Raw genomic sequence first — 60948 nt, 5'->3', positions numbered from 1 at the left:
TTGGAAAACTCAAGTATATTTTTGTTTCCATAGATACCTATTCCAGGGCTGCTTGGGCCTCAGCTCATTCGGGTGAAAAGACAAAACATGCTATGAGTCATTTTCTTCAATGTTTTGCTATTCTTGGTATTCCTGAACAAATCAAAACTGATAATGGCCCTTGTTTTATTAGTCAACATTTCACCTCCTTCCTACAATTATGGAATATTATTCACACTACGAGCATTCCATATAACCCAAAAGGACAAGCTTTAATAGAAAAATATAATCATACCCTAAAAGTTCAATTACAAAAACAAAAGGGGGAGTTGCTACCCCCACATGATCAATTAAGAAAAGCATTATTAACCCTAAATATTTTAAATTTTTCAAAAGACCCTAATCTGTCCCCTTTTCATAGGCATTGGACCATAGAGATTCCCTTTTCCTCCATCAAAGTAAAATGAAGAGATCCCCTGACGGGAATGCGGAGGGGCCCAGATCCCCTCATAACTGCAGGAAGGGACTTTGGATGTGTCTTCCCCTATGATGATAAAAGACCACTTTGGATCCCAGCCGTTCATAGTCTTTGCTATGAAGTTGTCCAGCAATGCACCCATACGGATGGAAAGGTTTACTGGACAGCAGTGAAGAATCGGTGTAAATCTCCAGAAGGGAGCGGGTTTAGCTCTGCCTGACAGCAGAGGGGACTTGGCACTCAATCCCCAGACAGAATCTATTTTGCATTCAACATACAATCTCCTTAATCAAACCTCCCCAGAATTAGCTAGAGATTGTTGGCTTTGTCTTTGAGCTGGACCACCTTGGCCCTAATCAATCAAGAGGAGTCCCCAAAACTAGATCACCCCAATTGCTCTATGTCCTTCCAATTATCCATTCAGCCGTTTAAAATATCAATAAATAATACCTGTTACTGGGCACCCAACGTTGATGGTTCAATTTTTGCTCTATAAATATTATTGTTGAATCTTCCTCCCAAAATCTTTGTCCCCCTCCTGGGTTGGTTTTTGTTTGTGGCGATAGCATGGCATATGGATCCTTGCCCCCATCATGGACAGGCCTTTGCACCCTTGCCTCCCTGCTCCCTGATTAATCGGCCTGGAGATTACTGCCAGAACTGCCACAGGTGCGGCTGGCCTTGGGATGGCCTTTGAGTTACATAGGAAACTCTCCCTCCAAATGATCGATGATATTAAGGCCGTCTCAGAAACCATCCTAGGCCGGGCGTGGTGGCGCACACCTGTAATCCCTGCGCTTGGGAGGCTGAGACAGGAGGATCACACGGGTTTGAAGCCAGCCTTAGCTACTTAGTGAGACTTTCAGCAACTTAGTGAGACCCTGTTTCCAAATAAAGTATAAAATAGGTCTGGGAGTATAGCCCGGAGGTAGAAAGCCTCTGGGTGGTTCTACCCCAGTACCACCAAAAAAAAAGAAAGAAAGAAAAAAAAAAAGGAAAAGAAAGAAACCATCCTAGACTTACAAGCCCCATTAGATTCTCTAGCTGATGTGGTATTACAAAAAAGATGGGGATTGGATTTATAAACAGCCGAAAAGGGAGGCATCTGCTTATTTTTGCAGGAAAAATGCTGTTTTTATGCAAATAGATCTGGCCTGGTACAAGATAAGACTAAGCAGCTCCAAGATGATCTGGAGAGGCGGCGACAATATCTTCAGGAGAGTCCGTTCTGGACCGGCTTTCATGGACTTTTGCCCTATTTTCTTCCTTTGTTGGGCCCATTGCTGTTTATCATAGTTTTGTGCACCATAGGCCCCTGTGTTTTTAATAGATTAGTTCAGTTTATACAAAATAGAATGGAAGCTGTTAAAATCAACCAAATAGAAGTGCATTACCAAAGGCTTGCCAGCAAAGAAAATGAATCTTATGATTGGTGCTCTGAATATGACCGCCCCTCTCCCGCCTTACAAGTCCCCCAAATGGGGGAAATTGCAACATGTTAAAGGGCTGGTGACCAATGATGGGTTAGATCCCCATGGGCCAAAAAACCTAAGACAGGAGGTACAGCATAGATCTGTGCTATCCAATGACGGGTAATCCCTGGTACTCGATGGGGACAACCTAAGACAGGCCCAGTCCCGATAAAATAAAAGAAAAAGGGGGAAATGTTGGGGTGTGTGCATACAGTGCCTAAAGAGATGCAGCCTCCCTTGGCCTGAGTGGCTTGCAGGCTAAGCCTTAGGTAAAGTTTAAGAACTTCTGCAGTAAAATGATTCAGCAGAAAAGGGGCTAAGATGGCACCTGGAGGAAGTTACAAAGGTGTGGTTTCCCTATTCGTTATGGGTGGGGAGACCGAGTAGTTTTTCTCTTTTTACCTTTAAAGGAGCTTCCGCACACATGAATGGCTCGTGTACTGGCCTGGGATTGGCTGCGAGCTACATGCTGGGTCCATGAAGAGGTGACCTTTATCCTGATAGGCTAGGCTATTTCCTCATTGGAATTCCCCTTGTGGTTCTGTGCTATATATATGTTGCTTGAAGAAGAATAAACGAGCTCCTGCTTGACTTGGCTCCCGGCTCCGTGTGTTGCTGTTGTTCGGGGTCATCGGCACTCAACCTTCCTACTCAGCCCCACTGCTGACGGGTGGACCCGTCAGAACAGTACAGGCTTTAAACTTTTTTTCTTTTCTTTTCTTTTCTTTTCTTTTTTTTTTTTTTTTTTTTTTTTTTTTTTTTGCGGTACTGGGGATGGAACCCAGAGGCATTCTACCTCCAAGCAACACCCCCAGCCCTATTTTTTATTCTTTATTTTGAAACATAGGCTCACTGAGTTGCAAGGGGCCTAAGTAGCTGAGACTAGCTTCTAACCTGCACAGTTCTCCTGTCTCAGTCTCCTGAATGCTGGGATTACAAACATGAGCCACCACGCTGGGCTTTATTTCTTAAGGTTTTCAACATGTCCTAGAGATGGTGGTGCTACAATCGTGAGCACTGACAGACCCAGGCAGGCATGTGGGTCCAGAATATGACTGTGAAATGATGCTCCACATGGTATCTGAGTCTGATGCAGTCTGCATTCCTGTGCGGCTGAGTTTGGATCCTTCCTCACATGCTAATCCTGCAAGTGAGGGTTTACAAGTAAAGCTTATAGCATGTCTCGGAGCATATGCTACTGAACACGCCTCCTGTGTCCAGTCCAGGCAGCATAGGAAGGCCGAACGACACCAAAGGTGTAAGAGATTCTAATGCTGTCCTGGGCTGTGTTCACAATGCAGATATAAACCTAAGAGCATATCTCAGTTCTGCTACTGCTATAAAAGGCCCTGTAAGTGGTCCAAGATGCACATTTAGCGCTTAGAACATTTACAAGAATAGATGCTGCTCCGTATGTCCAATCTGCTTTTGTGGGGTAGCAAAATTAAAGCTCAAAGTATGCCTAACGTGATGATTTTCAAAACGGCTTCTGTGCTCAACAAACCTGCACACAATAAAATGTTGTGTGTGTGTGTGTGTGTGTGTGTGTGTGTGAATGAACTCAGCAGCATTTTACCTCCAAGCTACACCTCCAGCCCTATATTTTTATTCTTTATTTTGAAACAGGGTCTCACAGAGTTGCAGAGGGCTTGTAATCCTAGTACTTAGGAGGCTAAAACAGAAGGATCACAGGTTCATGGCCAGCCTCAGCTACTTAGTGGGGCCCTCCATAACTTAGTGAGAACTTGTTTCAAAATAAAAAATAAAAAATAGGGCTGGGGGTATAGCTCAGAGGTAGAATGCCCCTGGTTCAATCCCCAGTACTGAAAAATAAAAATACAAAACAATTAACTGAAGCTGGGCGGGCGTGGTGATGCACACTTGTAAACCCAGCATTTGGGAGGCTGAGACAGGAGGATCACGGTTGGTGAACAGCTTCAGCTATGTAGTGAGGCCATTTGAAATTCAGTGAGACGCAGCTTCCAATTAAAGAATAAAAAATAAGGCTGGAAGTGTAGCTCAGGGGGATAATATCCCTGGGCTCCATCCCCAGGACTGAAAAAAAAAATTTAACTGGACCTTTTAAGAATTCAGGCTTGGATGAAAACAGGCCTCCAGAGTGAAGGAGAGGATTTAGGTTCAAAGGTATAGTCCCAGCCAGGCACAGTGATGCACACTTGTGATCCCAGTAATTGAGAGGCTACGACAGGATTGCATGTTGGGTAGAATGCCCTTGGATTCAATCCCCAATATCCCCCCCTCGATACATGGTGTATAATTCGCCTTTTTCCATGCAGAGGCAAGATACCACAGATTTTTTTACATATTTTAAATGTTAAATATATCCTGTAAGAAGAGAGCCCTTTTAAAGTTTATAGTTGATAATTACAACAGATTTGTCAGCATCACTAATCAAGATTCTTGGGAAGGACAGATGGGGCTCTTCTTCCTGCAGAGGTGAACTTGGCAGAGATACTGACTGCCCCAGTGGTCTATGGTCTGTGGGTATACTCTCACTAAGCCCATTTCTCAAAAATATGTTTACATGCTTTGTTTTAGGTAATAATATTAATTTTTTTAGATATGTACATTCTAGATCTTATAGATGACCTTTTCAAAAACGATGAAGTTGCCAGGTGTGTTGGCACATGCCTGTGATCTCAGTTCTTGGGAGGCTGAAACAGGAAGATCCCAGGTTTGAAGCCAGCCTCAGCAACTTAGTGAGATTCTCAACAACTAAGCAAGACTCTGTTTCAAAATATAAAATAGAGCTGTGGCTGTAGCTCAGAGGTGTAATGCCCCTGAGTTTAATCCCCCCTACCCCCCAACACACAATAATGAAGTCACGTGGTTACTATTCACAAAATTGCAATCATAAATTTCTGTTTCCATATCAAGAGTCACAAATTCAGTAGAAATTTGTCTCCTTTCTCCTGGTTGATGTGAATTAACTACTAGATAATTGCTTTGAGATTCCCAGTATTGTATTTTGTGTGTGTGGGGGGGGGGGTCTGGGGATGGAACCCAGGGGCATTTGACCTCTGAGCTACACCGCCTGCCCTATTTTTTATTCTTTATTTTGAAACCGGGTCTCACTGAGTTGTGGAGGGCCACACTAAGTAGCTGAGGCTATCCATGAACTGCGATCCTCTGGTCTCAGCCTCACAAATGCTGGGATTACAAGCGTGTGGCACCACACCCTGCTCTGTATTTTTCTGTATTAGGAAGCTGTAGAATCCCCTGCCAGCCTGTGATAATAACTCACTTTTTTTTTTTTTTTTTTTTTTTTGCAGTCAGTACCAGGGATGTAACCCAGGGGCATTCTACCTTCAAGCTACACCCCCAGCCCTATTTTTTATTCTTTATTTTGAAACAGAGTCTCACTGAGTTGCAAAGGGCCTAAGTAGTAGCTGAGGCTGGCTTCGAACCCAGATCCTCCTGTCTCAGCCTCCCAAATACTGTGATTACAAGCCTGCGCCACTACATCTGGCTTCTGGCATTATTTTTTTAACACAAGACTAGATTGCTGCTTATTAAAAGTGAATAAACTTGCCAGGTGTGGTGGCAAGTTTGATGAAGCCCTGAGTGAGGACCTTCTGGAGTTCTGGCAAGTATACCCCAAAAGCATCCTGCTGTAGTATGTAGACGATCTCCTGGCACCCTCAGAAATAGAGGAGGCATACAAGAGAGTCAGGAGGGGCTCCTGCAAATGCGCTAGGACCTGGGATCCTGCATGGCTGCCAAGAAATCTCAGCTGTATAGGACCTGTGTTACCTACTTGGGTTACAGCCTGGAGGAAGGAGAGAGGACACTGTCTCGGAGGCATTGCTGCAATCCTCAGATTCCAACACCAGAGAGTAAGAGGGAAGTCAGTAAGGTATTGCTGACTGTGGATCTGGCTCTGCAGGGATTGCCAAGCCACTATACAGCAGTCTAGGGGGAGATGGCCCTCCCAAGTGGTCAGAAGTTTTTGAGACTTTGAAGAATAAAGTCTGAGGAATTGCCAAAGGAGTTCTTGTTCAGAGCTTCGGCACTTGGAAGCGACCAGAAGCTTAGATTCTGTGGTGGCTGGCTGGCCGTTCTGTTTGTGAGGTGTGACTACTACTGCCATGTTGGTAAAACAGGCCAACAAGCTGATGCCGGGCCGAGAATTGCTCCTGACCACTCCTTATTCGATTGAGACCCTCCTGAGGGGACCCAGAACACTGGGTGTCTAATGCATGAGTCATGCTTTTGCCACTGTTCAAGTGCCTGGAATGTCGTACCAGAAAAAAGGACTCCTCACTACAGTGGGCAAGGAGATACAGAATAAAAAATCCTAGCCCTACTAGAGGCAATTGAGCTACCAAGGCACACAGTGGGCACTTTAGCAGGTCGGTAAATAAAGTGACCTCTTTGGCGCTTTGGAGTCCAGCATGTCTCTATGGGCCAGCTCGCAGCACCTCCCTTCTCTCTCATACTGTGACTTGAATACAGGGGCCTTCCACCTGTGAGATATAACCCAGCTCTACATTTTTCATTATTTATTTGTGTGGGGGGGAGGGTATTGGGGATGGAACCCTGGGGCCTTCTACCTCTGGGCTACACTCCCAGACCTATTTTATATTTTATTTGGAAATAGGGTCTCACTAAGTTGCTGAGAGCCTCACTAAGTAGCTGAGGCTGGCATCGAACCTGAGCGATCCTCCTGTCTCAGCCTCCCAAGTACTGGGACTACAAGCGTGCGCTACCACGCCTGGGCACTATTTATTTATTTATTTATTGTGGTACTGGAGATGAAACCTAGGGGCATTCTACCTCCAAGCGACACCCCTAGCCCTATTTTTTATTCTTTATTTTGAAACAGGGTCTCACTGAGTTACAAAGGGCCTCACTAAGGCTGTACACAAACCCGGAGCCTCCTGTCTCAGCCTCCCAAATGTTGAGATTATGAGCATGCGCCACCACACCCAGCTTCCATGTTTTATTTTTTGAAACAGTCTCATTGAGTTGCTGAAGCTGACGTCCAGCCTGCAATCCTCCTGCCTCAGCCTCCCATGTACTGGGGTCACAGTCTTGAGCACCTGTGCCACTTTATTTACTTTTTAATTTATTTGTTCATTTAGTGTGTGTGTGTGTGTGTGTGTGTGTGTGTGCGCGCGCGCGCGCACATGCGCGAGCACACGCGGAGATAAAACCCAGGGCGTTCTACCTCTGAGCTATACCCCCTGCCCTATTTTTTACTATTTATTTTGAAACAGGATCTCACTAAGTTCTGGAGAGCCTAAGTAGCTGAGGCTGTCCAAGAACCGCAATCCTCCTGTCTCAGCCTCCTGAATGCCGAGATTACAAGCGTGCACCACCACGCCCAGCTTAAGAAAATATATTTTTAAAATCTAGAAATTTTATAATCCTGAACTTCATCCTACAGGATCTGTCCTTTCTGGGGCATAAGCCTCAATGGGACCACACCCTTAATCATAATGGCCCTCTCCCACCTAAGAGTCCTGAGATGCTGAGTAAACAAAGGATCCATTCGGGAGGTCAAGCTCAGGTGCCACCCAGCTAACACTCATGGTGCTGGGACCCTCAAGGTTCTGAGGAAGTCCAGATCTCCGCCCCTGCTGTGTGCCCCACCTACCCTCTCTTCCTATAAAAGAAGTGTGAGACCTTAAAGTGCTCTCTCCCTCTTGAGATAGCCAAGTTCTCCCTTGAACGTGTAGCCCCCACTTTCCTAAATAAGCCTTTGTCTTTGTCTGAATGGCACACTCTGAAATTCTTTTTTGCCATGGAAGCCAAGGACCCCACTGATCCTAAGTTCCTGAGATGAGGAAGGGACCCGTCCACCCTCTCACAGGAATGGATGAACAATGCAGGGATAAGGAAGAGGACTTCAACCTATTTGCCGTTGGTGAGTGTAGGCTTTAGAGGAAAGTATGGGGACAAGTCCAACTGCTATGTGGGGATGGGGCAAGGTAGGGAAACAATACTGTTATTGAAGATAAGGGAACAAGAACCATTCTACATATGTGGACTAAGTGGTCACATCAAGGCTGCAAGAGTCTGTGGGCAGAATGTTCCCAACAAGGTTGCGTGGGCCCAGATGGGTCAAACATGACAGGGTGGGAGAAGGGGGTCTGCATTAGTTTATATTACGCAAAGAAAATTGCATTTATTTTGGGCCAATAAGAACTGTAATCTGGGAAAACACTCTCAAGTAACCTAGAAAATGTGCTGGGGTTTCACAAGGCAGGGGGTATAGCCTGGAGGTCAAATGCCTCTGGGTTCCATCTCTAGACCCCCCCCCCCAAAAAAAAAGATAAAAGGAAACAAATTGGAAAGAAAGAAGGAATCATAGGGTTTTGTTTTGTTTTGTTTTGTTTGATGGTACTGGAGATGGAGCCCAGAGGCTTTCTACCTCCAGGCTATACTCCCAGGCCTATTTTATATTTATTTGGAAACAGGGTCTCACTAAGTTGCTGACAGCCTCACTAAGTAGCTGAGGCTGGCTTCGAACCTGTTCAATCCTCCTGTCTCAGCCTCCCAAGTGCTAAGATTATAAGCGTGCACCACCACGCCCGGATGAATTACAGTTTTAAAATCTAAGCCAGAGCCAGGCGTGGCAGTGCATGCTTGTAATCCCAGCATTTGGGAGGTTGAGACAGGAGGATCACAGTTCGAGGCCAGCCTCGACTACTTTGTGGGGCCCTTTGCAACTTAGTGAGACCCTGCTTCAAAATAAAGAATAAAATATAGGGCTGGGGGTGTCGCTAGATGGTAGAATGCCCCTGGGTTCCATCCCCACTACTGGAAAAATAAAAATCTAAACTGGGTGTGGTAGTGCATGCTTATAAATCCCAGGACTTGAATCACGGTTTTGTACCCAAGCTCAGCAAAATAGTAAGGCCCTCTGCAACTGAGACTATTTCAAAATAAAGAATAAAGAATAAGATAAAGAAAAATAAAGAATAAAAAATAGGGCTGGGTGTAGCTCGGAGGTAGAACGCCCGTGGGTTCTATCCCCAGTACCAAAAATAAATAAATAAATAAATCCTCTGTAGGCTCACAACCTTAATCATAATGGCCCCTCTCCCCACTGAGATTCCTGAGATGCTGAGTAAACAAAAGATCCATAGGCAGGTCACACTCCAGGTCCCCAGCCACCATCCACTGACATCAGGGTTCTGAGAAAGTCCAAACCCCAGCCCACCTGTCACAAGGTTTTCTATAAAATACCTATAAAGACCCCAAAGTGTTCTCCCTCTTGAGATGGCCCACATTCTCCCTTGAACACGTATCCCTTACTTTCCTAAATAAATCTCTGTCTTCGTCTTTTACCTGCCAATCCTGAGTTCCTGAGGTGAAGAACCAAATGGCTGCCCTGACAAAACTACACAAGGGGTTAGCAATCCCATCATGCATTGGTCAGGAATTATGATGTGCTGGCAAATGTGAAGCTAACTCGGGGTGGTTTGAGGGAAGGAATCCCCTGCACAGGGCAGCAGAAGTCAAGTGTTTCAGGAAACTGCTGACTGGCCCATCCAAAAGTCAGCCCCCAATGGGAGGGGTGCCACAGCCCAGTTCACAAGCTGGCTTAATTTCTTGGCTCCATTTCAGGCCCCCTGAACCTGTGATTATTTGGGGGCTCAGTATCCTTTAGGTTTGGGGATGGATGTGGTGGTCGTGTTGTCCCTGTTCAAAGTGGGATGCTCTGAAGAGCAGGGTTCCCCTCCCCCACTGCCAGGAATACAGGACACTGGGAGCTGTAGAGGAGCAGAAGGTCCTGAGTTGTTCTGAGGGGCTGAGGCAGGGAACCTCGGATCTCTTCAGAACCAAGGAGGGAGGTGATGAGAAACTGTCAGAGACATAGGCCAAGCGTGGGGGTCTGGAAGCAGCCTGTTGTTGTGGCAGGACACAGTTATCCTACCGAGATTTCTGCCTGGCCTATGAGGACACCTGCAAGGGCTACTGCTCTGCACACATAACAGGACACAAAACCAGACACAGGAAAACTTAGGGAGAAACACAGAGGCACAAAGCAACTCTCAAAGACAGAGCCAACCAAAAGTGCATGTACATGCTCATGCACACACGCTCACACACACGGAGGTACTACCTCCTACCTACTCTTCACACCACAGGCTCTGGCGCTTTCCCAGACACGCCAAATAACTCAGTGATAGAGACCCTGATACATGTCAGTCACCCCGTATCAGCCCAAAGTATTCATGGAGGATCTGGAAGGCCAAGTGGAACAGGTAGACAGTGGCTCCAGAATGAAGAGCCACAGAGCCTCCCCATGTCCACACACAGATGGGCACCCCACCGCACGCCGCCCTGTCAGTTCCTACACATATATCTCCTGGGGAGAGCGTGCGCACGCTCCTTACTCCTGGGCTCTAGGGGAATCAGTCCCTACTTCCAAGCCAGGGCCTCCCTCAGAGGTGGCCCGGGAGTCCCCGCATCTGAGTCCACACAGGAGAGGGGTATTGCTGGTTGGAGGAGCTAGTTCAAGTCAGACAAGGTGCTGGTGGGCCTTCCTGCACCAGCAGCAAGCAAGGCTGAGAGCAGGTGCAGAGTTCATGCCCCCCGCCTAGGTGGCTCAGGACGCGGGAAGGGAAGGAGTGTGGCTTCCCGGGGGCCACACGCCACATGCTCATCACATGAGCCTCCCTGTGCATGTCCCAGGCGCCACATGGGACCCTTCATAGGCACACATTCCACTAGGCTTTCTCATAAGAGCGGGACACAAGCGAGAGGTGGGCCCAGATGGAACACCCTCAGGCAGGCAGATGCCTTCCCCCAGCTGCTGGTCAACCCCCACCTCCCCAGTGGCCACCCCAGCACCCAGCCCCCGCTGGCTTCTGCGGCCAAGCCACGGGCTGCAGCTTGGTTCTCACAAGCTCCAGTCACTCTTCCAGTCTGTGGAGACACGCCCTCCCTGCAGCCTCTGGAGGGGAAGGGCGACAGAGCCCAGGAGCACTCGGGTCCCCGCCATCCAGACAGCCGCTCCAAGGCTCCGCGCAGACTACGCGGCCTGAGGGGATTCGAAATGCCGCGACATCCTGGCGCTGGAGTCTCGCCAGGGACCCAGCACGCCTCGTCCTGGATGGCTCAGGGGGCGGGGCGCGCCCACTGCGGACGTAGACGGGGCGGGACACATGCCGCGCCCACTGAGGACGTAGACAGGGCGGGGGGAGAGCGCCGCCCCGCCCGCTGCTGACGTAAGGGGGCGGGGCTAACCGTTGTGCCCACTGACGTCCAAAGGGGCGGGGCATACGCGGCGCCCAAGGAAGCAAAGGAGACGGGAGCGTCATTACGCCCACTGTGACGTAAAGGGGGCGGGCACAGCGTCGCGCCCACTGTGACGTAAAGAGGGCGGGCGCACCGTCGCGCCCACTGAGGTCGGAAAGGGGCGGGACATATGTCGCGCCCACTGAGGATGTAAAGGGGGCGAGGTGCACCGTAGCGCCCACTGCTGACGTAAGGGGCGGGGCATACGCCGCGCCCACTGCGGACGTAAGGGGCGGGCGCACCGTCGCGGCCGGGTGGGTGCGGCCGCCATGGAGCGCTACGCCGGCGGCCCGGAGGATCCTGCGGACGGCGCCCGGCAGCAGGAGCGGCACTACCAGCTGCTGTCGGCGCTGCAGAGCCTGGTCAAGGAGCTGCCCAGGTGCGCGGCCGGGGCGGGCGGGGGGAGCGGGGCGGCGCCGCGCACTCACGCGCCTCCGCCCGCAGCTCCTTTCAGCAGCGCCTGTCCTACACCACGCTCAGCGACCTGGCCCTGGCGCTGCTCGACGGCACCGTGTTCGAGATCGTGCAGGGGCTGCTGGAGATCCAGCATCTCACCGAGAAGAGCCTGTACAACCAGCGCCTGCGGCTGCAGAACGAGCACCGAGGTGCGCGGGGGGAGGCCCACCCGGGGGTCGCAGCTGAGCGCGCCTGCGGGGGCCACCTCGTTGGTCACGCCCCCCGGAGGGGCGGGGCTGGCCCGGGGTCGCGGCCCGACGCCCCTGCTCCGGCTTTCCCGCTTCCCCTTCCCCTTCCCGGCGGGGTGGCACAAGGGCATTGCGCTCGGACCTGGCACGGCCAGCCCTCGAGGTGGTCGCCGACCACCAGTGGACTGCCGTGGGTGAGTGCCTGCTGGCAGCTCTGCAGCCCGTTTAGGGCCCATCCTCCCGCCACGCAGGGCACGCAGCAGCTGTGCGTGGGATCCCTGCGCACGGTTCCCGGTAACTCCATCAGCGCCCTGAGACCTCGCTTGGCCACAGGTTTGGTCACTCCCATGTGTCCTCGGGGGGCTCGGAAGCCCCTTGCTGCAGCTCGTAATGAACAGCTTCTTCTGCACCTCGATTTTTCCACCTTTGCAACTTTATTTTTATTTTTTATTTATCTATTTATTTTATTTTTTGGTGGTACAGGGGATGGAACCCAGGGGAATCTACCTCTAAGCCACACTCCCAGACCTATTTTATACTTTATTTGGAAACAGGTTCCTGAGAGCCTCACTAAATAGCTGAGGCTGGCTTTGGACCTGTGCGATCCTCCTGTCTCAGTGCAACTTTATTTTTAGTGGGGTTTGAACCCAGGGGCGCCCTACTGCCAAGCTGCACCCCTGGACACAAACAGAGGCCCGATTAAATTCAGGTAATTGTGGGGAAAAATTATTCCCAGTGACTAAAGGCCACTCCTCATGAGGGCAGGCCTTGTCCATTGGCGTGTGTGTGTGTGTGTGTGTGTGTGTGTGTGTGTGTGTGTGTGTGTGTGTTAGTGCCGGAGATGGAACCCAGAGGCTTTCTACCTTTGGGCTACACTCCAGACCTATTTTGTATTTTTATTTGGAAACAGGGTCTCACTAAGTTGCTGTGAGCCTCACTAAGTAGCTGAGGCTGGCTTCGAACCTGCACAATCCTCCTGCCTCAGCCTCCCAAGCGCAGGGACTACAAAGGTGCGCCACCACGCCTGGCTGTCCATTGCCTTTCAGTCCAGAATGGGTGTTGAATTTTGCTAAATCTTTTTTCTGCATCTAAGGAGATGATCAGGTAGCATTTCTGTTACTACATCAAATACTTAAAATTACATTGTTTCTTAAATTCCTGGGATGAACTGCATTCTGGGGATAAATCCCACTTGGTCATGATATATTATCCCTTTTATATGTATTGGATCTTATTTACTAAAATCATAAAAAATTTTTATCTCTCTGTTCATGACAGACATCGGTCTATATTTTTCTTGTATTTTTGTCTGGCTTGGCTATCAGAGTAATGGTGGCCTCAGAGGAAGTGTTGACAAGTGGTTTTGGGTTTTCCATAAGTTTGTGTAGAGCCAGGCATGGTGGCGCACACCTCTAATCCCAGAACTTGGGAGACTGAAACAGAAGGATCACAGGTTTGAAACCAGCTTTGGCAATTTAATAAGATCCTAGTTCAGAATTTAAAAAAAAAAAAACAGGTCTGGGGTGTAACTCAGAGGTAGGATACCTCTGTATTCAATCCCCAGTACATCCAAAAAATAGAAGATCTTTTTTGTACTGGGGATTTTACTTCCAAGCTACAGTCACCTGCCCTTTTTATTTATTTATTTTGGAACAGGATCTTAGCTGGGAATGGTGGCACATGCTTTTCATCCCAGTATTTGAGAGACTGAGACAGGAGGATTGCAGGTTCATGGCCAGCCTCAGCTATTTAATGAAGCCCTCGGTGGTAACTCAGTTACCTTGTCTCTAAGTGACCTTAGAGACCCTGTTTCATAATAAAGGATAAATAGGGTTGTAGCTAGTATCTAAGGTAGAATGCCCTTGGGCTTAATCCCTAATCTCACACACACACACACACACACACACACACACACACACACACACACACGGTCTTGCTGAATCTGGCCTCAAACCTGCAATCCTTCTGTCTCAGCCACCCAAGTACTAGGATTACAGGTGTGAGCCAACATGCCTAGTTTGGTATTACTTCTCTAAATGTCTGGGCAATTATCTTTTTTTTTTTTCAATACTAGAGATAGAACCCAGAGGTATTCTATCTCTGAGCTACATCCCCAGCCCTATTTTTTATTATTTTATTTTTATTAATCTTTTATTATTTATTTACTTGGTGGTACTGGGGGTGGAACCCAGGGACTTTTCTACCTCCGAGCTATACTCCCAGACCTATTTTTTGTATTTTATTTGGAAACAGGGTCTCACTAAGTTGCTGAGAGCCTCACCAAGTAGCTGAGGCTGGCTTTGAACCTGTGCAATGCTCCTGTCTTAGCCTCCCACCTGGCTTATTCTTTATTTTGAAACAGGGTTTTACTAAGTTGCAGAGTGCCTCACTAAGTAGCTGACACTGGCAGAGAATCTGAGATTCTCCTGTCACAGCCTCCCAAGGACCCAGCTGGCAGTTATCTTTTTAAACTTTTTTTTTTTTTTTTTTTTTGGTGGTACTGGGGTTCCTGGAAGCCCTTCTTCCTCCGGGCTACACTCCCACACCTATTTTATATTTTTGAAACAGGGTCTCTTACGCCAGCACGTCTGGCTTCGAACCTGCGCAATCCTCCTGTCTCTGCCTCCCAAGCGCGGGGATTACAAGCGTGAGCCACCACGCCCGGCCCTTTTTAAACATTTTGATTGATCCAAAACACATGGCTTATTCTTTTTTTTTTTTTTTTTTTTTTTCTTTTTACTGGAGATTGAACCCAGGGACATTCTAACTCCATGATATACCCCCAACCCTTTTTAATTTTTTTTCTGTGTGTGTGGGTCTGGGGATAGAACCCAGGGGCATTCGACCTCCAAGCTATACCCCCTGCCTTACTTTTTATTCTTTATTTTGAAACAGGGTCTCACTAAGTTATGGAGGGCCTCACTAAGTGCTGAAGCTGTCCACAAATCATAATCCTTCAGTCTCAGCCTCCTGAATGCTGGAATTACAAGCATGCGTCACCATGCCCAGCTTCTTTTTAAATTTATTTTGAAATGAGTTCTCACTAAATTGCTATGGCTGGCTTCAAACTAACAATCCTCTTGTCTCAGCCTCCCAAGTACTGTGATTATAGGTTTGCACCACCACTCCTGACATTCTTTTTTTTTTTTTTTTTTTTCTTTTTTGGTGCTGGGGATGGAACCCAGGAGCATTTGTACTTTGAGCTACACCCCCAGCCCTCTTTTTTATTCTTTATTTTGAAGCAGGGTCTCACTGAGTTACAAAGGGCCTCACTAAGTAGCTGAGGCTGGCCACGACCACGATCCTCCTGTCTCAGCCTCCCAAATGCTGGGATTACAAGCCTGCGCCCACCGCACCGATCTCTGACATTCTTTTTTCATGCACACACTGCCATTTGCCCAGTAGGGTCTCCAGGCTGCTCTTTCTGACACGTCCCCATCATTCTGCCTTGCTTTCTAGTACAGGGAATGTTCAGGCTCATCTCTTCTCATTCTTTTCCCTGATTATGTTCCAGAATCAGCCATTGCTCTGTGGAGCGCTGGTTCTTTTTAGTAGGCAGTTTTTGGTAACTTTCTGACCCTTTGTCCAAGCCTTGGTGTGGCCGGCAGTGTCGGGGCCTACGCTGGCTTTCTGCCTTGCCCCTGGCTAATTTGGCAGCTGGTACTGGCCTCGCTTGTTGTCCTAACCAGGCCCCTTCTGTGCAGGCTGCTAGCCCACCTCTCCTTAGCTTTGGACTGTTTGCTCAGTGGTGGAATCTGGGAGTCAGCCTCAGACTTGTCATGGTATTGGATAAATGGCATGAAGAAAATTACATTTCCCTGCATTTACTAAACCCTGTGTCTTGTGTTTCATAACTAGTGAGTTTCTTCTTTTTTTAAAATGAAGATGTTTTGAGGGCAGCTCTTGGTTTCAAACACAGGTACTATGATCAGTGCCTCCTCGAGGTCTGCAGAGTGCCAGGAAGCATGGGGGTGAGTGGGGACAGCTATGCGCGCAGCAGGGCCAGGCTACCTGCCGGGGCTTCTGAGGGAGCCTCCTGAGGAGAGGTGTCCCTAGGAACAGAGTGGGGTGCGAGTCTTCCGGTGACCCCCTCCCGGCCCCTCCCCCCAGGGAGATGGAGCCATTTGAGGCTTAGACTCAGGGTCAGACATGGGCTGTGCATTTACCATTGCTTCTGCTTCTGCCCATCCCATCAGAGCGAGTCTGCGCACAGCTGTGTATGTAGCAGTTAGTGGGGACCACAGCTTTGCTTGGTGAGGGTGTAAGCCCCCGCTGGCTCCTGGCACCTCAGGGTTACACCAACCTGGGGCCTCCCAGGGCTGTGCCTGCCCTTCTTCCTCCTCTAGTTTCTTTGAGGGGTCTGGGTGCTACGGACGGGGAGGGGATGCTCTGTTCCCTTGGGAGTGGAACCAAGGGTGCAGCGGCACACCACTGGCGGGCAGCAGCTCCTCCCCTCCCTTCCTCCTCGGGCCTTGTCTCTGCAGCAGTTGGGTAGGCACCCATAGATGATGGGGCCGGGCATACCTGGGACTCGTCTGAGCTCAGAAGCTTCCAGACCCAGGTCACCTCACACACACAAACCTCCTCCAAGCACCCGTGGTCTCCTGAGCTTGGGCTGCAGCTCTCATCTTGCCCTGGTGCCTTCCTGCCCTGCCCACCCTCCTTGAGAGCCCTGGGTAAGGGCAGGGCCTGGAGGGGTGAAGTTCTACCCAGTTTCCTGAGCAGGGCAGAGTTGAGGTGGGCCTTCATCCACTTCCATCACCAAGAGGTGCAGTGTGCCTGGACCCCTCCTCACCCTGCCCTAGGGGTGTTCCCCTCGCCCCATACCTGCTGTTGCTGATGGCTCCCCTCCCCTCCCAGTGTTGAGGCAGGCTCTGCGGCAGAAGCACCTGGAAGCCCAGCAGACCTGCCGGCCCCACAACCTGCCTGTGCTCCAGGCAGCTCAGGAACGAGAGCTGGAGGTAGGGGCCAGGGCAGCATGGCTGGACCTGTCATCTCGTAACTACCTGCTGAGGCAGCTCAGGGTGACTTAGGAGCTGATGGCCACTCTGGGCCTTGGCTGGAGGGGGGTCTGCTGACGGCCTGGTGATTTCCAGAACATGGCTCGTTCCCGTGGGGGCTAGGGTATGCCAAGACTGCTTGGAGAGTGAAGGCCCATCTGTGTTCTCCTTGCCCTCTGAGCCAGCAGCTCTTCATGGGTTGGGACCTATACAGAGCAGGTACTGAGTGGGGAACACGGTGCCCCAGCGGCCTCAGGCATCCAAATACAGTGGTGGACTGACAGGGCCAGTCAGAAAGGGGCACGTCTTCTCAGGGAGCTCAGGTCAACTGGAAACCCAGGATAGAACCAACAAGTCATGGGGGTTATGGGGTGGTAGACAGAGATGTGTGTCAGGATCAAGGCAGCTCCCAGCTGGGGGGTTCTGGGGAACAACTCTGCAAGGTTTGGTAAGGCTGGGAAGGGAGAGGCCCAGGCGTGGGGAGGACACCTGTGGTCCTGGAGCCAAGCAGTGGGGATGGGCGAGGCCTGCAGGAGGTGGTGGCAGACAGAAGTGTGTGGAGGAGTCGATAGGTGGGAGGCTGAACCTGGGCCATGCTCACTCCCTGTCCATGGCAGGCAGTGGAGCATCGAATCCGGGAGGAGCAGCGGGCAATGGACCAGAAGATTGTCTTGGAGCTGGACCGGAAGGTGGCTGACCAGCAGAGCACACTCGAGAAGGCAGGGGTGGCTGGCTTCTATGTGACCACCAACCCACAGGTCAGCGCCTGAGCCTGCCTGCCCACAGCCCATGTGTCACTCACTAGCCCTGAAGGCCCAATTCTGTCTGGAGTTTTACTACTGGTTCCTGCTAAGGCCCAGGGTCAGGAAGCAAGACTCCAGAAAGGGCACAAGGGCCGGTCCCATTGCCCATGGTGAGTCAGCTGGTCAAGGGTACTGCCCACCTTCCCCAGGCTATCCCCCTCCTGCATTTTACTCCCAAGTGAGCCAACCAGGGTGACTGCCTGGATTCTCCCCTTTCTGCCAGGCCATGGCCAGCCTCCACCAAGAAGTCAGCCTCGTTGCCCAGCACCTATGAGGCCCTGGTATCTACCTCTGGGCCAGGGCAAAAGGGCGCCGAGCTTCATTCTAGGCCTCATGGGGGACCTCTCTACATTTCCAGGAGCTGACCCTCCAGATGAACCTCCTGGAGCTCATCCGGAAGCTGCAGCAGAGAGGCTGCCAGGCTGAGAAGGCAGCCATGTGACCAGATGGAGTCCTTGCTGGCCCCACTGCCCGGTGTGGCTGGGAATACAGTCCTGTGCACCATCACCCAAAAGCTGCATCAGCTGCTCTTCCTGACGTTTGGCCATGGACTTCCCAGCAATTGGCAGGTGTCACCCTTTAAGTACAGTCCAGGTGAAACTTGGCTGCACCCCTCACCTTCTCCTCCACCTTGTCTTATTTCTTTGGCCCAAATACTGGGATGATCTCATGGAAGAGGGAGGCCCAGCCTATCTGCTGTCTACCTAGACTGTCGGCTCTACCCTTCCTGTTCTGTGGGCACATCCCAACTTGAGTGGGCTTTGCGTTTATTCTGTTCTCTACCGTTTGCTTGGCGGTTGCAGTAGAGTCGGCTCCAAGGCCAAGTCCTATGACCCAGAAAAATAAAGATACCTGCCCATGTGGCTTGTGTATTTGTTATTCCCACCACACCAGAGTCCACACACAGCCCTTTCCTAGTACCTATGGAGCCGGCAGAGTGGCCCCCACTTAATGTGGGCACCGTGAAGTGGCAGAGACCTTGCCCAGGACTCCAGAGGACCCTTTCCCCTGTGCAGACCAGAGGACCCTTTCCCCTGTGCAGACCCTTGAGGCCACCTGGCCTGGCCTGCCCTGGTCCCTGGTAGTTCCTCCCAGGATACCGGGCTTGAAGGCCACACCCAAACTCTTCTGTGGGAGACTTCAGAGTAGGAGAAGGCAGGGGTGGGGGCTTGAAAGGGGGCGCCTTCCACTTACCTGTTCAGTGGCCTATCAGACAGAGCAGTGGGAGGCACCGGGAGGGGAAAGGGTCTGAGGCGTGAATTCCCAGGCACATCCCTGGAGGCTGAGCCGCGGCACTTTCCCTGTTGTCTATACTCGTGGGGCTGGCCCTTGGGCCCCACTGGTCTCTGGGTCACGGAGTCCTGGGGGAGGTGTTGCCTGTCCCTCCCAGAGTGGGCACAGCCTCCAGAACCTGAGGCTGAGCCTTTACCCAAGCTTTGTGTTGCTAAGTAGATTTTATGGTAGAGTGGGGGCCACCAACTGTTGAATAGTGGTTTATTAACCAGGCAGGTTCCCAGCAGGGCCACTGCTCCCATGACGCCCAGGGGTATGGGAAGGACCCTGGTGGAAAGTGATCACATCAGATACAGGCTGTGCTTGAGTGCCCATGTCCTGGGCAGGGACGCCAAGAGCAGCGGCTGCCCCATCTCCAGCAGCTCTCAAAGCGCCCAGTATAAACAGGTGCATCCTGTGAAGCTGGGCTTGGGCTATGGCTGTGGTGACAGCCTGGGGGCCACCCAGTCCCCATCCCCAAGTCCCTGCCCCAGCATGAAACGCAGGTGGTGGCGTGGTGGCTAAGCCGAGTGGTGGAGGAGGCTGCCAGTGCGGAGCCGTCGCCAGAGCTCTCGCCACAGCAGCTGCCGCTCCCGCTGGGCTCCCTTCATGATGGAGCTGTTCTCCAGGGCACGGCGGGACAGGTAGGGCAGCACCTCCTTCACGGGCCCGTAGGGCACGTACTTGTACACTGGGAAGCCTGCCTGGCCTGCACACACAGCAGGAACACGACTGTGAGTGGAGCCCTCGCCCCCATCCTGGCCCTGCAGGCCCTCACCCCACCACACCCAGGCAAGCCCAGCTCACCCAGTGGGAAGCTGATTTGGTCACACATGCCCAACAGCTGTCCAAAGTATACCTGGTGGTCAGAGGGATGCAGGCCTAGCTCCTCCATCCTGCAAACAGGTAAAGCCGGACAAGGTGTGAGGCTCGACCTTGGGAGGGGCTACCCAGCATGCTCTCCTGTCTCACCATGCTTTAGAGGCTCGTCCTAGGGTTTAAGATATCTAAACTCGAGGGCTTCAGTGTTACTATCTCTAGCTCTCTATAGCCACATCTTGACTTAACACCTCTGTTTGTACTCTGGAGCCCCCTCTCCACCTCCTAGATCTCCTCACACACCACCCACATGACTGGCAGGACCTGGGCTTTCCCTCCGCCTTCCATACTGTAGTTGTAGGACTAGAGATTGGACACATGGTCCCTACCTCAGCCCTAGCCGCAGCCCTATGTTTTCATTATTTATTGATTGATTTTGTGGTCCTGGGGACTGAACTCAGAGGCATTCTACTTCAAGCCACGCCTCCAGCCTATTTTTTTTTATTTTTTTTATTTTTTTTTTTTTTGCAGTACTGGGGATGGAACCCAGGGACATTCTACCTCCAAGCTACACCTCCAGCCTTATTTTTTATTCTTTATTTTGAAACAGGGTCTCAGTGAGTTGCAAAGGGCCTCACTAAGCTGAGGCTGTCCACAAACCGCGATCCTCCAGGTCTCAGCCTCCCGAATGCTGGGATTACAGGTGTGCGCCACCACGCCCAGCTTTCTAGCCTGATTTTATTTTTTATTTAGAAAAAATAAAACAGGGTCTCACTTCCAAGTACTGAGATCACAGGCATGCACCAGCATACACAGCTTCCACTTCAGTTCTTGTCACTGTCTCGGTCTCCCCTGCCCTGCCTCGGGCTCCCCAGGGCACCTCGGGCCTCTGCAGGAAGCTCCTCCCACAGCCCCTTTGTCTCTTCCCTGAGCGGGGCTCCAGTGACTAAGTTTCAGACTATAGAGTGGGTATGTACAGGGAGAGCTGGCTCCTCTCCTGGAGGCCTCTGCCTCTGCCATATGACTGGTCAGGATGCAAAAGGGCGTGCCCTGTGACTTGAGACTGAAAAGGCGCTACCTCAAACAGAATGAGTACCAACATCATTGGAGGGCCAGCTCTCCAGCGATGCCCAGGAGCACTCCTGCCCTGCTGCCCAGCCCTGCAGCTTCCTGCCTGGCTCTGGGAGGAGGGTTAGCAAGACACTGCCCAGGCCCCACCAGGCTTCTTGGGGCCAAAATTCCAAGAAGGTAGAGATCAGGAGGAGGAGAGTACATCAGAGCCCCCTGATGCTGGCACTATTGAGTATAAGAGGTGAGATGTGGAACCATGGTTGAAAGTACTAGAGTAAGCCAGCATGGTGCTTGGGAGGCTGAGACAGGAGGATCGCAGGATTCAGGCCAGCCTCAGCAGCTCTGCAAGAGGAGGACCTCAGCAATTTGGTGAGACCCTATTTCAAAATGAAAAGTGTTGGGGATGTAGCTCAGAGGTTGAATGTCCCTGGGTTTAATCCCCAGTACCAACAAGAAAAAGGAAGAAAAAATATAGGGCTGGGGGGGGGGGGTAGCCTAGAGGTAGAATGCCCCTGGTTTCAATCCCTAGTGCCACCAAAAAAAAAAAAAAATATTAGAGTGTTCAGGAATTTACTTATTTCTGTATTCATCTTGTTAGAAATTTTAAAGTTGTGTTCCATGGGACAACAGAAAGCCTAGGGTGGTGGCACATGCTTGTAATCCCAATATTTAGGAGGCTGAGACAGGAGGAGTCAGGTTCAAAGCCAGTCTTGGCAACATAGCAAGGCTCTCAGAAACCTTGTGAGACGGTTTGCAAATAAATAAAAATTTGAGCTGAGGGCATAGCTTGGGGGTAAAATGCCTCTAGGTTCAATCCTCAATACCAGAAAAAAAAGAAAGACTCAACAGACAAGATCAAACCCTAAATACAGTTTAAAAAGTGGTATTGAAGCTGGGTGTGGTGGCGCATGCTCATAATCCCAGCATTCGGGACGCGGAGACCAGAGGATATCGGTTCACAGACAGCCCCAGCTACTTAGTGAGGCCTTCCATAACTTAGTGAGGCCCTGTTTCAAAATAAAGAATAAAAAATAGGGCAGGGGGTGTAGCTTGGAGGTCATATGCCCCTGGGTGCCATCCCCAGAGCCACAAAAAAAAAAAAAAAAAGGGTATTGGTTAGATTGGTTAGATGTGGAATGCCCCAGCCAGGCGTGGTGGCGCACGCTTGTCATCCCAGCATTCGGGAGGCTGAGACAGGAGAAACTCCGTTCACAGACAGCCTTAGCTACTTAGCGAGGTCCTCCGCAACTTAGTGAAACCCTGTTTCAAAATAAAGAATAAAAAAAAAAAAAATAGGGGTATAGCTCAGAGGTTAAATGCCCCTGGGTTCCATCCCCAGACTTGCAAAAAAAAAAAAAAAAAAAAAAAAGATATGGAATGTCCCCTGAAGAGCTCATGTATCGATGTTCAGAGTAGATATACTGAAGTTATGAGGGTTGTAATCTCATCCGTAGATAATCTCATCACAACAAATTTACTGGGTGGGGCGTGGCTGGGAAAGGTGGATCCACACCTGGGGCGTGGTTTAGACTCTGGTCTTGAGCCCTCTGGCTTCTTGCTCTCTCTCTTGCGTCTGGCCTAGTGACGTGAGAGCAGAGTCCTGTGCGTTCACTCCTGCTGTCTCCCTCCTTCCTGCTGCGATGTCCTGAGAGCTACAGACCCCCTCCAAATATAGGACTGAAGACAAAATCTCCAGGAAAACGGAACAAATAAATATTCCCTTTAACTTGTGTGGTCAGTCTTTTGGGATTTAGAGCAATGAGAATGTTGACCAAGACAGAAACTAGGACCAGAGAAGTGGGGTCACTGCTGTATCTAAGTCTAACCATGTGTGAGTCTTGAAACTGGTTTGAGAAAGGAAGTTGGAAGGGCTAGACTGTGGCTAGAAAGGCTGATGGTCGACTGCTCAGGAGGTGTCAAAGGACAGAGAGGACGTGTTACACACTGACAAGTAACTTATCTGTATTTTGCCTGTGTCCCAAAACCTTGTGTGAAGCCAAATTTAAAGATGACGGCGGGCATGGTGGCACACACTTGTAAACCCAGTACTTGGGAGGCTGAGACAGGAAGATCACAAGTTCACAGCCAGCCTCAGCTACTTAAGCCCTCAGCAACTTAGTGAGACCCTGTTTCAAAACAAATAAAAAATAGGACTGGGGTATAGCTCGGAGGTAGAATTCCCCTGGGTTCAATCCCCAATATCACAAAAAATAAAATAAAATAAAATAAAATAAAATAATAAAGATGATGGACTTGTTAAACGGGTGGAGGAAATCTCAAAACAGCAGTCTTTAAAACTGCATTCATGCCAGGCGTGGTGTCCCACGCTTGTGATCTCAGTACTGGGGAGGCTGAGCCAGGAGGATCACAGGTTCGAGAACAGCCTCAGCATGTAGTATGGCTCTCATCAACCCAGTGATACCCTGCTTCAAAATAAAAGTAAAAACCTGGGGGTGTAACTCAGAGGTAGAATGCCTCTAGGTTCAATCCCCAATAACACACACACACACACACACACACACACACACACACACACACACACATACCACCCCCAACCCCCACCCTAGCAGCAGCCAGGATTGAGACTAACCCAATGGCCACCAGGACTGAGATAAGACAGGCCCAGCAGTGGCCAAGATTGTGGCAGGCCCCGTGGCAGCTCTAAAGAGCCCAGCCACAGTGGTTGAAAAGGCATGACTAGCCAGGCATGGTGGCGCATGCTTGTAATCCCAGTACTTGGGAGGCCGAGGCAGGAGGATCACAGGTTCGCAACCAGCCTCAGTTACTTAGTGAGGCCCTCTGCAACTCAGTGAGACCGTTTCAAAATAAAGAATAAAAAATATGGCTGGGGGTGTAGCTTGGAGGTAGAATGCCCCTGAGTTCCATCCCCAGTACCGCAAAAAAAGGAAAAAAAAAAAGAATAAAAACTAGGCTGGGGTATAGCTTGGAGAGAAGACCCCTGGGTTCAATCCCCAGTACTGGGAAGAAAAAAAAGGAAAGAAAGGAAAGGGCATGACTACCTTTTCTGCTGGCAGTCAATTTGACTGGGTCTATAAGTCGGATCATGGAGTCTTGCCCCCAGATTTTAAGGAAGGGCTGGGAAGCCGGGCAACATGTGGCAGGGTCAGGATACCTGCAAGCGGGCCCAAATAGGGCAGTTTGTAAAGCTGTGAGGGTGAAGCATAGGTTGCAAGAAAAACTGGTTTTTTGAAATGCCAGAAACATGTAACTGTAAGGAAAGGCTGCTAACTGCAAGCCATGGAGCCAGACTGGAAGAGTGTATACTACCAGTTACAATCAACCAGGCCACAGGAGCAGAGATGCTGAGACCCCCGGATTTGGCAGCTCACCTCCATGTGTCCCCCATGCCAGAAATGGAGCTACAAGATTAAATGCCTGCCCTGCTGGATCTCAATCCTGTCTTGGTCTCTTTCCTCCTTCTTTGGCCTGTTCCTCCCTTCTGGAATGCAAATGTTTATTCTGTTCCACTGTAAACTGGATGAATGTAACCTGCTTTTTTATTTATTCACTTATTTTTGCAGTACTGGAGATGAAACCCAGGGGCATTCTACCTCTATTTTTTTTTTCTTTATTTGGAAACAAGGTCTCATTAAGTTGCAGAGGGCCTAAGTATCTGAGCCTATCTGCAAACCTTGATCCTCCTGTCTCAGCCTCCCAAGTACTGGGATTACAAGCGTGCGCCACCACGCCCAGTTCTTTATTTTTATTTTATTTTACAGGGGCTCATAAGCCAAGAGTTCACCTTGAATTTCGGAGAAGACTTTGGGACTTTTGAGTTTTGCTGGAAGAATGCATTTCCGTGTCCTGAAACGGGCACGAGCAACTTGGGGCCAGGAGTGGGATCTTAGGATTATGGACTGTCCCCTGGAGGGTCGCGAGGGTTTAACCTCAGCAGTGGACAAAGGGCGGGTCCCTGGGGTGGGGCCGCGTGTTCTTGCCCTGAATCCCCTTGTTTGCTCCCAGTAGAGCCCTTGCCTCCCTCTCTGCTGCTCCACCTGCCCTGAGATCAGCAGACCCCACTCTCATATAGACCGGACCCAAAATCTCAGAGAAAACTGAACAGATAAATCTTCTTTCCTCTAGGCCAAGACAAAATGTTAATGGAAACTACTTGTAAATGAGCTCCTGATGGGCTTGAGGTAGTGAGCTGCTTAAATCACTCAATTAATGAATGAATATATATATATATGTGTGTGTGTGTGTATTCAGTACTAGGAATTGAACCCAGGGCGTTCTACCTTTGGGCTGCAACTCCAACCCTATTTTTTTTTGGGGGGGGTGGGTCTGGGGATGGAATCCAGGGGCATTCGACCTCCAAGCTACACCCCCTGCCCTATTTTTTATTCTTTATTTTGAAACAGGGTCTCACTGAGTTGCTGAGGGCCTCACTAAGCAGCTGAGGCTGGCTTTGAACCTGTGCAATCATCCTGTCTCAGCCTCCAAGGACTGAGATTATGAGCATGCTTCACCACACCTGCCGATTTTTTTAATCACTATATTTTATATATTTATTATTATTATTATTATTATTATTATTGTAATCATACATCACTTTGGAATACAAGACTTGAGAGGATATATAAGCACATACCATCCAATAAGCCCTCATCCAATCCCCATCCCATGCTTAATTGGTGATTGTCTTTGATATAACTGTTTACGCACCTCATGAGTTTTAAATAGATTCCATCCTCCCCCATCTCCTCCCCTCTGATTGGTCACCTTAATTGCTTCTCAATGGGGCCCTTTCTACTACTCGACCTCCTACTGTTACTCCTTTCCTCCTAGTTCTTGCTAATTAGGGGAAGCATCTGGATTTTATTTTCTGTGCTCTCTCTGTGCATGCCGCATTGCAAGTTCTGATCCCACTCTTGATGGCCCCAGTAGTGGCCTGGCCACCCGGAGAACTCTTATCCTGACCTCGCTGGCTCCAGCACTGGCCTTGCCTCATGGGAGGCCCCGATCCTGGCCTCACTGGCCCCCACACCGAACTAACCCCTCGGCTGGTTCCTCTCCCAGCCTCAGAGGCCCCAGCACCGGCCAAGCCTCACGACAGGCTCTGATCCCGGCCTTGCTGACCCTAGCACCAGCCTAACCGTTCGGCAGGCTCCTATCCTGGTCTCGTAAGTCCCAGCTCCATCCTTGCCTCAAGGCAGTTTCCGATCCCAGCCTTGCTGGCCCTGGCACCAGCCTTACCCCTCAGCAGAGTCCGATCCCAGCCTCGGAGGTCCCAGCACCGGTCTTGCCTAATGGCTGGCTCCAATCCCGACCTTGCTGGCCCCGGCACCAGCCTAACACCTCGGCTGGTGCTGATCCCTGCCTCAGAGGCCTCAGGTAGCGGCCTTGCCTCACGCCTGCTGATTTCTTTTAAACAGGTTGAATCCAGAGCTTTCTACCTCTAAGCTATACCACCAGCCCTTTTTATTTTTTATTTTTAAACAGGGTCTTGCTAAGTTGCTGAGGTCCTCACTAAGCTCCTAAGGCTGGCCTTGAACTGCAATTATTCTGTCTCAGCTTCCCAAATACTGGGATTACAGGTACACACCACCATGTGCACACATGAAACTACAAGTACCCTTCTTGCTCCTGAAGGGCAGTGTGAACGGCAGCCAGACCTGGGCTGTCTGTTGGGCACTCAAGACTCCACAGTAGCCTGTTCAATGGACACTGTCCCCCAAAGCGGCCCTCCTGTAGCCTCTGGTGGGTCACTGTGCAGCCCCCAGGCCACTCACCACTCTCCCCAGCCAACAGCGCAGGGCAGGCGGCACCTACCTGCGCAGCGTGAAGCGCACCGTTTCTTCATTGTGGGAGGCGACCATCACTTCAGTTTTGGGGTTATGCTTCAGCTCCTCCAGGACATAGTTCAGGCACCTGGGAAGAATGCCACAGAAGCTGCTCAGGCCCGCCATCGCTGGTACCTCACTGATGACCCAAGGGGAAGGGGGTCTCTGCAGGCCTGGAGTCATGCAGTGAGCTGGCTACTCCCAAGGGTGCCCACGTACCACAGAGAATGAGAACACACCTGCCCTGCCCTCAAGGACCAAAAGAAAGTGAGCAACAGCTGGGACCAGACTGTCCAGAGAACCAGCAGGAGCAGGACCCCCCAACATGCGCTCACTGCCAGGGCCAGGTGGGGGCGTGCCTGAGCCTGCAGCTTTGCTCCTGGAAGGGATCCTACAGTGCACTCCTGGCCCTCTGAGGAAATAAAAGGTGTCTGGAGGCCAGGGATGGCGAGGATGCGCTTGCACCAGGGAGATGGTCAACAGTGCGATCACCAGGCAGCAGGATGACTATGAAGCTTGGTGAAGGGCACGTTCTCTGACCCAGCAAGTCCCTGGTTTTTTCTTCTCTCCCTTCCTTCCTTCTATTTTTTTCTTTCTTTTCTTTCTTTTTTATTTATTTTATTTTAGTTATTTATTTATTTTTATTTTATTTTATTTTTTTGGTGGTGCTGGGGTTCCTGGAAGCCCTTCTACCTCTGGGCTACACTCCCAGACCTATTTTATATTTTTAAACAGGGTCTCTTACGCCAGCACAGCTGGCTTCGAACCTGCGCGATCCTCCTGTCTCCGCCTCCCAAGCGCGGGGATTACAAGCGTGCGCCACCACGCCTGGCCTTTCTTTCTTTCTTTCCTTCTTTCTTTTTCTTTCTTGTTTTTTGTCTTGTTTTTGGTACTGGGGATTAAACCCAGGCTCTCCACACCTGAGCTACACTCCCAGTCCTATTTTTTATTCTTTTTTAAAAAAAACAGGGTCTCACTGAGTTGCAGAGGGCCTCACTAGGTAGCTGAGGCTGGCTGCAAACCACGACCCTCCTGTCTCAACCTCCCAAGTGCTGCGATTACAAGTGTGCGCCACCACACTGGGCTCCCAGCCTTTTTTCAATTTTGAAATAGGGTCTAGGTTTCTGAGACTGACCTGGAACCTGTAATGCTCATATCTGAGTCTCCCTACAGTGGTTTGTGTCACTGTACCCAGCCAGCAATTCCATTTCTAGGAATGTGCAAGAGCTGTATCCTCAGACACAAGACCCACTGACAGTACGTGCGTACAACATCGGGGAACAAGATGTTTGGTAAACCCCTGCTATAATAGGCAAAAAAGACCAGAGCCTGGACCCGTAACCTTGGACACCCCACACTGGCTACAACAGCACCACTCTCTGCTGACGTAGGAGGCTCCAGATGTAACATCAAATTTAAAAGGCTGGGGCAAAGGACAGTGTACAGTGTAAACACTGATGGGCAGACAGCCCAACACAGATGTGCACAGCAGGCTCCTGGGACGGGCTGCTGCTGGGAGGGTACATGGGGCCAGCGAAAAGACACAGGCTCCCCTAGAATGTGCAACAATCACCAACTGTGAGGAAAAAAGCAGCCGCTGGAAAAGAGCCCCAAGGTAAACAACAAAAGTAGGCACTTTAGCCAGCCTCAGCTACTTAGTGAGGCTCTCAGCAACTTAGTGAGACCCTGTTTCCAAATAAAATATTAAAAAATAGGTCTGGGAATATTGCCCGGAGGTAGAAAGCCCCTGGGTTCCATCCCCAGTACCACAAAAAAGAAAAGAAAAACCCTAAATGTTTTTTGGGGGGTTCTTTTTGTTGTTGTTGTTGTTTTACAGATCTAGGGATGGAACTCAGGGGCATTCGACCTCTGAGCTGTACCCTCTGCCCTATTTCTTATTCTTTATTTTGAGACAGGGTCTCATGGAGTTACAGAGGGCCTCACTAAGTAACTGAGGCTGTCAGCGAACTGCGATCCTCCCGTCTCGGCCTCCCGAATGCTGGGATGACAAGCGTGCGCCACCACGCCCAGCTCCTAAATGTTTTTGAAAAATGACACAAAGCAGAAGAAATACCACTATGACCTAAAGGATACACATACCTCTCTTCTGCTGGAGGCCTCTGGACTTTTTTTTTTCCAATACCAATGATTGAACCCAGGGGCATTCTGCTTCCAAGCTACACCCCCAGTCCTATTTTTAACTCTTTATTTTGAAACAGGGTTTCACTAAATTGCAGAGGGCCTCACTAAGTAGCTGAAGCTAGCCATAATCCTCTTGTCTCAGCCTCCCAAGTACTGATATTACAAGCATGCACCACCATGCCCGGTGCCTCCAGACTTTTATTTTTTGATACTAGGGATTAAACCCAGGGACAGTCTACCTCTGATTCTACCACCCTCAGCCCTTTTTCTCTTATTTTGAAAACAGGATCTCACTAAGTTACTAAGGGTCTCACTAAGTTGCTGGGGCTGGCCTCCAACCTGCAATCCTTCTGTCTCAACCTTCCCAGTGCTGTAGATTACAGGCGTGGGAAGATTACACCTGGCTGAGGCTTCTGACCTTGAATGGGGTTAGCATAATGTTGTGTCTTCCTAAGCCCTCTATCCCTACACTGGGAAACACAGGCAGGAGCACTGGCTCACCTGTGGTACATGGCACTGGTGTCCTCGTACGTGGGGTTGATGGGGTCTTCATAGCCCATCTCTGCAGCACGGGCACGCTCCTGGGCCATGTAGGCACCCCGCACCAGCTTGGCCCCAAAACACCAGCCCTCACGGTGAGCCAGCTCCATATCCAAGGTAACATTGTCATAGGCACCCTGCAGGGGCAAGGCCAAATGTCACAGGGGTCCTGACAGCCAGAGCAGGGCTTCCTGGGGCCCAAGCACCGCAGGTATGTCAGTCTGGGGCACCAGAGCTAGGCAGCAGCTACCTGAGAGAGGTGCCACAACAGGATCTGGGAGACAGGTACGGGTAAGGAGTGGAGACAGTATGCCCCATACAAGCCTCCTCTGTGTGGCCCGGAGACAACCCAAGTGCCAGGTGTCGCCTCAGGCTGAAGGGTTGGGGTTCGGGGTGTGGGCCCTACTCTGAAGCACCTCTGGGCTCCCTGAGCACATGCAAAATTCTAGACAAGTCTTTTTCTAGACAGGAGCTCAGAGATTTCATCAAATTCTTTAGAGGGTCCCATGCCAAAAACAGAAAGAAATGGTCATCTGTGAAGTCTTCAGCACTGGGGACTTAAAGCATATCAGGTAGACTCGACCCACAAAATACACGTGTCTGATCCCAAGATCCAGAAGAGGGACTGGCAGAAGGACCCCGGGAGGCCAGGCTTCCTATCTGTGGGAGTCACCCTGGCCTCAGCCTCCCCTGCAGGGCTGTGCGGGGCCTCTGGGCAGAGGGCTCTTGCCCATACGGTGGAGTTAGCTCTGCTTCAGAGGGTGCTGCCAACCCCTGGGTATAGGCCCCCTCCCTGCTCCATCTGTCCCACCCACAGAGCAGGGCCAGACAGATACCACGTGCTGCACCAAAGGCACAGCGGTGAGGCTGGCAGGCAGGCAGGCGGTGGGAGCGGCAGCCCACCTTGAGGTAGCACTGGAAGGTGTTGAAGACGAGTGGCTTCTCCACGTTGAACTTGCGCTGCACCTCCAGCGTCAGGCGGCTGATGGCTGGCTGGAAGTACGACTGCTCGGCATCCATCATCAGCCGCACCCCCGCCTCCAAGGCTTTCTGAGAGGGCCAGACGCAGAGCACGGGTTGTAGCTCAAGTAGGAAAGGCGCCTGGGGCGCCTGGAGCTGTGGCCCCTCCCCACAGGCTGCTCCGCACCTCAGCCAGCATGTCCATCCTCTGCAGGATCCTCGTCATCTGCAGCTCCTCCTCCTCAGTGAACCGGGACAGTAGTGGCTCCAGCTGTCCTGTCTGGAAGTATAGCATGCAGGCAAACCACGGAAGGACCAGGGGCTACACGTCAAGGCCCAGATCACACTTCTCACCAGTGTAAACTTTATATTTATATTTACTTGCATTTATTTATTTATTAGGGTTAGGGTAATGGAGATTGAAACCAGGGACATTCTACCTCCAAGCTACACCCAATTTCATTTTTGTTTTGGAACAGGGTCTTGTTAGGTTGGTGAGAGTCTCACTACTTGCTGACGCTGTCCTCAAACCTGCGATCTTCCTGTCTCAGCCTGCCAGGTACTAGGATTACCACCATGCCTAGCTGAACTCCCCTTAATCCTATGCCACCATTCAGGAGGCCACCGGGGCCTGCCAGCACCCAGGTGCCTGCTCCCAGGACCAAGAAGGACACCTCACCCTATCTCTCCCCAACCTGAAAGGTCAATACCTTACAGAGGGCTGGCCAGACACAATGTTCTGGAATCTTCCGGCCAGCTGGCTCACGCTCCTATACTTGGGCCCTGGCAGTAACAGGACGGAGCTCAGTGCCCACACTGGCCAGCTCCAGGCCCAGGCAGGCCTTTACCCAAGGTATTTTCTTCTATGGCCTCTCCAGAACCTTCAGAAGGCCCATGGCTGCGGGGAGGACTCCCTTCTGCTCCCATGAAAGGGAGGAAATAAGCATTGATCAAGCAGTCGGTGGGAAGAAGGCCCAGCCAGGAACAGACAGTGGGTACCAGAGCAAGCACCATAGCAGTGGGCAGACAGACAGCTGCGGGGCGGAGTGACTCATAGCAGGTGACCAGGATGGGCTCCGGAAGCCCAGCAGGTGGGCAGCGGGCTGGCGAGTAGAGGTGATAGGCCGCCCCAGAGGCCGTGCTGCGTGCCGGCATGGCCCCAGGCGCCCCCAGAACGCTGCCAAGCCTGGCCTCACTGGGCACAGACACCACTTCTTCCCTGGCCTCACGTGCGCTGTCTCTGATGGCCATGGCCTCGGCGCAGAGCTACACTGAACATGCTGTTCCCTGAGGCTCCGGTCAGAGGCTCAAAGTTCAGGGGCAGGAAGTATCGAAGGAGCATCCACAGAACGTGTTCCAAGGTACTGCTTCTGTTCTGCCCTCAATCCCTCAAGCAGTCTCAGTTCTCTCCCTAAATACAGGCCAGCCTCGAAGCTTTTATTTACTTTTTAATCTACAGATGAAACGCAGGAGCATTCTACCTCTGAGTTATAGCCCCAGCCCTTTCTGAGAGGGTCTTACTAAGTTGCTGCTGCTGGCCACAAACCTGCCACCCTCCTCTCTCAGCCTCCCAAGTATTGTGATTACAGGTGTACACCACGACGCCTAGCTAATAACTTGCTTTTAGCAAACTGAACTGGGTAGAAGTTATGCCAGACCTCTTCAGCCAGGTCAGAGGAGGCAGCGCAGCTGCCTGGCCCTCGTCTCAGGAGGCTTCTGCTCCTGGAGCCTGGCCACCACACTGGGAGGGAGGAAGCCCAGCCGACAGCAACCGCCCCGAGGCGTGTGAGTGGGGCACCTCCACGGTGGCCTGGGCCTACCATCCTCCAAGCCCCAGTGAGCACCACCCAGAGGGCCCTGCCGACCCAGAACCACAAGAAGGAATGAAATGGCGGCCGCTATTTCCAGCCAGAGGTTTGCGGTGACCCGACACACAGGTTAGGTATCTTGGAGAAGACACTTCCTGGGTCCCCTCCTTGTGGAGCCTCAAGGCCCCATGCTGGTCTCCGTCCACTGAGCACTCAGTGGACACCAGTCTGTCCTCCTGCCCACGGGGCCAGAGAAGGTAGTAGTCTCAGTCACACTGTGTCCCAGGGGTGGGCACCAGGAGACAGGTGGCGACCTTGCCCCCTTCTCAGCCCCATGCCCAGTGAGTGGTGTTACCTGAGCACTGGGGACCACCAGGTGCTTGAAGAGCTGGGTTCTGCTGTCAATGAGACTGCTCCAGTTTAGCAGGTCCACAGTGCTGGGGGAGAAGGCGCGTGAGCCCAGAGAAGATGGCGAGTGGCTTCTCAGTCCAGCCACATGGGTTTTCTGGGATCCCAGGCCCAGAGCAGCCCACGCTTCAAAAGTACATCCCTGCACCCAACCACCCAGAATCCTACCACAGTGTTCAGGTATTAAACTATAAACAGTGTTCTTCACTTTAAAAATTAAAGCCTAAACGTGAAAATTCCTGCATTGGACATTAGCTATAAAAGGGTAAATTATACACGGAGGCTGGGCTGGGCTCGGGAAGCGCAGAGGGCGGAGGCCAGCCAGGGCAGATGCAGAGGGCGGCCACCCCCCTGACTTGCCCAGCCCTGACTCTGAGGACAGGTCACAGTTTCATCCTCACCTGCCAGCGTGGGTCTCAGGGAGGGCTGTGTATGACACCCTCACTCTGGGACTCAGTGATTCTCTAAGAAGCCCTGTGTCCATGCCAACCAGCTCCCAGGATTCCCAGGCCCCTCTCATCTCCTGCTTGGTGTATCTTGGGAAGCAGTTTCTTCAGCCCACCCTTTCAAGGGAGGGACGACTGGGATTTGGAGAAGCTTCTAGAGTCCAGCTAGAAGGACAGCACCAGGGTGGGTAGATGGTCCCTTAATTCTAAGCTGGCGTACCGCTCTTACCCAGACACTCCCAGGGTCTCTGGTGTGAACCAGTCCTTGATCTCAGCCCTGGACGCAATGCCCATCTTTGCAATGCTCTCCTTGGGAAGTAAGAAGGTAGAGTCAGCACTGACGCCTCCTCCACAGCCTGTGGTGTGCTCGACTTTATTACATCACCAACGCAGGGCTCCATCCATGGGTCTATTCCTGCCTGTCTAGTGACTGTACCGGCAACCCAGGCTATGCTCCTGTAGACCTGCTCCCCAGCCCTGCCACCATCTCCTGTCTTTACCTGGAGGTGGAGCCCACTGAGAATCCTTCAGATGACCAGCTTTCTCTCTACCCCTCTCTCTCTCTCTCTCTCTCTCTCTCTCTCTCTCTCTCTCTCTGTACTGGGGATTGAACCCAGGGGTATTCTATTTCTGAGCTACACTCCTGGTTCTTCTTCTATTTTTTATTTTTAAGCTGGGTCACACTACGTTGCCAAGGGTCTGGCCAAGTTTGCTGGGGCTGGCCTCCAACCTACAATCCTCTTGTCTCAGCCTTCCAAGTACTGGAATTATTGGCATGTGTCACTATGCCCAGACAGATCCAACTTTTCTTCCCTCCTCCTCCCCCAGGTGGCTCCAGGAGCTGCGAAGTGGGCACAGCTCCAAGGATCCACCTCCATCCACTGCCTTGCCGTCTCCCCCTCCAGGGCTCTTCCCCAGGCCCCATCGTCGCCACGCCAACACCCTCGGGAAGCACCTGCAGTGCAGCCACCTCCAGCTTCACGTCCAAGGCCGCGCGCCCAGCCTGCCCTTGCTCCGCAGCCATTTGGTAGAAGAACCGTCTCCACTTGGTCAGTACCTCTGAGAACTGCAGCTGTGAACGCAGGCCCACATCACCATCCACAGCACATGCCCAGCTCCCAGACCTGAAGGGCCCTGGGCCCGAACGCAAGGCCTGCACTCCGTCCCAGCCCTGAGGCCACAGATCGCAGTTCACATCCTACCAGGTCCAGGCACATGTGCTCTCACGGGATGCCCACAGCAGCCCAGGGCTCAGGAAGCCCTGCACATGGGAGGGCCCAGCACCTACCAGAAACTGGGGTCTCCCCAGGGCAGTAAGCTTAATGGCCGAGAAGCTATCATCACTGGCTCCACCTGTCAGAAGCCAAAAGAAGAGCTATGAGGTCTCTGGAGAGATGGATGACTACAAGGGAGAAGACAGGCCCATGGCTCTGCAGCCAGGTCGCTAACCACAACGCTATCCAGCCCCTGAATGCCCTTGCACAGGGCTGCTCCAGAGGCCCTGCCACAGAAGTGGAGGAAGGGACTCCATGTGGAGTAGGGAGATGGTGAGAAAGGAACCAGCTTAGTGAGGCCCTCTGCAACTCAGTGAGACCCTGTTTCAAAATAAAGAATAAAAAATAGAGCCAGGCGTGATGGCACACACACTTGTAATCCCGGCATTCGGGAAGCTGAGACAGGAAGATTGTAGTTTGCAGACAGCCTCAGCTGCTTAGTGAGGCCCTCTGCAACTCAGTAAGACCCTGTTTCAAAATAAAGAATAAAAAAGAGGGCTGGGGGTATAGCTCAGAGATAGAATGCCTCTGGGTTCCATCCCCAGACCCACAAAAAAATAAATAAATAAATAAGAAAGAAAAGAAAAAGCAATCAGCAAGACCTACGTCCTCCTGTGTGTCCCTGATGGCCTCCCACCTCTTCCTGCCTCGGTTTCTTCCCTGTGCACAACAAGGTGCCCACACGTGGGTCACAGGACACAAAAGCACCAAGTGAAATAAGACGCTGGGCACGTCAGGCACCTAATTGCGCTTCAGGTGCCTCCAAGGAGAGTGGGCATGGGCAGGAGAACCCCCTCACCAAAATGGCAGCGCATGCTCTGACCACGAAGACCCCCATATCCCCCACACAGTTAGGCAGCTGCTTCCTGAACCCGAAACATTCAGAAGGCAGGGCAGCTGGGGAGGGCAGGAGCCTGTGCCGGGGTCCCCTGTGTTGGCAGCGTCAAGGTGCTGGGACCAGTGACATCATGCTCAACCCACGGCCCCCACCGCCCCCACCTTGCAGAACCTCAGGCAGGGCTGGGGATGACCCTGACCAGCACAGACCACCTTCCAGGCTCCACACTGGGCACCGCACCCAGGAAGAGCGCAGGGGGCAGGGCGGGCAGGAGGCAGCTCCCGCAGATGCAGCAGGACCCCAGAGGGACCTGAGCCCAGCCCTCCCACTCCAACCACAGCCTCTGCTTGGCCAAGGGAGGGTTAGGGCTACTGTGGGCCTGGAAGGCGAGCGCCGACAGCAGGGCGCCCACCTGAGGCCTCGATGCAGCGCAACAGAGTCTCCATGTAGCTGTCACACTTGGCCTCCTTGTCGCTGAGGTAGGTGCAGGCGCTGGCAGTGCCCTCCTGGCGATCCGCAAGGGCTCGGTGGGCCTGGTACTGTTTCTCTCTCTCACTCGTGCCTGGAAAGGTAGACGTGAGACCTAAACACAGGCAACAGCTCTGCAAGGAGCCACAGCTCCAGCCCCAGTCCCAGCACACAGGGCAGATGCCCTAGCCCTTGGTGCCCTCGGACAGACTCAGATGGGCCTGTGCCGAGTCCCCTCAGCTCCGCTCTGCCACACAAAGACACATCCCCGTCTAGGCCTCCTCACAGGGCAAGCCAGGCCGGGAGGGCCAAGCCTCCATCGTACAGGCCTAGACTGTCACCTGCTGAGAGCCAAGGGGCTGAGTCCACCTGGGAAGGCCACAGGGATCAATCTGGGCATGTCCCCAGCCAGGGTGATCTTGGTGTATGAGAGCCAGGCCTGATGCAGGAAAAACCTCACCCTAAAGCTTGCCCCAACCCAGATGTCTCCTGGGCCACCAGAGGATGCATGGGACTGGGAAGAGGGCATCTGTTCATGAACAGCAGTCTCCTTTGTGTGTGTGTGTGGGGTGGGGGTACTGGAGGTAGAACCCAAGGATGTTTTACCTCAGCTACACTCCCAGCCCTTTGTTTTTATCATTATCATCATTACCACCATCATCATTATTATCAGGGTCTCACTAGGCTGCTGAGACCCTCACCAAGTTGCTAAGGCTGGCCTCAAAACTGTGATTACAGGCATGCACCGCCAAACCCAGCTTAATAGCAGCATCTTAGCCAGGCATAGTGATTATGCTTATAATCCCGGTGCTGTACTCTGGAGGTTCAAGGACAACCTCAGGAAGTAGTGAGACTCATCAACCTATGGAGACTGTTTAAAAATAAAAATAAAACGGGGCTGGGGGTACAGCTTGAACACAGAAAGCCCCGGGGTTCAACCTCCAGTACAAAAAATAAAGTAAAATAGTGGCCTCTTACTCACCAGGGCTATCTCTCTCTGCTGCGGAGGTGTAGGACCTACAGGAAAATAAACAAAGATCAGGATCTAGGCACACAGGACCAGTGACGAGGAGGCGGAAGGGAGGGAGCTGAGTGAGCCCTGGACGTGACCATGAGCCTGCAGGGCTGGCTCTAAGACGCAGCCCGCCCAAGTCAGGGTGGGTCAGCAGGCTCAGCCCCAGATCCTGGGAGTGGCCATTGGGTGGGGAAAGGCCCTGGGGCCCTGAAGGTCACAGAAACCTCCAGCTTCACGTGGGTGGACACCCTCCCTACTGGAGAAGTGTGAGCACAATTCCCTGCCAGGACACCCCAGACATCCCAGGGCTTGCAGCTTTTTCTTAAAAGCCTTGGCCACAAGGATGGCCAAGGTTTCTTCCCAGGAAGGGTGATCACACAGTCGGACCCAAATCAATGGGGCGCAAAGCCCCCAGTAGAGTCCCCAGGTCCAGCACAGGGCCCTTGCTCTGCCTCCACCTGGTGCCCAGGACTCCAGCCCCTCTGAGGACTACCCGCCCAGTGGAGCAGACACAACCACGCCCTCCAGGCCCAGGGCTCCCCTTCATTCTAACCCCTCAGACTTATTTTCTTTTTTCTTTTTCTGTGGTACTGGGAATTGAGCTCAGGGGCATTCTACCTGTGAGCCACACGCACAGCCCTTTATTTATTTATTTTTTGAAACCCGATCTCGATCATTTGCTGAGGGTCTCACTAAATTGCTGAGGCTGGCCTTGAACCTGTGATCCTGTTTCAGCTTCCCAAGTTCTGAGATTACAGGCAAGTGCCACCACCCCAGGCTCGGAGCCATTTTAACTCAGTTTCCACAGCAAGAGCAAGCTCAGCCCACAGCCAGGAGCATCCAGGACCCCCCAGGGCCTGAAGCCCTGCCCAGGCTCATGCCCACCACCCCAGGACAAAGATCAAGAGAAGTCAAGCCAGAAGACAGCACTGCAATCTGCGCCTCTGAGGCCTTCTGCACAGCCTCCCCCGCTGCTTGGACCTTGCTGCTCAAGTCCAACTTCAGGGCCCCCACCACCTGACTGGAAACTCCCCTAGACCCGCCCCATCCCAGAGCCTTCATCCGTGGACTTTGAGCCAGGCCAGGACCCAGAAATCACAGTGGTGCCAGACCCTTAGGGGCCTAGGCTCCCCATACGCCACCACAGCCCGCAAGGCCACAGTCCAGGGGCAGGAGCCAGGCAGGCAGCTACTGCCCTGGTGACTAATGCTCACAAGAGATGCACTGAGTGGCAGTGCTCTGACTAGGTGGCAAGGTAGCGGGTAGGCCCTGCACACGACCTCCCTGCCTGACAGAGCCTGCGCCCCTACAGAGGCTCCTGGCAAGGAGTCCAGCAAGGCCAGCCTCAGGCCCAGCCAAGCCTTCAAGGGGAGGCCCAAGTAGAGAGACAAAAGTCACCCCCAAGGGATGTCTGTGCTAAGGGGTAGGGCAGCTTGAGCACTGCTCTGGGGCCAGGGTGACCCCAAGTGGGAGGGTCTGGTTCTGTAGCTGCACAACCCCCAGTTCAGATAACACGAAGGTTTTTATGTTTTGCTTTGTTTCCATTTTGGGTACTGGCAATTGAACGCAGAGATGCTCTACCACTGAGCTATACCCCAGACCTATTCGTTCATTCATTATTTATTTGTGGTGGGGATTGAACTCAGGGGCATTCTACATCCAAGCTATACCTCCAGCCCTTTTTTGTTTTGAAACTGGGTCTAAGTTGCTGATCCTTGCTAAATTGCTAAGGCTGGCCTCAAACCTGCAATCCTCCTTTCTCAGCCTTCCAGGTACTTAGGATTACAGGCATGCACCACCATACCTGGCTAAATATGAGCTTTACCAGCAAACATGTATCTTTCCCCAGAGTATAGTCTATGGGCCTGTGACAACAGGGTCTGCTAGGAAGAGATATCTGCCACAAAGATAGACATACACACACACACACACACACACACACACACACACACACACACACGCTTCTTACACAGGAGGCTGGTGGCTGGTACACCCAGTGAGCCCTGCAGGTCATGAGATGGTGTGAATGCTGGAGCTAGGTACTTCCAAGTCCAGCCCTGTCCCCGGCCCCACTGAAGGCAGAACCATGGGCAGCAGGGCTGGCATGTACCCACCACCCACCACTGGCTTTGGAAAGGGGCCATCCATTTGGGCCAGGGAGGGACTGCCACCTGCACCCCAGAGCCCAAGCAGGGCTCCCACAGACAGGTGACCATGCACAGCAGAGCAAGCGCAGCCTTTGCACAGAGGGGCCTGGGTTCCTCAGGGCGTTGGAGGCCGGGGCTGCCCCCAGGCAAGGGATAGGCTAGCCACCTCCAAAGGCTCCTCCTGCAGGGCAGGAAGGAAGCCAGGCAGACAGCCCCGGGAAAGAAGTCTTTTCATACCAAAGGCGCCCTAGCAGCTGGGGAAAGGAATCTTTTCATTACTAAGGCGCCTGGGCTAGAAACTGCCTCACCCTGTCTGGGCCTGAGGCCACAGAGCGGATTAATTATTCTACTGGAAGCCTCAGTAAAGACCACAGCCAAATCCTTAGGGCGCAGTGAGGCTCACTGGGGTACTTGGTGTGCCAGGCCTTCAAAACAGCCAATCACCAGGCAGGGGCTGGGCTCCCCTGGCCAATCAGCCAGGAGCTGGCATGTTTAGACAAGGCTAAGACATTCAGTTCCCAGGGCTGGAGGCCTCATGTGACTGCCTGTCCCCACCTCCTCCCTGCAGCTACCTGGGGAGGGGCAAGGCAAACCCTGAGGACCAAAAGGGCGTCCACACCAGCAGGAGGCAGGCGCCTCTCATGTGGACCAGCCCAACTACAGTCAGGGCTTGGGCAGAATCCAAACAAGGGCCTGGCCTGAGGGTCACAGGCACCAGACTTTGCAGAGAGAGGGCTGGCCTGGCAGGACCCCACCTGAGTTTACCACTACCCCGAGAAGCAAAGGGCACCTTCAGCCAGTCATTCTGTCCGGATTTTAAGAGGGCAGGTCAGAGAGATGTGTCCCTACACTTACTGCCTGGGGACGGGCCCTGCCGCAAGTCAGTGACTGGGAGGAGCCCCAGGCCAGCCTGAAACAAGCTTTCTGGCAGCAATTCCCTTCCCACCGAGGCCTGTGCAGAGGCCAAGTCCTGAAAGGCCACAGCTTCCAGGAAAAACCACCTGCAGACTAGGAAACTAGTCCATGGCCTCCTGAGGACAGGCAAGGGGAGAGCTGGGGATTCTCATGCAGTCGGGCATCCGTGGGAGAAGAGCAGGAAGCCAGAGCAAGCCTCCTGCACCAGGGTGGACAAATGTCTGTGTGAGGAGCACGCGTTCTCAGCCTCGAAGGCCATATGTGCACACAACTCTGCCTCACAGGGCAATGTGGATTTCACATGTCACAGAACATGACTCTTGTTTTGATTTTTTTCAAACCACTTAAAAATGTTTTTATGTTGAAACAGTCTAAGTAAGTTGCTGAGGATCTAAGTTGCTGAAGCTGGCTTTGAACCTGCAACTCTCCTGTCTCGAGTTTTTTCAGACTCGATGTCACACACCTGGAATCCCAGTACTTGGGAGGCTGAGACAGGAGTATTGCAGGTCCAAGGCCAGCCTCAACAACTGAGTGAGACCCTTGGCAACTTACCCTATTTCAAAACTTAAAAAAGAGCTGGGCGTGGCGGCACACACTTGTAATCCCAGCATTTGCAAGGCTGAGACAGGAGTCAGGAGGATCCGGGTTCAAGGACAGCCTCGGCTACTCAGTGAGGCCCTCTACAATTTAGTGAGACCCTGTCTCAAAATAAAGAATAAAAAATAGGAGCTGGGCATGGTGGCACACACTTGTAATCCCAGCATTTAGGAGGCTGAGGTAGGAGGATCCGGGTTCAAGGACAGCCTCGGCTACTTAGTGAGAACCTGACTCAAAATAAATAATAAAAAATAGGAGCCAGGGGTGGTGGTGCACACTTGTAATCCCAGCATTTAGGAAGCTGAGACAGGAGGATCACTGTTTCAGGACAGCCTCAGCTACTCAGTGAGGCCCTTTGCAACTCAGCGAGACCCTGTTTCAATAAATAAATAAATAAGTAAATAAATAAATAAGTAAGGCTGGGGGTATAGCTCGTAAGTAGAATGCCCTGGGTTCCATTCCTAGTACCCCCCTCAAAAAAATAAATTTGAAACCTTTTTTGTGTGTGTGTGGGTCTGGGGATGGAACCCAGGGGCATTCGACCTCCAAGCTACACCCCCTGCCCTATTATTTATTCTTTTTAATTTGAAACTTGTCTCACTAAGTTGTGGAGGTCCTCTCTAAGTAGCTGAGGCTGTCCACGAACAACAATCCTCAGGTCTCAGCCTCCCAAATGCTGGAATTACAACGTGAGCCACCACGTCCAGCTCCTATTTTTTATTCTTTATTTTGAGACAGGATCTCACTAAATTGCAGAGGGCCTCACTGAGTAGCTGAGGCTGTCCACAAACTGCAGTCCTCCAGTCTCAGCCTCCGGAATGCTGGGAGCACAAGCGTGTCACCACAACCGGCTTTAAAAAACTTAAAGATTAGCATGGCCCCTGCGCAAGGATGACATGCAAATTTGTGAAGCAGTCCATATTTTTAAAACATACATGTTTAGAGTAATCAATAAACAGGCTTTTTTTAAAGGGGAAAAAAAACTGAGGGTTGAGGGTATAACACAAAGGTAGAATGCCCCTGGGTTCAATCCCTACTACCAAATAATAGTAATATTAAATAAAAAGGCAAAAATCAGCTTTAGTTTGCAAATTATATAAGACCAGGTATTGGGCTAGATAGGGCCGAGAGCCATGGTTTGCAGATCCCTGTCCTTTACCCTCTTTGAAATCCCAGATCTGTCATCTGCAGGCAGCAAAAACATCAGGATAGGAGGCAGAAGCCAAAGGGCCACTGGTAATGAGGCTGGCAGCGCAGACACCGGACACGGCCCCGCACGCCCAGTGCACTTTGGGATTGCTACCCGACACCACCCCCCCCCCATGAAGGCCAGTCTTACCCCATCCCCTTTTGCTCTGTCTCCTCGGGGTGCAGATCTTCCTCCACACTGTAGTCCAGGATGGCGCCAACGCCAAAGGCCTTGTTGTGCTGGATCAGGGGCCGGATGGACTCCTGGTCCTCACCGGCCACAAACTGCCCATAGAAGGTCAACTTCATCAGCCTCTCAAACAGCCTCTGCCCCAGAAGCCTCTGGGCAATATGGAGCAGCTGAAAGACAAAGGGCGGCACCTGACCTGGCTGCCCAGCCTCCTCCACAGCAGGGGAGCCCGGCTCGCAGCACAGACACCCTTGGCTCCAAACCACAGGGCCCGGTGATGGTCTCCTCAGAGCCAATCTGGCTCACAGCATCCATTTCGGGGGTTTTTGGTTGGTTGGTTGGATTCGTGGTACTGGCAATTGAACCCAGGGCCTTGAGTATCCTACTTGCTAGTGCTCTGGCACTGAGCTACATCCCCAGCCATGCACGTACACATGTGCATACGTGTGTTACTAGGAATTGAACTTAGGGCCATTCTACCTCTGAGCTACACACCCAGCATTATTATTTTTTTTTTTGAAACAGCATCTCATTAAATTGCTGAGGCTGGCCTCACTTGAGATCCTCCTGGGATTACAGGCATGTGCACCACGCCCAAAGGCGCAGAGATAACTGACCCCTTCTGTTGTGAGGGCACGCCCTCTAGTCAAAGTGGCAGCAGTGAATTTTGACAGCAAGTCAGACGCTGTCGTCCCACCAGCCTGAGCAGCTGCGTCCCCTGCGCCAAGCTTCCCTGGCTCACACAGCGCTGCTGTGGAAGTGCCTCCTCTGCTCACACTGTCCCAGGTCCAGGGTTGCACAGGTATCACCCCTCCTTTCCGATGCCCCAATTTTTCTTTTCTTTTCTTTTCTTTTTTTCTTTTTTTTTTTTTTTTTTTTTTTTTTTTTTTTTTTTGGTGGTACTGGGGTTCCTGGAAGCCCTTCTACCTCTGGGTTACACTCCCAGACCTATTTTTTATACTTTTTTATCTGGAAACAGGGTCTCTTAAAGCCAGCACGGCTGGCTTCAAACCTGCGCCATCCTCCTGTCTCCACCTCCCAAGCACAGGGATTACAAGCGTGCGCCACTACACCCGGAGAAGCCTCCATTTTTCTGCATCTTGTTATTTTTTCAAAAAGATTAGAAGCCAGGCATGATGGCGTATGCCTATAATCTCAGAACTTGAGAAGCTGAGACAGATGGATCGATCGCAAGTTCAAGACCAGCCTAAGCAACTTAGCAAGACCCTTTTTTTTTATTTATTTATTTTTTGTGTGTATTTTTGTTTTTGGGGGGATTTTTTGCGGGTCTCTGGATGGAACCCAGGGGCATTTGACCTCCGACCGATACCCCCTGCCCTGTTTTTTATTCTTTATTTTGAAACAGGGTCTCACTGAGTTGCAGAGGGCCTCACTAAGCAGCTGAGGCTGTCCACGAACCACTATCCTCCGGTCTCAGCCTCCTGAATGCTGGGATTACAATGTTAGGATTATAAGCATGAGCCACTGCACCCGGCTAAGACCCTGTTTCCAAAAAAAAAAAAAATTAAGCCAGGTGTGGTGGCACACACTTGTAATCCCAGTACTTGGAATGCGGAGACAAGAGGATCATCGCAGGTTTGAAGCCAGCCTTAGCAACTTAGTGAGGCTATTTGGAACCTAGTGAGACTGTTTCCAAACAAAAAAGAAGAAAATAGGTCCGGGGGTACAGCTCAGAGGTAGTTCCATCTCCAGTGCCACCAAATATTTGTATTTTAATTTTTAATTTTTTTCTTTGCAGTACTGGGGATGGAATCCAGGGGCATTCTACCTCCGAGCTACACCCCCAGCCCTATTTTTTTATTCTTTATTTTGAAACAGGGTCTCACTGAGTTGCAAAGGGCCTAAGTAGCTGAGACTGCCCGCAAACCACGATCCTATCTCAGCCTCCCAAATGCTGGGATTACAAGGGTGCGCCACCACGCCCAGCTCACGCCCTGGGCTTTTATGATTTTTTTTTTTTTTTTTTGCAGGTCTGGGGATAGAACTCAGGAGTATTCGACCTCCGTGCTACACCCCCTGCCCTATTTTTCTAATTCTTTATTTTGAAACCGGGTCTCACTGAGTTGCAGAGGGCATCACTAAGTAGCTGAGGCTGCCCGCAAACCGCGATCCTATCTCAGCCTCCCCATTGCTGGGATTACAAACGCGCGCCACCACGCCCGGCTTATAATTTTTTTAAGAGTGTAGCTCAGAGATAGGAGCCTCCGGGTTCAATCTCCAGGGCAGAGAGAGAGAGCACGCGATCCAGGGTTGGCGGCCGCCTGCTTTCCTCAACACTGCAGAGTGGCCGTGTCTCTGCGGGATGTGGGTCAGTTTGTGGAACTTGTGGTCCCAGCTCTGAGCCTTTCGGTGCCCACAGACTTCCCTACGGGAACATGAAAGAGACTGGATTTTAAATTCTAAGTGGTAACTTTAGGCATTAACTTTGCTTTCCTGAAAGTAGTTTATATCGTGGGCGGGGGGGGGGGGGATTGAACCTGACGCTCTAAGTTACACGCAAGCTTTTTTTTTTTTTTTTTTTTTTTAAGAGGTCTCACTAAGTTGCTGGGAGTTTCACTAAGTTGCTGAGGCTGTCCTCAAACCTCAGCCTCCTGTCCCGGCCTCCCACTCCTGGTATAAGGCGGGCGCCATCAGACCTTAAACATGAGCTGGTCTTGCTTGGGGCAGGCAGTACCTGAGGTCGGGCGGGGATGCCGAGCGCTCCCGGCCGGCCGGCCGCTACCTCCGAGCCCCCCTCCCCCGCCGCCCCCCGCCCACCTGCTCGTGGCGCGCCAGCAGCGCGGGCGACGCGCACAGCCGCAGCACCAGCAGGCCGCGCGCCAGCTCCCAGCTCCGCCGGCTGCGGTACGCCTCCCGCGCATCGCCGAAGTCCACCCGGGGCGCCGGCGGCCGCACGGCTCCGGCCGGCTCGCGTGCTGGCGCGGCCCCGGGGCCCGCGGCCGGGAGCTCACGGGCCGCGGGGGCAGTGGACAGCGGGGCGAGGCGGGCCGAGCGGGCGCGCAGCGAGGAGAGGTGCCTCAGAGCCATGGCCGGGAAGCCGCGAGCCGGCGGGGCCGCTTAAGTACCCGCCACGGCCCCACCGCGCGGCCCCGCCCACCCGCGCGGCCCCGCCCCGGCGGGCCCCGCCCACCCGCGCGGCCCCGCCCACCCGCGCGGCCCCGCCCACCCGCCACGGCCCCACCGCGCGGCCCCGCCCACCCGCGCGGCCCCGCCCACCCGCGCGGCCCCGCCCACCCGCCACGGCCCCACCGCGCGGCCCCGCCCACCCGCGCGGCCCCGCCCACCCGCGCGGCCCCGCCCACCCGCGCGGCCCCGCCCCGGCGCCCTCCCTCGAGAGGCCCCGCCCCCGAAGCCACGCCCCGGTGCCGCCTTCGGTAGGCCCCGCCCCGGAAGGCCCCGCCCACCAGTCCTCCCTCTCGCCCCACGGGCTCAGAACCCGGCGTCCCGAAGTACTTCCCGCCCCTGGCCCAGGGTCGGCCCGCTCCCCCCGCCCACCCCCAGGAGGCCCCGCCCCTCGGGAGCTGGGCTGCAGCTGAGAGCGCGGTTGGCTTCTGGTTCCCAGGGTGCCCGGGCCAGCCCGGTGAGGCACCTCCGCAAGGGACTCTCCTTGCTCGCCCCCGCGATGGCGCGTCCGTCCTCATCGCTCGCGTCTCAGGCAGCGCCCTCCAGGAACTGCTGCACCCGCAGAGGCTGGTCAGACTGTGGGCAGCAGCCTGGCTCTCCACCTCTCCCACCTGGCTGGCCCGGCGTTCCCCGCGTGGAGGTTCCCCGCGTGGAGGCAGAAAGAGGGCTGCTGCCTGGGATACGCTGACCTGTGTCCGCCGTTGACATCTGAGGCCAGATCACTCTTGGTGGCAGGTGAGGGCTGTATGCCGCTGGAGATTGAGCCCAGGGGCATTCTACCCCTGAGCTACATCACGGTCCTTTTTTTACTTTTTGTCTTGAAACAGGGTCTTGCTAGGTTGCTAAGAGTATCACTTACCTTGCTTAGGCTGGCCCTGGCCCTGCGACCCTCTGGTCTTTGCCTCTCCAGTCCTTGGATTACAGGCATGCAGCGCCACACCTGGCTCTCCATCCTTCTTCTGAATATTGCAAGAAATACCAGGCAAGCCTAGCATGATGGTGCATGCCTGGAATTGCAATAGTTGAGAGTCTGAGACAAGAGGATTGATTACAGGTTCAAGGCCAGCCTCAGAAACTTAGTGAGATCCTGTTTCAAAATCAAAAATGTATTGATTACAGGTTTGAGGCCTGCATGGGTAACTTTAGACCCTCAGCAACTTAGTAAGACCCTGTTTTAAAATTAAATAATAAAAAGGACTTCGGGTATAGCTTGAAGGTAGACTACCCCTGGATTGGGGTGGGGGAAGAGACCAGCATAGAGTGTACTCAGAGAAGGTCAAGGTAAGGGCTCAGATGAGGTGGCCATTGTGTTGCAGGAGTCATTGGTAGTGCCCAGACTTCAGTTCCCCAGCCACCTGGAATAATGCCCAGGTTGTTCTGAATCCTGCCTCACATAGGTGAGAGGGTCATACTGGCCTCACCATCCCTTGTAGTTCAGCACTTGGGAAGCTAAGACAGGAGGATTACAATTTGCAGCCAGCCTTAGCTACTTAGGCCCTCTGCAACTTAGTGAGACTTTGTTTCAAAATAAATAATAAGGGCTAGGGGTATAGCTTAGAGGTAGAATGCCCCTGGGTTCAATCCCCAGTACTGAAAAAAAAAAAAAAAAAAAAAGCAGCGGCACCAAGGAAAAGGCCGAGCTGGAAGCTCCAGGAACACGCCCTTCTGGGACAAGAGTTGGCTGAGCGAAAGTCCACTGTCCTGTGCAGCTGTAGTCAGCCTTTCACATCTGCAAGTTCTGTGCCCTCAGACTCAACCAGCAGAGATCAAATATATTTAGGGAAAAAACTGTACTGAACACATACAGCCATCTTTTCTGGTCCTTGTTCCCTAAGCAGTACAGTCTAACAGGCATTTATATCATACTGGAGTCATCATCTAGAGATGATTTAAAGCGTACAGGAGGATGCAGATGGATCATATGCAATTACTGTGCAATTTTGTGGCTTTTTTTTTTTTTTTTTGGTACAGGGGCATTCTACCTCCAAACTATACCTCCAACTCTATTTTGCGTTTTTATTTTGAAACAGGGTCTCACAAAGTGGTGAGGTTCTCCGTAAGTTGCCAGGTCTGGCCTCAAAACTGAGATCCTGAGCCGGGCGTGGTGGCCACGCTTGTAATCCCTGCGCTTGGGAGGCTGAGACAGGAGGATCGCGCAGGTTCAAAGCCAGCCTCAGCTACTTAGTGAGGCTCTCAGCAACTTAGTGAGACCCTGTTTCCAAATAAAATATAAAAATGGGTCTGGGAGTATAGCCCGGAGGTAGAAAGCCTCTGGGTTCCATCCCCAGTACCACCAAAAAAACAAAACAAAACAAAACTGAGATCCTCCTATCTCAGCCTCCCAAGTACCAAGATTACAAATATGCATCGCCATGCCTGACCTATGTGATTTTTATATAAGGGACTTAAGCACCCATGGATTTCAGTACCCTGATTTTGGAACTCTTACAGCACCCAGGCAGCAGCCCAACGAACAGACTCTATCAATTTTAGTCCATATCTGTAAAATTTCCACGTTTATGAGAGGAGTTAGCCTCCCCTGCCCCCCAGCCCAGCCCAGCACCTATGGGGACAGTGGCTCTATTTATAGTAGCCCAAAGATAGAAGTAACCCATGTAAATCACAAATTCGTGGGTAAACAAAATGTGATTCATCCATACAATTGACTATTATTCAACCATGAAAATGTAGAATTAATATATGGCATGGATGAGCCTTAAAAATGGTATACTAGCTGGGCATGGTAGCACATACTTGTAATCTCATTACTTGGGAGGCTGAGACAGGAGGATCATAGGTTCGCAGTCAGCCTCAGCTACTTAATGAGGCCCTCTGCAATTCAGTGAGACCCTGTTTCAAAATAAAGAATGAAATAAGCCGGGCGTGGTGGCGCACACTTGTAATTCCAGCATTCGGGAGGCTGAGACTGGAGGATCGCGGTTCGCGGACAGCCTCAGCTACTTAGTTAGGCCCTCTGCAACTTAATGAAACCCTGTCTCAAAATAAAGAATAATTAAAAAAAAAAAAGAGCAGGGGATATAGCTCGGAGGTCAAATGCCCCTGGGTTCCATCCCAACACACACACACACACACACAAAAAGTAATAATAATAAAATAGGGCTGGGGGTGTAGCTTGAAGGCAGAATGCCCCTGGGTTCAATCCCCAGTACTGCAGAAAAAAAAAACTTCTGCTAAATGAAAGAAGCCACATGTTGTACAATTCCATGCATATGAAGTACTCAGGATAAAGAAATTCGTAGAGACAGAACCTCGCAGAGGCAGACCCTTAGGCTAGTCTGGAAGGTGACTGGCAGCACTGGGGGCGATGGCTGAGGGCATGGGATGTCATTAGGTAGGAAGATATTCTGGGACTAATGGCGGTGGCGTTTGTGAATACAGTCATCCCTCATTATCCCTGGGAATTGGTTCCAGAACCCTCCATGGATACCAAAATTGGCAGGTACTCCAGCCCCGTATTTGAAATAGCACAGAATTTGCATATAACCTTCTCCCTTAGACTTTAAATCACTTCTAGATTACTTAAAATGCCCAGTGCAAAGTAATGCTGTGTAAATAGTTGTTATACCATATTGTTTGGGGAATCGCGATGAGAACAAAATGTCTGCACATGTTCAGATTTGATCCTTGGCTATCTGAGCCCATAGATTCAGAACTTGTGGGTGTGGAGGGTTGACTGCACAATAAAAATCATTCACTCATGCCCTTGAAATGGGTGGGTTGTGTGGAATGTATTTGTATATCAACAAAGCTGCTTTGGGGTGTGTGTGTGTGTGTGTGTGTGTGTGTGTGTGTGTGTGTAGAGAGAGAGGGGAGGAGAGAGAGAGAACGAGTATGCATGTGTGTGGTTTTGTTTTGTTTTGTTTTGTTGGTACTGGGGTTCCTGGAAACCCTTCCACCTCCAGGCTACACTCCCAGACCTATTTTATATTTTTATTTGGAAACAGGGTCTCTTAAGCCAGCACGGCTGGCTTCGAACCTGCGCGATCCTCCTGTCTCTACCTCCCAAGCGCAGGGATTACAAGCATGTGCCAACACGCCCAGCCATGTGTGTGTTTTAAAGCAAAGGGCTCAAGCTGGGCATGGTGGCACATGCTTGTAATCCCAGTATTTGGGAGGCTGAGACAGGAGGATTGCACAGGTTCGAAGCCAGCCTCAGCTACTTAGTGAGGCTCTCAGCAACTCTGTGAGACCCTGTTTCCAAATAAAATATAAAATAGGTCTGGGAATGTATCCCAGAGGTAGAAAGCCCCTGGGTTTAATTCCTAGTACCGTAAAATAAAATAAAAAAGCAAACAGTTGCTTCTTTCTCTGCTGGGAGCCCTTGGCAGGCTGTCCCCCAGAGCCAGAGCACAGTGGGAGTGGGGAGCCGCTTCTCCAGGAGGAGGCTGGATGGAGGTATGCACTAGCAGTGGAGGGTACTGAGGCAGGTCCGTGAGCCAGACCTGGGCACACCACAGGGTCTCACCTGCTGGTCACCCCGGGGCAGGACCAGGGCTCAGGAAGCATGGGGGTGTAACCTGGAGAGCGCAAGGTCGTGCTGCTGCCAGCCCAGCTGCCTCGGGGCATTTAAGGACCCCCATTTGTGCAGAAGGACAGCCCCTTTAGAAGTGCTCCTGTCTTTCCCTCCTCTGTCTTCCACTTCAACCTGAGCACGACATTGGAGTCCTGTCACAGTGGCGCCTTTGCCCCGCGCCTCCTGCCCGTTCTCCCTGAGGTACTTGCGTGCCCACCACTGTGGCTCCTGCACCATTCTGATTGGTGACTCACGCTGCTTCTCTGCATCCACTTCTACTGACGGTGCGCTCTGGCTCTGTCCGCAGGCAGAGAAATTCATTCACACTTGTTTCATTTGGGGCTTGGCTTTCCATTATCAGCCTGCACCAAACTCCGGGCTCCTATTGGCTCCCCCGGCACCCCGTAAATCCCCACATCATCACCCACACCACACCACAGCGGCGTTCATAGATCCCACTCAAGTTTTGTTTAGCTACAGCTAGTAAAATGTGATCACACTTCGTGAGGTGAGGATGGCCTGCTGGATCGCAGAACTCACCACGCTGTTGGTGTGAATACGGCTGCGCTTTGCCACGTTATGCGTCACATTTCCTCCTCCCTGGCTTCTCTCCATCCTTCCTGTGCAGGAGCCACAACGACTGCCCCGTTTTATTTACGTTTGCATTTGGTACCGGGGATGGGATTGAGGGACTTTCTCCCTCTGGGCTATGTATAGCCCCAGCCCTTTTTATTTTTTTATTTTGAAACAGGCTCTCAGCTGGGTATGGGGGTACATGGCTATAATCCCAGTTCTTGAGAGACTAAGGCAGGAAGATCACAGATTTGAGGCCAGCCTCAACAACTTAGTGAGACCCTCAACAACATGGCGAAATTTTGTTTAAAAAAAAAAAAAAAGCCAGCTGGGCGTGGTGTTGCCTGCCTATAATCTCAGTACCTGGGAGGCTGAGACAGGAGGATGGCAGGTTTGAGGACAGCCTCAGCAAGTAGTGAGATTCTCATCAACCTAGTGAGACCTGTTTCCAAATAAAAAGTCAAATCAGGCTGATCCCCAGAGCCTGGGGGCAGTGGCGGGTCTGGAGGTGCTGAGCGGTGTCCGGGGCCAAGGAGAAGCACCAGTGGAGCCAAGAGGAAGCCAGCCACGGAGGCCTGGAGGCAGCCTCGCACGGAGGCTGTGGGACGGCAGTGCAGATGTGTCATACACAAACACGGTTCTACACGGAGCCTGGTATCCAAGTTTCCCAACACCGCTTACCGAAGAAGCTTTTCCCAAGTGTATTCTTGGCAACTTTGTTGAGAATCACTTGGCTGCAGATGCGTAGATTTGCTTCTGGGCTCTCAGTTCTGCTCCGCCAGTCTACGTGTCTGTTTTTGTGCCAGAGCCGTGCTGTTTGGGCCACCGTGGCTTTGTCGTATATTTGGAAATCAGACAGTGTGATGCCTCCGGCTTTGTTCTTTTCGCTCAAGATCGCTCTGGCTCTTCTGCAATTCCATAGGAATTTGACACCCAGCCATCCCACTCCTGGGTCTGTATCCAAAATAAGTGAAATCAGTGTGTTGAAAAGATATCTGTACGCTCACGCTTATGGCAGCGCCGTCCACAAAGGCCGAGATACAGAATCGACCCGCGCGTGTCCGCCAGCAGAATGGAATGCTCTTTGGCCATGAAAATGAAAGCCTGTCACCTGCAAATCCGTGGGCAGACCGGGCGGCTGTTATATTAGGAGAAGTAAGCCAAACAGAAAGACAAACACCGTGTGAACACATTCACATGCAGAAGCGATAAGCCTAGAGTGGAACAGGGGCTACCAGGTGGGGCGGAGGGGGAGGCTGTCTGTGCACGAGGTGACGGATGCGGTAACCATCCTGATCGGATTGTTACACAGTGTGTGCATGACGAGAATGTCACAGTGTACATCCACAAATACATACAATTAATCTAGGCCAGATGGCGAACTCCTATAATCCCAGTACTTGGGGACTGAGACAGTAGGATCACAGGTTCAAGGCCAGCCTCAGCAATTTAGCAAGACCCTCGGCAACTCAATGAGAACCTACTTCAAAGGAAAAGGGTTAGCCGGGCGCGGTGGCGCACGCTCGTCATCCCAGCATTCGGGAGGCTGAGACCGGAGGATCGCGGTTCGCGGACAGCCTCAGCTACTTAGTGAGGCCCTCTGCAACTCAGTGAGACCCGGTTTCAAAATAAAGAATAAAAAAATAGGGCAGGGGGTGTAACTCGGAGGTCAAATGCCCCTGGGCTCCATCCCCAGACCTGCAAGGAAAAAAAAAAACAAAGGAAAAGGGTTTGGGGATGTAGCTCAGAGGTTGAAAGCCCTTGGGTTCAGTTCCCAGTACGGAAAATAAATAAATAATAATAAAAAGGCTGGGAATATAGCTTATAAGTAGAATGCCATGGGTTTAATCCCCAGCACCACACACACACACACACACACACACAATGATTTGCCATATAAAAAAAATAAATATAAGTAATAGAATGGTGTGGTGGCACACTCCTGTGATCTTAGGTACTCAGAAGACTGAGACGCTGAGACCCGAGGATTACAAGTGTGAGGCCAGCCTTAGCTATTTAGAGAGACCTTGTTTCAAAATTAAAAGGGCCAAGGATGTAGCTCAGTGGTAGAGCACCCCAGGGTTATATCCCCAGTACCAAAAAAAAAAAAAAAAAAAAGTAAAGCAGAGCCCTGCCTCTGTCCCCCATGCCACAGGGTGGCCACTGACCTCTACCTAGCCCCTGTCCAGGCTCCATGAACCTGACTCTGGACCGGCAGGCCTCACCCCTGCCCAGCCGCCGGGGGCCTCTGCCCGCTGTGGGCGCTGCCTGACGTTTGGAAGGCTCACTTTGTTCCTGACCATGGAGCCAAGGCATGTTTTGGGATTCAGTGTGATAAATACAGGGAAGCCCGGAGTGACCTGCTCTGGCAGGCCAGTATCCAGCGAGGAAGCCAGAGAGAGCACCCCGCGTGCACACACAGGTGTGTGCTAGACTCAGGCACAGGCAGACACACGCCCTTGACTCATGTGTGGGCACTAGTGTGCCTACTCCCTGTGTGGAAGAGAAGTGTGCAGCGGGCCCATCTTCACATGTGCGCACATAGCCAAGGTCACTCTGTCACTTCAGACCCCTGTACATCACCCCACAGTTCACTAAAAGTTCTCCCAGGTTCGAGGCTAGCCTCAACAACTTATCAAGCCCCTCTGCAACTTAGCAAAAGTCTATTTCAAAATTGGAAAAAAAATTGTTAAGGACTGGGGTGTAGCTCAGAGGTAAAATGACACCGGGCTCAACCGGGCGTGGTGGCGCTCACTCGTAATCCCAGTACTTAGGAGGCTGAGACAGGAGGTTTGCAGTTTCACGGCCAGACGCAGCTACTTATTGAGGCCCTTTGCAACTTACTGGGACCCTGTTTCAAAATAAAGACTAGAAACTAGGGCTGGGAGTGTAGCTGGGAGATAAAATGCCCCTGGGTTCCATCCCCAGTACCACAGTGTGTGTGTGTGTGTGTGTGTGTGTGTGTGTGTGTGTGTGTGTGTACAGAGGCAGGTGGAACAGGAGCCAGGGGATGCACAGTGGAGCATCCCGCAGGGGCCATCGAGCCCCACAGACTCCAAAGGAGAACGGCGACCAGTCTTCATGATGGCAGCCATCGAGGGAGGTGGGACCAGGAGCAGAGCCACCCTTTGCTGAGCTCTGCCAAGCCTAGGGTCTGGCCAGCACCCATCGAGGTCACCAGAGGGCTTTGCTGCACAAAGGAGCAGGCTGGGGCGCAGGACGTTCTCCAGCCGGCAGCCCAGAGGCAGCAGGACCGCAGGTGGGTCCAGACCAGACTCTTCCTCTTCCTCTTCCTTTTCCCCTTCTTCCTTCCCTCCCTTTCTTTCTTCCTTTTTCTTTTTCTTTTTTTTTTTCTGGCAGTGGGGATTGAACTCAGGGACATTCTAGCTCTGAGCTACACACCTAGTCCTTTTTATTTTGAAACAGGGTCTCATTAAGTTGCTTAGAATCTCCCTAAGTTGCTGAAGCTGTCCTCAAACCTGGGCTCCTACAGCCTCAGCCTCTCCAGTAGGGGGATTACAGGTATATATCACCACAGCCTGCCAGGCCCTCCTTTCTAATCCTGGCCTCCACTGCCCCAGCCCCCACAAAGCCTCAAACTCCCCGCTCTGGTACTCAGCTTCTCCTATGCCCCAGCTACCCCAGTCCCTACCTTCCACATCCCTCTTGGGGCCTGGACTTCCTGAGTGCTTGCTACCCCTGGCTAAGCCCAGCTCCAGCCCCACTCCCTTTCCAGGGGCCCAGGAGGCCCAGTCTCAAACTAAGTGCCCCTGTATCCTGGGGTTGCGATCGTTCGAGTTTAACTGTTTTAAGTGCCAGGAAGATGGATGCAGTTAGTGCTAAATGTCTGAAGCTCTGGGCACACAGAGAAAGTGCGCCATGGCGGGACTTTCCTTCAGTCTGGCCGGAGGGGTGCGGAGAAGGTCCTGATGGGGGCAGAAGACAGGAAGCAGGTGGTGACCCTGCCCAAGGCCAGAATGAGGAGCAGCCAGGGTGGAGCTCTTGTTCCTTGGTCTGTGGCCATGCAGAGGATCCTCCTGCTCTGTGTCTCCCCAGTGGGGAGCACTCTGCCTACTACCTGTGTGAACTCAGATGGCAGTCCACTCTGCCCACTACGGGTGTGGCCTCAAATGGCAGTCCAGCCTCTCTGGGCCCCTCTTTCCTCTTTAGCCAATGAAGCCCCTGGCCACCCACCAGAGAGCACACACTTGGAATGTCTGACCGGGGAAAAGCTGAGCATGGGGTTGACATAAGCTCCTGGCCCCTTCAGGCCCCTGCTAACAGGATTCAACCCACCTGGGCTCCTTCCTGCCTGGCTAGCAGGTAGGGGGGTGGAGCAGCAGTGTGCTGGGCCTGCAGTGACAGAAATGGTCAGCAGAGCGCGACAGAGGACCACGCAGCGCCAAGCTGAACCCAGCACTGGTTTGGCTCCTCTGCAGTCCACCTTCCCCCTGTAGCAGCTCTGCCCCTGACCCTGGGACCTTGTCCTGACTCCAGGACCCCCAGGCCCTGGCCCAGCTGCTGCAGAAGGAGATCAGACCTCACCCTCCTCTCCCATCCAGGTCTCTGTCCTGCTGTCCACCTCCAGACCCAGGGCTCTCACACACACACAACCCATTGTGTGGGCCACTTCCTGGGTCCTGTCCTGCCAGCCTGGCGTGGGCTCGCCTTCTTTATGCTTGTGTCCTGAAGAGCCAGGTGATATCCCACGCCTACTCCTGTTACAAAGCACTTCACTTCTCAGATGCACCTCCAAGCAGCACAGAAACCCCCACTCACAGGTGGGCCAGCGAGGCCATCTGTGGACAGACAAGGCGTGGTCCCCAGAGCGCTGGCCAGGACAAGGTGTGAGCATCCTCAGGGCCGACTTCTCCCCATGGGAGCCCCAAAAGGTGGCCATAGGTGAGGCCCACATGAGACTGCCTCAAGCTCAGCACCTTAACCTTAAGACTTTCTGGAGTCAGATGGTGACTGGTGTCTTCCAATGGTGGAAAGCTTTGAGGCTTTTTTTTTTTTTTTTCAGTACTTGGGATTGAACCCAAGGACATTCTACCTCTGAGCTACATCCTCAGCCCTATTTTTTTTTTTATTCTTTATTTTGAAACAAGTCTCACTGACCTGTGGAGGGCCTCACTAAGCAGCTAAGGCTATCCTCCAACCTGTGATCCTCCTGTCTCAGCCTCCCAAGTACTGGGATTACAAGCGTGCGACACCACATCCAGCTGGCTTCTGGTTCTGATTCCTTCTGGCTGTCAGCTCTCTCTTCCCCAGGGTACAATTTCAGAATTTGTCACTGAAGCTGTACATGGTGGTGCACTCCTGTAATGCCAGTGCCTGGGGGCTGAGGATGGCAGGTTCAAGGCCAGTGCATAGTAACTGAGCCATGAGACCCTGTTTCAAAATAAAAAATATATAAAAGGCCTGGGGGAGTAGCTCAGAGGTAGAACCACCCTGGGTCCAATAACTAGTAACACACACACACACACACACACACACACACACACACACACGCTCGCTGTCATTGAGACCTCCCCCAAGTCATTGACCTTCTTTCTCAGGCAACTGTATCCAGCATCTCAGCTCTAACTGAGGGTTGGGAGCTTCATATATAACTAGTGAGGCCCACGGTCCTTTCTCCAACCTAGCCACACTTTGGGACATGCTCCTGTGCCCAGTTCCCACTGCCAGACCCACACACCCAACCTGTCTAAAACTAGCACACTCCACCCCCTCTTCCCCAAGGACATCACCCTCTATTTCCCTCCCTTGGCCCTACCTCCGTCCTCATTCCCTGCCTCCCCACACAGCTGGTGGGTCCTCAGAATCCATCTGCAGAGAAGTTCCTAATCAGATGGTCATGTGATGCATGCCTGTAATCTCAGTACTTGGGAGGCTGATCCAGGAGGATTGTATATTTGAATCCAACCTCAGCAACTTAGTGAAACTCTCAGCAATTTACTGAGACCTTGCTTCAAAGCAAAAAATAAGAAAGGCTAGAGGTGTGCCAGGTGTGGTGGTGCATAATTGTAATCCCAGTACTTGGGAGGCTGAGACAGGAAGATCGCGGGTTTGAGAACAGCTTTAGCAAGGAATGCTACTCATCAACCTAGTGAGACTCTGCTTCAAAATAAAAATAAAATAGAGCTGGGGGGGTAGCTCGGAGGTAGAATGGCTCTGGGTTCAATCCCCAGTACAACAAAAAATAAAAAGAGAGAAGAAAGAAAGAAAGAAAGAAAGAAAGAAAGAAAGAAAGAAAGCTAGAGGTGTAGGTTGGATGGAACACCCTGGGTTCAATCCCCAGTGAGATGGAGGAAAGGAGGGAGAGGGAAGAATCCTGGGAGGTGGAGGAGAGTGGGGGACATCTTCGCTTTCAGGGTCCAGAGGCATCTGTCCCACCACACTCAGCACAACTTCCCTGCTCGCTTAGCAGGAAACCGCGACCTCTCTGGGCAGGTAGCAGCACACAGGGCTCCCAACTAGGTGCAGGCTGCCAAGTCTCCAGTCCCGAGCAGCACAGGGCTCGGCTTCACGTTAAAAGCCTGTCTTCCTAATTATCTGTAGCCATTTTGCCTTGGGGATAATTGGCTCCCTACAGCTCCAGAGAGCCTGTGCCTCTAGAGGAAGCGGCTGCAGGCCACAGCTCTGGGACAACCAAATCGGTGCACCACGTTCCCCTGCGGTTCCCAAGGTCCCGGAGCCAGCTCCCAAAGAGGCCCATCCAGACGGCGAGTGGATGGGAGAGCCCTAAGCATGGGACGCTCCCCGGAGCTTGCTCTCAGCTTTGACCCTCGGATTCAGGCTCTGGGAGGACAGAGCTGGAGACCGCGCGCGTGCGCACACACACACACACACACACACACACACACACACGCCCACCGGGCGAGGCAGCTCCTCCAGTCCTACACACAGGAGCACTAGCAAGTACAGCCCGACCCGCAGCCCCACTGGGCTTCACATCCCGTCATCTTGGTGCCCCTACCCAACCATCCGAAGCACTCTACACCAGAGAGGAAGCTCCAGGCGGGCAGGGCGGGGCGAACCTGTCCACCTGGACCCATGGCCAGGCAGCATGGCAGGGCCCATTAGCTTCAGCTGAGTCTCAGGTGACTTAAAACCTACAGGTTTCCTCTTGGGGACTGGGAGGTCCCGATGCCTGCCAGGGCACCCATACCATGTGCCGGTCAGGTCAGTGACAAGCTGCACCTCCCAGGGCCCTAGGTCCCTCGGGGACCCCAGGTTTCAGCAGCTTGGGTGAGGCTATCTGACTAGCACCTTCCCCAGAGGCGAGGACTGGTCGGGGTGGACATGGCAGGCCGACTCCGCAGAGATGAGCTGAATGCGTTTCATCTTGCTTCTTCCAGAAGAAACATTTCTAGGACAGGGTCATGTGTAGTGGAAGAGAGGGATGATTTCTGAGACCAGAGACAGAAGGATCGTGAGTTCAAGGCCAGCCTCAGTAACATGGCAAGATTCTGTTTCTAAATATTTAAAAAAAAAAAAAGGCTGGGGTTATAGCTAGAAGGTAGAATGTTCCTGAATTCAAACTCAGTACCAAAAAAAAAAAAAAAAAAGTAATCTTGAGCTGGGTGTGGCAGTCCATACCTGCAATCCCAGGACTTGGGAGACTGAGGCAGGAGGGAGCACAGTTTCGAGGCCAGACTTGAGACTTGACAACATAAAGAGACCAGACTTGAGACCTTGACAACATAAAGAGATCCTGTTTAAAACGAAAAATAAAGATGGCTAGGAGTTTAGTTCAAGGTAGAATGTCTGGGATTCAATGCCCCGTACTGAGGAAAGGAAGAGGAGGAAGAGATGAGGGAAGAGCTTACCTCTTTCAAGCATTGCCTTGAGTCTCCACCCTGCAGCAGGTTCAGGAGAAGGCCCATGCGTCCCGCCCACCCGCCGGCCATGCAAGTCCACCCACGCTGGCCAGGCTACTGGCTCACTGGACCTCCTGCTCTCCGGGGTTCCAAGAAGTGGCTCCCTCTGACCCTCTAATTTGGGCACAGGGGACATCGAGGCCTCCTTTCCCTACTTCCCACCGGAGCTGCTGCTCAGCGGCCAGCATCCTCAGCCCTGGGAGGGTGGGGACAGGCAGGGAGCACCCTCCCCACTGCGATCACCATGGCCCCGGCAGCTGGTAGGGTCTGCTGGAGGGAGAAGGCCTTCTCCTAAGTGTCTGAGTGTGGTACCCTGAAGCCATGTCAGGAACACTCTGTCCACAAACACCTTTTCAAAGTTTTTTTTTCTTTTTTTCCTTTTTTGTACCAGGGACTGAACCCGGGGGCATTGTATCTCCAAGCTCCACCTGTTTTTTACTTTTGTAAAAAACAAGCTCCACTTGTTTTTTACTTTTGAAACAGGGTCTAGCTGAGTTGCTGAGTGACCCACCAAGTTGCCAAGGCTGGCCTCAAACCTGCGATCCTCCTGGCTCAGCCTCCTGAGTACTGGGATTCCAGGGAGCCAGGCTCACAAGGCTCTCAACACATCTGTGGGTGAGCAGGGTCCCCTCCACAGTCAAGCCGGTCTGCCCTGAGTCTAACCCTGCCTCTTCCACTTCTGGTCCCGGTTTCATGGTTTTCTCAGAGTTGAGGTGGGATGGAATGAGAGAATGAGACCTCTCAAGAGAAGGCCTGGAGTCGGGCTGTGGGGGCTCAGCAGAGCTTGTGGGGCTGGGGGCAGACATGCTCCCAGAGAACCCAGGAGCGGGGGCTTCCCTTAGCTGCAGCCAACACGTGGCCTGGGTAGAGGGAGAGTTTGGGGAAGGCACAGAGGCCCCTTAGCCCTGTGTTGGGAAAGGGGGGGGCCATTTCAGAGCGGCGCCCTTTGACACAGATGGGCTCTGACCCAGTCTGCCCCTTCTGGCTCTTCTACTCCCCCGAGCTTCCCCTCAGGCTCCAGTGCTAAACAGGTCAAAGACCAGACAGGTCAAAGGCCAGACAGGTCAAAGGCCAGACAGGTCAAAGGCCAGACAGCTACCTGAGACAGGCAGCCCTGCTCAGCAGGAGGTGGTGTGAGGTGACCTTTGTCCCAACCGCTACCCTCCTGGTGCAGACTGGGGAATGAAAGCTCAGACGAGATGGCCAGGGCAGTGGTGCGAGCCTGTCATCCCAGTACTTGGGAGGCTGAGACAGGAGGATTGCAGGTCTGAGGCCAGCCTCAGGAACTTAGTAAGAACTTGTATCAAAATAAAAAAGGCTGGGGGTGGAACTCAGGGGTCCATGCCCCTGAATTCAACCAAATAGATAAAGCAGGGCTGGGAGTAGATCGCAGATGCTACACCGGAATGCTCTGAATTCAACTAAAGGAAGGAAGACGGAAAAGAAAGAAGAAAGAAAGGAAAAGCAAAAGAGCCAAGCTCAGAGGCCAGTGGGCCAGGCTGTCTGGCTGCAGGCTCCAGGGCTCCGGGCACTGAGGCCCAGATCTGGAGGTGGCCGGGGCCCAGCATTTCCTGCAGCCCCTCAGGCCGCGACTTGGCTTCCCAGTCAAACCTGAGGACCTTGGGAATGGGTCCTCATTCCTCCCTCCTCCCGGCTTAGGGAGAGAGAACTGCAGGATGCCTGTGCCGCTTCCTGACCATGTTGGTTTGAATTTCCAGTGCGGTTTCTCCTACAACAGAGTCTCGCTCTACTTTAGACATTTGTAAGGGAAGGCCAGCGAGCGGGATGGGAAGGTGACTGCTGCGGGTGGATCTGGGGGACCTCTCTCTCTCCCTCCCTCTCTCTCTGTCTCTCTCTCTCTCTCTCTCTGTCTCTCTCTCTCTCTCTCTGTGTCTCTCTCTCTCTGTCTCTCTCTCTCTCTCTCTGTGTCTCTCTCTCTCTGTCTCTCTCTCTCTCTCTCTCTCTCTCTCTCTCTCTGTCTCTCTCTCTTCCTCCACCTCCCTCCCCCCTCTCCCTCCTCCCTCTTCTTCTCTTCCTCTATTTCCCTCTCTCCCTCCCCTCTCTCTCTCTTCCCCTCTCTATTTTTATGTCTATCTCTCTCTTTTCAATCTGGATCTTTTTGGGGTACCAGGGATTTATTTTAATTCTGAACCAGGGTCTTTTTAAGTTGCTGAGGCTGGCCTCGAACCTGTGATCCTCCTGTCTCAGCCTCACAAATACTTGAATTACAGGTATGCGCCACCACACCAGGTCTGGATCAAATTTTTTTAATGAAATAAAATTTTTGGCCAGGAGTCGTGGCACACACTTGTAATCCCAGCATTCAGGAGGTGGGGACTGAAGGATTACGGTTCGTGGACAGCCTCAGCTACTTAGTGAGGTCCTTCATACCTCAGCAAGAGCCTGTTTCAAAATAAAGAATAAAAAATAGAGATGGCGGTTGTTCGGAGGTACAATAGCTCTGGGTTCCATCCCCGGTACCTCAAAAAAAAATAAATAAAATAACATATTGCTTCACAGTGACAATTTCTGCACTGCTCCTCAAGTTTGGGGTCAAAAGTCTTCCCTCATGGCATCCTGGTCGCAGTTCCTGTGTTTGGGGAGCTCAGGGAACAGGGCGTGAGTCCTGAGGGAGGAGCCTGGGGAGGGCCAGTGGTTGGAAACCAGGAGTGGGTGGCAGCATCACCTGGGACAGGTGGGACCGTGATGCCCAAGGCCTGCGGCCTGTGCTCAGGACAGGGAGCCTGTGCCATGCCATGGGGGTTCTAGGCTTCCCTCCCCCAGATGCCCCTATCTCTGTTGCACAGGTGGATCTTTCTGGCCATGCCGGGCCCTTTCTGATCTCTACTGCTTTGAGCTCTTTTTAGAACCTACTGAAACACCCGACTGCTTGACTTCTTCCTGCAGCATCCAGTTTGGGTCTTCTCTCCTCCCTGCTGGTCCGGCAGGGTCTCCCTGTGGCATCTGTCCAGGCACATGCATCATAGGGGCTGGGGCGTGGCAGGTAGTAGGGGATCCCTCACTCCCAGCAGCCCTCTAGGGTGGCTGTTCAGGCTGGGCACGTGGTCTGTGCCCCCTGGCTTGGCAAGTGCTGGCTCCAGGTCTTAGTTGCGGGCGGGTGGGGTGCAAGGTCGTGCACAGCCTCAGAAAGACAGCCCGGCCGTGGTGTGGGTGCATCCAGCCTCCCAAAACTCCCTTCCCATAAATAAAAGATTCCCTTCCTCTTTCCAGCCTTGCGCAGCCGCTGCCTGCTCACTGGCCCG

At 52.3% G+C, this 60948-nt stretch overlaps 2 protein-coding genes across 2 annotated transcripts; one reads left to right on the top strand and one right to left on the bottom strand.

Annotated features, from left to right (window-relative positions):
- Positions 1-11471: 11471 nt before the first annotated feature.
- Positions 11472-18091, top strand: LOC308278223 (protein DGCR6; the record flags this gene model as incomplete). The annotated part of the gene is made up of 5 exons (XM_080717848.1): positions 11472-11581; positions 11647-11807; positions 16707-16807; positions 17464-17604; positions 18008-18091. The coding sequence occupies 5 exons, from the start codon at positions 11472-11474 to the stop codon at positions 18089-18091; spliced, it is 597 nt and encodes a 198-aa protein (XP_080573974.1).
- Positions 18092-19442: 1351 nt separating this feature from the next.
- Positions 19443-44599, bottom strand: PRODH (proline dehydrogenase 1; the record flags this gene model as incomplete). Its single annotated transcript, XM_080718011.1, has 14 exons — positions 19443-19630; positions 19729-19817; positions 26605-26703; positions 29259-29434; positions 30201-30347; positions 30445-30537; positions 32421-32502; positions 33149-33228; positions 33875-33991; positions 34208-34272; positions 35444-35593; positions 36482-36516; positions 41513-41721; positions 44330-44599. The coding sequence occupies 14 exons, from the start codon at positions 44597-44599 to the stop codon at positions 19443-19445; spliced, it is 1800 nt and encodes a 599-aa protein (XP_080574137.1).
- Between the last annotated feature and the right edge of the window lie 16349 nt (positions 44600-60948).

Source organism: Muscardinus avellanarius (genome assembly GCF_963383645.1).
Source record: "Muscardinus avellanarius genome assembly, chromosome: 21".
NCBI classification, from domain to species: domain Eukaryota; kingdom Metazoa; phylum Chordata; class Mammalia; order Rodentia; family Gliridae; genus Muscardinus; species Muscardinus avellanarius.
Note: the sequence above shows the minus strand (reverse complement) of the source record. Positions and strands in the feature narration are given on the sequence as shown.